Below are 70,380 nucleotides of genomic sequence, written 5' to 3'. Positions count from 1 at the left end.
TCGGACATTCTCGAGCCACCAAAGCACTAAGTCCCAAAGAATCTCAAGCTATCAAAGCATCGAGTTCGATAAAATTTGTATTTCTGTTTTAAATTTCGGATAATCTCTTTCTATTTTAGATTCCAGTGAATCTCAGGTCAACATATTTAACCGAGTTTTATAAACAAAAATTTTATGAACATTTCTTTAATTTTTTTTTTTAAATGAAGCGGTTCAGTTCAGTTTTAGACTTGGTTTAAAACATTAAATCGTACCGAACCGCATAAGAAACGGTTTCAACATAACACAAACAGCACAAAACCACATTTAATCGGTTTTGATTCGGTTTCGATTCGGCATTTCAAATTTCAAATATTTTATGAATACTCCTACTTTACGTTTTAAAACCATCATTGAAGTCAGCATCAAGAAAGTCGAAGTTAATGACAATTAATAAGCGTCAAGTATGTTAATGTTAATGACATTTAAAAAACATCATATAATATACTTGTTTATGACATTTGAAAAATGTCAACTCTCTTTCAGATTTTTTTTCAATTTTTTAAAATTTTAATTCAATTGCAGTTTTTGTTCGTGTATTACCCATGTAATCCTTGTCGTGTGGTCTAACAATCTCATAAATATGCATCAGAATAATTCAAAAACTTCAACATATATTAATATTTAACCACACACACATATATACACACACGAACATTTTGAAAATTTTACATATTTGTTTGTTATTGTCATATATACAAAACATTACTTCCATCAACCATAACTTAATATAATAATTCAAAAATTACAAAATAAATTCAACTATGTTATTCCAAAAATCACAAGACTACAATTTTAGTTCAAGAAACACAAACTTAATTAATAACCTTAGATGAACTTGGCTTCAAATACAAACTTGGGTTCCACAACCTAAACCAAAATACAACAACGTCAAGTTAAATTGGGTTCAAATAGTTGTATTCCTTATGCCACTACAAAATTTAAAAAAAAAAAAAACAATAAAAAATGTCAAAAACTAAAAATTCTAATAGTTCAAACGAGAAGAAATTAAATCTAACAGTGATTGTCAACATGTACATAGAAGAAAACAACACACAAACTATTGCATTACTTTTAGGGTACGTTTGGATTCACTTAAAGAAAAAAAATGTTTTTCAACAAATTCATTTTTTTTGTTTAAACTCTTTTTCTTAAAAAATTGTTTAAAATACACATTTTAAAGGACTTTCAAATATTTTAGGTTTTTTTTTAATATCTTAGTTTCTAAACTAAACACTTAAAAAAATCCGAACACAAAACAATTATTCCAACTTAACGAAATCGGGTAGAATATTGAAAATTCAAAGTAGACATCATGATAAAATATCAAAAATTCATCTCATTCCAAATCCTTCCCTCTATTTCACCGTGGTAGTTGGGGACTTAATCGGTTCACATACCCCGCCACTACCAAGTAAACGACTATCGACAATCTTATCAACAACCATACATTTAGGGAATTACATTCTTATATTCACTTATTTCACCTAAACATAAATATAGGTTACCAAAGGTAGTGACAAATGTTCCTAACAAAATTGGGATGAATTTTAATTAGCCAAAGAGTACAAGCTCTCATTTAAGTAGCATATTACACACATATAAGTATTATTTTTGTAGCATCGTATCAGTACTCATTAACATATCTATAAGAGTAAAATTGGTCTCCACAAGATCGAACCTTATATTTACACAACTCCAAACAAAACAAAAGATCAGTGAGACTAATATATAAACATACCATCCATGTCATAGAACTAGTTAAAATGGTAGTTAGTGATATATAATTAAATTTATCTTTACTCACTAACTTAAGTTATTGAGTCAATCGATAAGAACAATTGATCTAATGTTATAGTAACTATAATGATTAGCAATTTTGGAGACAATAATTGATTTAAAAAAAAAGTCAATACACTTACTTTTAAAAAAAGTTTATACTAATACTTCATCAATCTAATTTTTGTTTTCATTCATCTAGCTACTATGCACAAACAATAATAATAAAAAATAATTATAATTGATGATCATTTTAGGAATAATAATGAATGATATAACAACATTTGAAAAAAAAAATTAAATATAACAAAATTATCGCTATAGACTCGTATTGATAAACCAATATTTACAACATGATCTATCGGTGATAGATTTCTATCGTTGATAGAGTTTGACAAATTTTACTATATTTATAAATTTTTTAAAATGTTGCTATATACTTAATTATTTTAAATCTAATTACTAAATTTACACCTATTTGTTTTTTTTGGATGGGGAATGGATGGATGTTTCACTCATAATAATTACTAATAATTTTAGTTGAGTTAGAATTTTAGTATTTATTTTGGAAGAGATACTTTGGATCCAACAATGTTTTTATTTAATACAAAATTGATAATCTTAAGAAACGTTCGACCAAAAATCATGCACGTGTCTTCACCTCTTTGAATATTCCATCTTCTTCCTTCTTCACTTCTTACTCACTACACTCCCATGGCGGATCTTTCACTCTCTCTCCTTCCCTTCAGTTTTCACCCGCCAAAAATGCCTTTCAAATTCCTCCATTCCCCTTCACCTTCTTCAATCATTCCTCAAACCCATATCCCCAAATTCCCCAATCCTCTCTCTCACTCTCGCCCTTCCTTCTCCTTCTCCTTCACCCCCACCCTCCCCTTTCCTTCCCCTTCCCCCCCTTTACCCCTCAATGTATCGTCGCCGATTACCCGCTGTTTCGCGCTTCCTCACGATGATCACGCGCGGGAAGTCAGCAGCGCGGAGAGTGCGAGCGAAACCGACAATGGAGTACAGGGAAATGAGCAGTTATTGGCGACTGGAATTAAAGATTTGGAGAGCCAAGGGTTGGTAAATCAGATGAAGGAGATTGTAACGTTTACTGGACCTGCTATTGGGTTGTGGATTTGTGGACCAATGATGAGTCTCATTGACACTGCGGTTATAGGCCAAGGGAGCGCCGTTGAGCTTGCTGCTTTGGGTATTATTGTGAATTTATTTTACTTCTGCTTCTTTATGGTCGTTCTTAAGAGTATGAAGTAAATCGATTGGAAGCTTTGACTTGAATTTTTCAAATGGGTCGATTAAACAGTGGGTTCTTACTTCTAATCTACTGGATCGAATACTTGAATCCGACTATTAACAATCTTCAGTTTCGAAATCTGAAAACGATGTTAGATTCCATTTTTTCCGATTTTTCTTATCCGAATTATGGTAATCAAACTGTGATACTTAATTGGTGGAGACTGTTATTATTAATTTTCTGAACTTCATCTGTTTGTAACTTTTTTCTTGCAGGCCCAGCAACAGTTTTATGTGATTATACGAGCTATGTGTTCATGTTTCTTAGTATCGCAACTTCAAATATGGTAGCTACGGCCCTTGCTAAACAGGTTCTACTCAGAATCCAATTTCTGTTACAGATTATGGGATAACCGTGCTGCATTCCTTGACTAGAAAGGTTATTGCAGGATAAGAACGAAGTGCAGCATCACATATCTGTATTGCTATTTGTTGGGCTGATGTCTGGTTTGTTGATGCTCTTAGTTACCAAACTATTGGGTTCATTGGCGCTAACTGGTACTCAACTTCTACATTATTGCTTAGTTAAGTGAAGGGCTCATTAGTTATTACATTCATCAGTTTTATGGACTATTCCTTCAAGTACTTCACCACGTATAGAGCTAGAACTTTGTCATATGTTAGAAGTAGGATTATTAATATTAAATTTAACTGGGCTCGTTAGCTTTAGTTTTTGGGACAATCCGAGATTTTAACATAGTATCGAAGTAGGTAGTCTAAAAGGTTATGTGTTCATTCAAACTGTGATAATATTACTTCCTCTTCCCAAGTTTTCAAACCCACAAATAAAAGAGAGGGTAGATGATATAAAATTAAATTTACTTTCATCGATTGAGTTTTTAAGTTAGCCTAATGATTCAAGAGTTACCAAGATATTATTGTAAATTTTCAGCTTTCGTGGGGACAAAGAATCCAGGCATCATACCTGCAGCAAACACGTATATGCAGGTTTGTTTTTTTAACTTAACAAAGTTTGTTTAATTGATATTTGAAAAGTCTTGATAGAAGTTTGTCTTGTATAGCTTCAGATGCGATACGTTTGTTGTCTTATGTGCCTCTCTTTCTTTCTCTTAGAACACTACTTTCAATTTTCAGTATAGAAATTTCGACCTGTTCAGTTTATTAGGAATTAAACACATGACTCTCACTGAGGCTTGTTATATATTCGTAATATTGGATTTTCATTACGACTCTTTTTTGTTTCTTTTTCTCTTGTTACGTGAGGATGATTGCTTATTACAGTGTGATTGCAACTAAAAAATTCGAAGACGTAGCGTTAAATTGTTGAAAGAACAGATAAAATAATGTCTGATAAGTTAGCAGACCGGTTCCTCCAGACCAACACCTGTTTGAACTTAAAAATACCCTCATCTTCAGTACTATTGTAACCATTTCTTTTTAGAAAAATAGTATAAAAATTGTTTTTGAACATTTCTTGATAAAAATTGCCTGTGAAGGAATTTAATGCTCGTCACGTATTAGGAAGAAAAAAGATACACCGACAGACTTGTCCTCCTAGAACTCATTAACCAAGTAATCTATATTCACTTCACAGGCACAATGTATTTATATGTAGATCTTTCATCATGTAACAGCTAGATACACGCAGTTTTTCAATAACACGTAGCCAGAGGTTGCGTGTTCAAACTTTGGGGCTCAATATGAAAATTCCTTGATGTCTCTTGGGTCTTGACATTGATAGGGTGCAGTTTCCCCGTATTAGTGGGGATAGGGGCTCTTGATACCGAGTTATGAAAAAAGTTTGTGCTAAACAAATATATATGTTTTAAATCTCTTACCTGTGGTAATTGTTAAAATTGTTCCATCTAGGATTTAAGATTAGACAAAAACTTGAAATTTCCTTAAATAACTTGGTGGAGGAATTAGAAACTTTATCTTTTAGATGACATCTTTCATCTTCTTAATTTTCATTAATTTACTAAGTATGGTGACATGTAATTTTATAGTGTGCTAATTTTAAAAATTACCAATGGTGAGGACTAAATTAAAAGGTGTTAAAACATAATGATAAAACTGAAACCTTTTTAATAATAGGGATAACATTTTTTTTTATAAAAGGTTTGAAGTATTGATATAAATAAATTGAATAAACCTAAAAGTATTAATATAATTAAACATAAGCCCAAACATCAGGGACTAAAACGTTTAGCCTATTAGGACATAATACAATAATCATGACTATTATTTTGTTGCATAAAGTTATGTCAGGATATCGAAAGCTGTTAATATATAGAGTTATATACTCTGTTTTACCTATAGATGTGGTGAACTAGTGAGATAAATGTCATTTCTTGCATAGATAGTGAATGTATATAATTACTTCCAGGTGGCAAACAGAGGTTCCATCAAGAATGTGACCACAGCATACTGATAAGTCGACATGCTTCCTTAATTTCTTCTTTCGATGTTTACAGTATAAATGTTCAGATGCTTCCATTATCATAATTGGTTCGGTGACTTTAATTTGAACTGAATCCTTTTTGTTGGTAGATTCGAGGTTTGGCATGGCCTGCAATTCTCGTTGGATGGGTTGCTCAGAGTGCAAGGTCCTTAATTCTATTACTAGATCCATGCCAATGCGCCGCCATCTACATTTTTTTCCCATAGATTTGATTTGTTTGTTTTATGCTTGTTGTTGGCATATGAACCCATATGCTTACTTGCACTTTCATCCTTGTTTAATTTTGACAGAATTTTTTTTTAACCCCGATATCCTTCCAAATTTAAGTTATCCGTTTGCACATTAGTCCTCTTTTCATGCACACACAGCTTGTCCATTGTATGTTTTAGACTTGAGGCCCCACAATTGCAGTTTACTTCATGAGCTACATTTGTGAATGGAGCACAGATTTCTATAAGGTGTTTAATTACTTTCGGAATTGATTTTACGGTGATACAAGAATCTGAATTGTGTATATGAAGAGGTCTTCCAATTTTGTTTAGCGTTTACTAATGACAATAGGATAAGTACGAGTAAAAGGAACTTGAGCTTAAGAATACTAAACTGGGGCAAATGCAATACAATATACACAACATTGTCAAAATATACATGAATGCCAAAAGTGAAACAATACAAATCGCAATTTTTGAAAACTTCCAGAAACCAGTTCCTTGAAAATTCACCAAATTTATTAACTTCTATTTCATGTTTGCTGTAGTCTTGGCATGAAAGATTCCTGGGGACCTCTGAAAGCGCTGGCAGTTGCGAGTATTGTAAATGGCATGGGTGATGTGATTCTATGCATGGTTTTAGGATATGGTATTGCTGGTGCTGCATGGGCAACTATGGCATCACAGGTATGCTTCTTTATGTTAATGTTATTGTGCCTAATTTTATAGCATTTGTACTTGTTTACGCCTCAAAACCGATCTTTCTTTTTTCTCTTATATGGTTTCTAGGTTATTGCAGCTTATATGATGATAGAGCAACTAAACAAGAAAGGATATAGCGGATATTCTCTATCTATTCCCTCTCCCAGTGAATTTTTGTCAATACTTGGACTTGCTGCTCCTGTATTTATAACACTGATGTCAAAGGTTCTATTTTATAAAACCCTTTACATTCATTTGTTTTCATTTGAGTAACGTGTCTAAGATTTTAATCTTTCAGATAGTGTTTTATACTCTCCTCATCTATCATGCTACGTCTATAGGCACATTCACCATGGCTGCTCATCAGGTTAAGTTACATAGTTCTTTTCATTTTTGTCTTTCCATGCAAGTATGCCTCTTTCTTTTACACGGAAAGTGAATGGTCATGTCAAATTATGGCTCGTCGTGCACTTCAGGTCATGAGTCAAACATTCTACATGTGTAGCGTATTGGGTGAGCCTCTTTCTCAAACTGCCCAATCATTCATGCCTGGATTCATACATGGAGTAAATCGTAGTTTGGATAAGGTGAGAACTCCGATCTCTAGTGACATACTGTCTACTTTTTTCCTTTTTCTTATTGTGAAAGTTTGGTTACACGATACAATAGTAGTCACACCAATTTCATTTAACTTGAAAATGATTCCTTACATTGTTAGGATATTCATAATAAATCTTAGATACTTGTTGAAAAAATGGTGGGGAGTTTATGGCCATAGAACCTCTTTTTTTATAGATTGTCCAGGACATTATTTTATCCCTTTTATATTGTGTAGGCTCGGATGCTACTCAAGTCGCTCTTGATCATAGGAGGTATTTTTGGTTTGGTATTAGGGACTATTGGAACGTTAGTTCCTTGGTTGTTCCCTAATCTCTTTACACCTGAAGTGAAGATTATTCAAGAGGTTGGTTCATGATATCTATACCCTAAAACATTTGGAATATGTACCAATATTGTTCCCATATCTTTCCATTCTTTTTCATCGTCTCTCTTCATTTTCATAGCGATTAATAATCCATGATGCTTGCATTGTAGATGCATAAAGTGTTGATTCCATATTTCTTGGCCCTACTCATAATGCCCGCAACCCTTTGCTTAGAAGGGACGTTATTGGTATGTTCGCTCACCTTTTAGATTTTGCTGAAGTTTTTTGCTATTGAATTGTATATTCACGTGTGGAGATATTCAGGAGGCGAGGCAGGAACGCTGATGCATCTCTGTCCCTTTTTGACCCCCGTTTAATTTTCTGCTTCTGCCAAATTTTTTGTTTAATATGGCGGGGATTGGGAAGATTCCACCATCTTTAGTACTTCAAAATTTTAATTAAATAAAGTAAATTCCTCTAAAAATATGCTTTTAATTTCCGGCGAGAAATTTTTACTCTTGCTAGGATAAAGAACCCCATCTAAATTTTGGGAGAAAATTTTGTCCTTGTTTTCCACCTAAATGGGGAATTATTGTCTTGCTTGTTGATTTGGTAGTCAAACAAAATTCGATCTTGGATGTACAAACCACAAATATTTGGTTTTGGTTGTATATATGATAAAAATATAGGAAAATTATAAAAAATAACGAATTTGACAAAATAGATCATTAATAGATATTGGTAGACACTGATATCCTTCTGCTAGTGACATTGTTGATATTTTATTATTTTTAAAAATGCCCATGAAATATATTTAAACAGTTCGGTTGAGTTCAGTTTTATAATATACTGTAATGTAATATAAATGGTTTAGTTTGGTTTTAGATTCGGTTTTCAAATAAAAGACGAACCAAACCAAAAATCTTGGTTTCCTTATAATTCGAACCAAATGAAATTGACCATTTGGTAAAAACTGAATTTTTGATTTGGTTTGGTCGGTTTGGTTCACCCCTACCCCATGAGATTCCATCCCTACCGAGAGAAAGACCATCCTTACATTCACTTGTAGGCTAATTATCAAACTTTCCTCAACTCTCGAAGTTTGATTCTTGCAGGCTGGACGAGACCTAAAGTTTATTAGTTTATCAATGTGTGGATGCCTTTCTTTTGGTGCCCTTCTATTACTGGTAATGTTTGATCTCCCAACCATTCTCCAACCTCATTTGGACTCTTTGTGCATTAACTAACTCCATGGCTTGTTCCCAGTTTGTAAACAGTAGGGGTTATGGTTTGGCAGGCTGCTGGTGCGCCCTCGTCGGATTTCAATGGGTAAAAACAACACATCCCTACTTTCTTTAACTGCAAATAGGTGTTCTTCTCACCTCATACTATAACTTTCTCTTACATAGGCTCGGTTTTTTAACGCTCTTCGGCGCGTCCTCTCTCCCAATGGAGTGCTTTACTCTAGTGATGTAAGCCATTATGAAGTGGTAAAGCAAAAGGCTGCATAGGTGACAGTTCAAGTAAGCTTGTAGTAGACATTATTCAATACCTTCTCGATGTCGTCGTCATTCGAGTTTGATAAAGGTATGGATCGAAACCAACAGGTTATGCTGGCAGCTTGAAACAATTGTACTAAAAAAAAGATGTGATTTCACTAGCAGGTTTTGATGGTTCTGATGCTTGGATGAAGTTAGAACAGAAAGCAAAAGCAGCTTTATCTTTGGCTATATTCGCTTTGAAGCCTTTAGTATCTCGTAAAATTATATTGTAAAGGAACTTTTAAAATTTTAAGAAAATTATACTATATGTATGTTAAAGAACTTATGAAACAAATAATCTGTAACCAGAAAACAAAACAAAACAATAGTCTACTCACCACATTTCTGTTGAAGAACTCAACCCCATTTTGTATTTATCTTCCGTATTCAACATACAAGTTGTTTATAGATATAAGAAGCAAGTTAGAAAATAAACGATTACTATGAAAAATAGAAGTTATGTGAGTTTGCATTTTCAAGATCTCTAATGAATGATCAACAAAAGCAATTTGATTGCAAAAGTGAAAGTGATCAAATTTTTTTATAAAAGAATAGAAAATGAATGGATGTTTCTATGAAAAGAAGTTTTTCCAAAAAAAGAATAAAGACTTTATTTTAAAAAACAATAAAAGAATTTTTTTTAAAGATCTTATTAGATTAACTCGAGAATAAGAGATTTAAACTCATGATATCTTGTGCACTAAACTGACTTGACAAAATAAATTATTTACACCTCACGTAAAAACCAAAAAAGAAAACTATTTGTTAGATAAATTACCCATTTTTTACTACTCTCAAAGAATAAATTGCACATAATTGCTTTTTAGAAGGAAAAAAAAAAAGGGAAAAAGACCTAAGAAGAGTCAAAATGTTGACTCTAAAAAAGGCAAACAAAATCTATAAAAAAGAACGACCATGAATATTCCACGTGGCATAACGTCATTGAACGTTCACCTTCATCGTCTTCCTCACATGACTCTTCCCTAAATTTCCCCTCTGTATTATTTTGAAGCTCAAACTTCGCTTCTTTCAATTCTCCGGCGCCAAAAATGCCTTTCAAAATCCTCCACTCTTCTTCTTCTTCATTCGTTCCTCGTTTCCATTGCCCCAATATTCTCAAACCATTCTCTCCCTCTTCCTTTCCCCTCACTCGTCCATTTCTCTCCTCCCCCACCATTTCTTTTCCTTCCTCTTCCATTTCCTCCCCTTCACCTCTCCATTTCTCGTCGCGGAATCGCCGCCGATTCCCGGTTCTTCGCGTTGAGATTGAGAGAGAAATTGGCATTGAAGTACAAAAAGATGAACAAGTATTGGGGATTGAAGGAGAAGAATTGGGGAACCAGGGGTTGTTGAATCAGTTGAAGGAGATTGTTACGTTTACTGGGCCTGCTATTGGATTGTGGATTTGTGGACCTTTGATGAGTCTCATTGACACTGCGGTTATTGGCCAGGGAAGCGCTGTTGAGCTTGCTGCTTTAGGTTTTTTTTATTTCTTTTCTCCTTTTCTTTTGCTTCTTTGTGATGAATTTTGCTAATGGATTGAGGAGGCAATAGCTTCTTACTTCTTGCTTCCAATCTGTTGAATAAACTCAACCAGCAATGATTAGTTGAGCTCGTTACTTATTTGGAATTCTAAAGACTATTGTTAATGTCAACTTTAATCTATATCAGGTAGTGGGGAGAGTTCTATTTTCTTTTTTTCAACTTCATTTGTTTGTAACTTTTGACTGGCAGGCCCTGCGACAGTTTTATGTGATTATACGAGCTATGTGTTTATGTTTCTTAGTATCGCTACTTCAAACATGGTAGCCACGGCCCTTGCCAAACAGGTCTGAACCATTATGGTAGAACTCTCGGAAATTGTTAGAAATAACCCAAAAGGTTCTCATTTTTCACGACTAGCATCCTTTGTGATACTTCATACTTCTTTATAATAGTTTTTCTCAATCCTTCTCGACATCTTGAAATTTGAATAAAAATTTAGCTTCTTTTCTTCGCGCATCCAAGCTATCAATTTCGTTAGGCTCTTAGTGGAATCTCGGCTAGCATGAAGACCGGGATTGATGTAATAAACCCACATCAGAAATAAATGAGGAGGAGGAGAAAAAAATGGCTTGCCGAGAAGCCTAAAATGCTATGAACTCACCACCACCATTTACGGAAAAAAGATCTTGAGAAGCACCATTAGGAGTTCGGTTAGTTGCGGTTTGAAGAAGATTGCATACAATCCTGGTCTTCTTCGATTCCTCCGAGAAAGCCCAAAAATCCGATAGTTTGGAAGTGTCATGAGTTCTCTGTTCAAATCTCGAGGTCGAGAATCGAGAAAAACTATTATAATGAGTTGTCAAAAAGGGTGCTAATTGTGAAAGTTGAAAACATTTTAGAGTTACTTCTAACAATTTCCCCAGAACTTTTTACTACAGATATGGAATACTTGGCTGCATTTCTTGACTCGAAGGGTTGTTACAGGATAAAAACGAAGTGCAGCATCATATATCTGTATTGCTGTTTGTTGGATTAATGGCTGGCTTCTTGATGCTCTTAAGTACCAAACTATTGGGTTCGGTGGCCCTAACTGGTACTCAACTTCTACATTATTGCTTAGTTAAATGAAGGATCCATTACTTTCATCAATTTTATGGACTATTTATTTAATTTCTCACCACATAGACAGTTAGAGCCTTTTCTTCTCCTTAAAGTTAGAAGAATAACGTACCAGGATGTTATTGTAAATTTTCAGCTTTTGTGGGGGCAAAGAATGCAGACATCATACCTGCAGCAAATACCTACATTCAGGTTTGTCTTTTGACTTGTAAAATTGAAGCAATAAATGAACTTGGTATCTATATTTGAAAATGCAATAGAAGTTTATCTTATATAGCTTCATTTGTGATGTACTTCTTCTTTTTTTATGTCTCTCTTGCTTTTTGAACAACACTTCCACATTTTTTTTCTGTATGGAAATTTCAGCTTGTCCAGTTTTTTAGGAATTGTCGTAATACTTTCACTGGGGTCTGTTTGCTTGATATTGTATTTTTTACCAAATTGTTGTGTTTCTTTTTCTCTGATTACTTTTCTCGTGGTACCATATTATTGTGATAATTGGTTCAATGACTTTAAGTTAAACAGAATCCTTTTCGTTGGTAGATTCGAGGTTTGGCATGGCCCGCAATTCTTACTGGCTGGGTCGCTCAAAGTGCAAGGTTCCTATTACTAGATTCATGCCAATGCTCCATCTACTTTTCTTGTCATGGCTTTGGTCTGTTTGTTTTATGATTATCGCTGTTGGCATATGAACCCGTGGGCTTGCTTTCTTTGCCATCCTTGCTTTGAAATGGGAAAGTGAAAAAGAAGTAAAAAAACTGATATCCTTTCACCTTTAAGCTATTGGTTTGCCTACTGGCTTTATTTGTGAGTATGACACCTTGACTAATGTATGTTTTAGACTTGAGGCCCTTACCTCTGTGGTTTATTTCATGAGTTTCGTCTGTGAACTTGAGCGCAGATTGTTGAAATATTTTCATAAGCTTTCAGATGAGGCACCAAAAGTGAAATAGTATAAAATATCGTTTCTGCATACTTCCAGAATAACTCCACGAGTTGCTTGATACTTCACCAAATTTATTAACTTCAATTTTCATGTTTGCTTTAGTCTTGGCATGAAAGATTCCTGGGGACCTTTGAAGGCTTTGGCAGTTGCGAGTATTGTAAATGGTATAGGTGATGTGGTCCTATGCATGTTTTTAGGATATGGGATTGCTGGTGCTGCGTGGGCAACCATGGCATCACAGGTATGTTTCTTTCTGTTCATGTTAATGTGTTTACTTTCACTGCATTTCTGTACTGTTCACACCACCTCAATTAGATCTCATGTTTCTCCTATATGGTTTTTAGATTATTGCAGCTTATATGATGATAGAAGCACTGAATAAGAAAGGATACGACGGATATTCTCTATCAGTTCCCTCGTCTGGTGAATTTTTGTCAATACTTGGCCTTGCTGCTCCTGTATTTCTAACAATGATGTCAAAGGTTCTATTTTGTATATATCCTTACATTCATCTCTTTTTCTTTGAGTGAAGTGTCTAAGATTGTTTTTCTCTTAGGTGGTTTTTTATTCTCTCCTCATTTATTACGCTACATCTATGGGCACACACACCATGGCTGCTCATCAGGTTATGTCACTTATTTCTTTTCATTGTTATCTTCTATGCAAGTATGCCTCTTTCTTTTCCTTTAGAAGTCATTGGCCATGTCAAATTGATGGCTTGCTATGTAATTTCAGGTTATGATTCAAACATTTTGTATGTGTACCGTTTGGGGTGAACCTCTATCTCAAACTGCTCAATCATTTATGCCTGGGTTGATAAATGGAGTGAATCGTAGTTTGGATAAGGTGAGAATTGCAATTTCTAATGATATGCCTATTTATTATTACGATAGTTTTGGATGAATGTTACTATAAGTTACACGAATTTCATATAGCTAGAAACGACTCCTGACATTGTGTTAGGTATCTGAACTTCCTGCACATAGAACTACACACAAACACTTCCAAAAGGACACCCAAGAACCACCAAAATAGGGGATATCAGCCTCCCTGTGTTCTATTATATATCGACAAGAAACCCAAGTGTTCAACAATCACAAAATATCTCACGATCAGAGTAAATGCTTGAACAAGGAAACTGAAATGAAACAAAAATAATCAGTCGGCTAGTCTAAGAGAGCCGTCTCTCCTCAAATGAGCTCTCACTCCCAAACATCCCCTCTCCATACTGAATCCCTAAACCGTACAAAAACCCTTTAGCTGTTTCCTTCACGTACAATATTCTTCCGCTGGGCCCCCCTAACTTTCTGCTTGTTGAAATCCCTTCTTGCCCTTCTTTCTTTCATACACTTCCATAATAGGAGGTCTCACACATTGTTATGGATATTCATAATTATTAAAAATTTCCTTGCCTTGACACTCGTTAAGCAGTGGTGGGTAAATTATGACCTAGAGCCAAGAATTGACAGTCATTGTATTTATTGTGGAAATTCTTTTATATTGTGTAGGCTTGGATGTTGCTAAAGTCACTCATGATCATAGGAGCTATATTTGGTTTGGTATTAGGGACTATTGGAACATCAGTTCCTTGGTTGTTCCCCAATCTCTTCACACCCGAAGAGAAGATTATTCAGGAGGTCAGTTATTAATATCCATATGCTGCCATTTTAATCGATTCTGTTCTTCCCTCCCCCCATTTTTATGACAAATAATAGCATTACTGCCATAGATAAGTTGCTGAAGCTCACATTTCTCTATTTCTTGAGATTTTGCATGAGAAAACTGGGTTTTATTTATAGGCCGAAACTACATTTAGAATTCCATTTCCTCTGATGTACACTCGGAGGCCATTCAAAGTCTTTTAAACATTGTCCAACTGTTATGTATTTCAATTCACGTTTTTGTTTAAGAATGCAAAAATTAAAATGATGGTTATTTAATCACCCATGTTAGAAACACAGGGACTTTTTTTTTTCTCGATAATTGTGGCGATAAAAAATATCACATGGTGTTAAGGATTGTATTTTTTGTTTATTTGTAATTGCAGATGCATAAAGTGTTGATTCCATATTTCTTGGCTTTAGTCATAACACCCCCGACTCATAGCTTAGAAGGGACATTATTGGTATGTTTGCTCTCGCCCCACTAAAGATTTTTCTCAAGTTTTTTTCAACTGAGTTGCACATTCACTTCTTTTTCTTACTGCATAGAAAAGATGAATCTTCTCTTATAAGTTGTAAATGGTACTTCTACATGCAGATTCATACCCGTATCTGGTAAAGCATCTACTTGTTTTCAATTTAATGTCAAAACTCTTTATCAGTAGTTTTGTTCTTTTTATAATGAAAAACACAACTTTCATCAAGAAAGAATGAAAGAATACAAAGCACAAAAAACCAAGCCCACTAAAAGAAGAATCCCACAATAAGAGGGGACTCCAACTATATAAAATCAAGTTCACAGAATAATTATAAAAGATCTTTGAAATCAAATCCGGACACATAAAAGCGAACAAGAGACCATAATCTGTCACTCTCCCTCTCAACAACCCTAAACCCCCTACCATTTCTCTCATCCCACAACACCCATAATATAGCACACATGCTGACACACCCGAGAAAACAACCTTTTTCCTTGAAGTCCACTCCTAGAGCATATCCCTAACAACTCTGACGAACACAGCCCAAACCAAAAGTTTGGAAGAAAACTCTTTATCAATAAATAGTAAATAACCTAAGAAACACAGACACATTGACATGTTAAACTTCGATGTATGTGAAAAAAAAGGAAAAATAAGTCACCATCAAAGAAGATACCGGGTGATCTGATGATTGCCAGTGGTCTTGGTGGTTGAGTTTTGGCGAGACAGAAAAAGAGGAAAGAATATCAGGGTTTTAAACTTTTGAGCATGGATGAGTAAGTTTTAGGTTCAACCCCTCACCCACAGTTTGTAAGTGGTCAGTGGGTGAATGCTAAAAAACCTTGATTTAAAGAAAAATGGGTTGGCAAATCAATTGTTTTTTAATTTTAAAAAGGAAAAAAAATCAGCAGTCATCCAGTGTGTCCTCTACATACCGTAAATTTAAAAGAAATAACAAAATAATTTAAGATATGCTATTTTGCATGTCGTGCAGGAGTTAGTGTCCGACACTGACACTTGACAACTTTAGGAGTGTCGGTGCTTTATAGTTAATAACTAATAAGACAACAATTAGATCGATAGTTGTGATTTTTATTGCGAGATATCACTTGTATTATGGAGGTGAAATATCACCAAAAGTTCTTTCTTGCGTGGAAATGAATTTGTCTTTACTTCAATAAGAAATGTAAACATCCTGGTTGATTTGGTATATGGATGCAACAATAGAAAAAAGGAGAACAATTCATTACAACTCAGAAAATCTTCAAAGAGGTAGAAAACAATGAAAATACCTAGTCTTGTGACTAAAATGTTCCGTGTTGTTTGCTCAATGTTTTGGCGCACTTTATTATGCAGTTATCAATGAAGAGAACTTCCCTTTAGGTTTGATCTCATGGTTTGGAGGATTGACTTCAATCTCTTCATTCTTGCAGGCTGGACGAGACCTAAAATATATTAGTTTGTCAATGACTGGCTGTCTTTCTCTTGGTGCCCTCGTATTGTTGGTAACGTCTCTACCTTCGTCCTTTTAGTGAATGTTTGAAAGTGATTTTAAAATGGTTATTAACATCACTCTTCTTATTTTGCACATTTTTATCACTCAATCAATTTAGTAATTAATTTTACACTTTTAATTGCATTTTTTTCATTGTACTAAAATTGATTTTGAATTATTACCCGTAATTCATGCTGTTAACCATTTTAGAATCAGTCTCAATGACATGCACAACTTTGCCCCCCCTATTCTTCTCTTCCTTTCTGCTTTAACTTTACTACTTACTTCCTACTTCTTCCAGATTATTAGCACTAGAGGTTATGGTTTGACAGGCTGCTGGTATGCCTTGGTTGGATTCCAATGGGTAAGAATAATAATATAAGTTGTCCCTTACACTATTTACGTATAGATAGCAGCTCTTCTCATTTTCTAGAATCACTCTCTTCTGCAGGCTCGATTTCTTAGCGCTCTTCGGCGCATCCTCTCTCCTAATGGAATACTTAGCAGTGATCTAAGCCACAATGAACTAGAAAAGCAAAAGGCTACATAGGTAACTGTCCATTTGAGCTGCTGTAGATACAATTCAATAGTTTTTCGATGTCTTTGCCATTCAAGTTTGATAAAGGAATGAATCTAAACGGAAAGGTTGTGTTGGCGTAAGAAGCATACAACTTTACAAGCAACTTTTGAAGGTTTTGCTCCTGAATGAAAGGTAAAACAAAAAGTAGAACAAAATTTTATCTTGGGCTTCTTTTAGTTTTACCTTATAATATCTGCTGTGAAGCCTTCTTTTTTTGCTTCATAAAGAGTTGCATTTTAGGCTGAGTTTTGTGTAGTAATTCATAAAGTTTATTATAGATAGACAATATGGAAATTATAAATGCTAAATGCATACATGTCATAACTTTTCTTGAAGCAAGTGTATATCATTCAATTGTAGCCAAAATCTGTAATTGGAGTTCATATTTTAATATTAGCATCAGTTTGATATCAATTTTGTTTTTAGTTTTTTTTTTTTTAACTTGAAATCCATGCTTGTTTCTTTTTCTAATTTTTCAATTACTATTTTCATCTTAGTTAAAAGAAACACTTGAACAATAAAAACAAAAATAAGTTTCTTAAACTCTGTTTGTTAATATCTTATTGTTACACTTGGTTTCCAAAACATGAGTTGCAAATAGGTAACAAGAACATATAAATTATGGGTTGGAGTAGTATTTATAATGCATAATTTTAGAAGCAACTTAGCAATCAAATGACACTTGTTGAGTAAATCAGATTAAACAGCTCTACAAGATCGGGATGTATTTGTTAATCTTTTGAATTTCATCCACATTTGTAATATTCTACAAAAAGCTTGATAGTTGGATCAGATTTAGGAAGGGGGGAAATTCTCCACATTTTGGCTTCAAGAAATGTAGAAAGCAGTCATGATTGAGCACCTTTTAAAGCCAATAGAGCAGCTCCATAGGCAGCCTCAGTTTGGTTTGCTCGACTCACGGGCAAACCAAGAACTCTCTCTCGTATCTTTGTCCATTTCTCATTTTTGGATCCACCTCCTGCTGTCAACACTTCTTCAACCTCACTTGCTCCTAGATCCTTCAATAACCTATAAGCCTTTCCCTACAGGTTTAAAATACACAAATTCTTACTCTTCTAATTATTAGACTAATAATATGAGTTTTGTTTAAAAAACAATTGACAATAACAGAAATAATCTATAGTATCTTATAAAGATTGTGAGGTCTATTGATATGTAAAATCCTTGGTATGTTTTTTTGGATTCACTATTTTTGGATTGAATCCTAAAGTTTGTTTTTTAGATTGAATGTTTGAATGAAATTGATGTGTTATGATATAACCTAAGATTCAACCTGACAACACTTGTAATGTTTGCAAAATCCAATGGTGATAGATTTCATTACCGATAAACTCTTATTAGTGCTATTTCATTAATAGGCTCCTACAGACAATATGGTCTATTATAGATAGATTCTAAGAGCTGAATTTAAATTTTTGCTATATATGCAAATTCTTTTACATTGTGTTTTATTGTACTTTTAGTTTAATTGTTATATTACAACTGTCTTTAAATCCAATTGATAATAAGAAAAGTAACTCATATATCTCAAACATTATTTGGTCATATGCTCACAACAATTATTTTTGTATAGAATGCTCATTTGAGATTTATAGATTATGATATCATATTGGATAATATAATGTTTCATCTCAAAATCAATCGATAATATGATTAGTAGATAGAAAAGACATGTTTTTTTTCCTTACCTCGATACGAGCAATAGATTCCAAAATTCCATGCAAATATTCGACATCACTTTCTGGCCGTGGATGTAATCTGCAGATCAAAACAAAGAAATGAACTAAGCAGTATTCTTATTTGAAGTTGCAACTTTCAAATGAGGATGAAATCAATCAAAGTCAAACAACATAACGAGAGCAAGGACTTGTAAATTGTTTAAGTGAAGCAGGACGTAACCTGGGAGCCATTTGTGGGTCTGCCTCTGGAAATCTCTCTCCAATTGAAGTTAAGGGATAATAATCTAAAGGAGAAGTTTTCATTGGATCAATTTGTTTGCTCAGTTCTTGTAATTGGTCATCAGTAAAGATTTGTCTAAGAACGGCTCCACCTGTGTTTGAAGCTCCTCCAACGAGCCACATATTGTCAAGTCGGTGACTGTACACTCCAAACCTTGCATCGTCGATCCTATTGCTACTCAATAGTTTGATGGCAAGCGTGGAGCCCAAGGAAGTGACCTAAACAACATTTAGTACAAACATCAACCCTGGGTGCAGATTACTTTAGTTTATATAAGAAATAGTAAACATTATAACGATTGAAGGTAGAGATATAAAATAAACACAAATTTAAGTGAAAACTCTAATTTAGGAGAAAAACCACGGTGTTGTTATTTCTTATTATTTTCTTATGATAATAAAGGTACAAAGGAAAAAGTATTTATGAACAACATAAGTCTAATAAAAAATTAGGACAAAATACATTTCAACTACCCTTCAGCTTTCAACATGACCCAAGTCCACTATTTCTAACAATAACAAAGAGGAAAGGAGATGATTAGTAGAAAATAGTAGACATAATAATAAAGAGGAATTTTAAATATTAATGATATAGCTAATTGTACGTTATAATAGTTTAATATATCAACTATTATAGTTAAAATCTCAAATGTAGAGTGAGTTATAATAGCTCACTTTTTCAACTGAATGCAATTGAACCATTCAAATTGAAAGACTTAATATGGAGTAAATGGAATTGAACCATCCAAATTGGAAGACTAAAAATGAACTAGAATTGAGGCCTGAACAAAGGTGAAGTGAAAGCAGAGAGTTAACTATTAAGCCCACATGATAAAAGTTCTGGGAAGTAAAAGTAATATTCCAGCGACAGGGACTATCGTTAGATTGTTTTTTTTTCCTAAGTGCGTGACAGAGACATTAGGGTAACACAATTTGTCTACTCCAAGAAAAGAAAAAAAAGTCATATGGCATCCTTACAGCTTGCCCTGGCAGTGTAGCACGTGCTGCAAGAAATGCAGCAATGCTATCTGTGGTTCCTGTGCATGCAATGCAATCATTTGGAAAACCTGCAAAAAAAGGTTATTGTTAAACGCCAACTCATTCAAAATATACAAAACCTTCAGAAAGTACTTAGGAGCATCATACAAGACATTTAATTGCCTAAAATAGGAATTGGCCTTTGAAACAACAAACAAACATTGGTCTTTTATATGTTTTATAATGACAATTAAAATTTGTATGTTATACATTTTCATATGCTAATTATTGCATAATAGATCTTTACTAAACGAGGCATTCTTCCAGTAAAAGTTATTCTCCATTACGCATATGGAATTTTTTTTATTTGTTTAATTTCTGGAGGCAAGCTTTTCATCCACGATAAGTAGCAAAAAACATATAGTTTCACATTTTGGAAAGCTGAAATTGTTTGTATTCTTGGTAGTAAAAAATGGAGAAAGTACCAAATTGTGATCTAATGTCCTCTTTCAAATTTCCAATAGAAGTTCCAGGGGCTTTGACGTAAGGTAAAAGTTGAGAATATGGTTGAGCAAGAAGCCAGGGTGGGTAAGAGTCAATTTCAGGATCATAGCCAACCTGTGATGCAGAAAGAAGAGCTTAATTAGCTATGGGATATGCTAAAATGATCCTGAAAACATAAGATACACTAAAAAGTGCAAAAAGCTTATAAAGAGCACCTTCAAAGCATTATTATAATCTGAAATCCCAAGCTTTCCATGTAGAAACCACAACAACCAATCTGCTTGATGTAACAATGTAGCAGATTCTTTATTCGAGTCAGCACTGTTCCACCATGAAACCAGCTTGCATAAAGTAGATGATGCAGAGCAGACTGTATGGTTCACTGGAGCAATAGACTTCACCAATGGTAAGGCATCAGGACAACTCTCATTGTATAATAATGGCTTTGACAATGGCTGTCCCGTGTTGCTGCGCAAGTAGTATAGGCTGCTTCAAATACGGACTTTACATGGAAGGGACACAGTCTAATGAAGGACATAAATTTCTAAAGCATGTTGACCTGTCCACAATTAAGGTAGTTGCAGATGTGCCATCAATAGAAATCGATGCCACCAAATGACGATAATGATTTGGAACATCTTCAAGCAGTGAAAAAAGCGTCATTTTCCACGATCTTGCCCAATCAATTGCTTCATGGCTCTTTCTAGACAACCGTAAAGTAACATCAGTACCAAGTACTGTATTCATGTTGCAAATAAATGAAATTTACACTAGCTGAATTCGTCCTTTTAACACAGTTGTTACAAACCAACAAAGTCAACTTGTACAGTGTTATGAAAACAAAATTGTCCTTGCAGTATCAAGAAGCGGTTCCTTCTTAAGTACTCCATATTCACAAAGTTTGGAACAAACTATCTGGTTTGTGTATGTTGGAAATGTGAGTATTGATTAACGCATGAAGAATCAGAAAAATAATTGAAAAATCAAAAGAAAGTAGGAAACACTTGGATAACTCCGAACTTGATAAAAACCCACAAACCGCTAGCCACCAAAAGGAAATCTACTATGTAAAAAATCGTTACAACCACACGAAACAATTCTCTCTCTAACACCAATTATAAGAACACCCTCTCAAAAACTTTTGTACTACTCACACTCTTTAATTTCATTCTCAAACCAGAGAATTCAAAAGGAAATTTAGACAACTTGAAACGAAAGCAACGGAGTACTAATATTTTGCAAAAAATCTAAGAAGTGAGACATCCAACTCCACAGCCAAAAACGAAATGGGATACAGGACATCTCACATCTCACATCTCCTCTTTCGAAGCAATCTTTCACTTGCCAAGATTCCATATAGTTAATTCATGATTGATCACAATTGACTATTACCACATCGATGTCCCTTCCCCACCAAGCAACTCTAGAAAACACACAAACCAATTTACGCAAACCTCCATAAAAAAAAGTACCTTTATAATATATAAGCTGAGCTTAGCTCGTCCATCAGCTAATCGAAAACAAAGATTCACCTTACACCTTAATTGAGAGTATATGCGTATGTATATTAAATATAAACCAAACTTCAAAATGATCATCATCATGATTGTACTCATGTACCTTATAAAGCGGATACTCCCTCTTTCCTTCCGCACAAACATCCCCATCTTTGTTAATGAGCGCAAATCTTGCGCCAGAAGTACCAAAATCCATCCCTAGGTAAAGCCGATTCCCTGATTGAGAAGGCACCACGTCTGTTTCAACACTCATTGTTGTCGTCCGTCTTCGTTTTCTTGGACTTTGATTCCTCGAAATCCAAATCCCTGACGCGTAAAGATCATACGCATTGATGAATTTGAGCTCATCCATCAACATACAATTTCGGGTAGAACAAAACTATGAACGGATGATCAGAACAGAGCATTGCTTAGAAATAGTTCGTAATTGAAATACAACATAGCAATAATACAAAAGAGAAAACCATAGAGTAGAGATTGAGAAAGAGAGAACCATGTTTAGAGAGAGGGTATGATGATGTTGATGGAAGCAAGAACAAATTTGCAGCAGGAGAAAGAAGATTGGAAGGAAGCATAGTTCTTTGAAGTTCTTCCAATTTTTCAGAATTCAGTTAATGTTTCTAATTGGATAAGAAGGAATTCAAGCCTCTCAATCCTCAACTTGTGGATTTTTTTCTAAGGTTGTTTTTTTTCAAAGTGTACTCATTCTTAGCTCGGTAACGTCTAAGTTAGTGGATGAAGTATTTAACTCGACCGAACACATAAAGAGTTGTTTACCTTTGCGACTTTTGGTGTTCGGTCATCTGAGTCCTTTCTTTGACTCGTGCTTGAAAACGTGGATAATTGTAGTCCTTAAGGTTGTAAAATGTCAACGACAAACTCAACTTAATTATTTCTCTGTTGATGAAATATTACAAGCTTAATTGATCAACTCGAAACTCGAGAGTTTGACTTTTTCTTTTGGGAGACATGAATCTCTATGCAAGATTTATATTTCTTTGGGCTTGGCTTCATACGTGGCCAAGACCGTATATTAGGCAACCCTAAACAACTATGGTTACTATTACGTTCAAGTTAACCATCCAAAGATTTGAATATTTGACCTCTTGATCAATAATATATGTATATTTGCTTAAGTCGTATGACTTATAATATGCATTTAAATCAATTAAATTTTACTCAAATTATTAGTTAACATTTTGATTAACCGCATATGTTGAAAAATTCAAAATTTAACCTATTGATCGGTAATATATATCAAAGTTAAGTTACGCTCAAGTCTTAACTATTTTGTATTTTAATTTGTTAAATTATATTTATGTTAGCAACATTCATCTTAATCAATAATATGTGTTTAAATCGTATGAAAATTTGGACATTTAAGCCACAAGGATTTATGTCTAGATCAATTAAAATATGTTTAAGCCTCTTAATTTATAATATGTATCTTCTCTGAAATAATATAATATGTACCAAATCGGTTAATCAATGACTACGAGATCATAGGTTTGATCTTTTCTCGTAGAAGAAAAAGTTGGCAACCGATGAATCTTGCTTTGTCCATAAGTTTATTTCACACGTAGTAAATTAGGTTCCCTAGTTTGATAGTTTATTAAGATGCTTTTATCGACTATTTTTCAAAAGTAAAATAAAGCTTATTGACGAATTTCATGGTTGATCTTTTTTTCTAATAATTTATTTGGGTTATTTTTCTGCTAGTTTGAGTAATTTTTAAAAATAGCAAATTTTACAAAATATTTACAGCAAATTCTATAATTGAAATGTTATAGTGATAAAAGACTGTCAATTCAAAAATTTTCTATAGCTTGTTATTTTAATTTATTTTTCTATTTTAAAAAAATGTCCAATAAAAAATCTATATTCCAATTTCCGATCTCAATTTATATACACCCATTTAGCTAAATGATGGAGAGAAAAAAGCATTGTTCCAAAATTTTAAGAATGTAGTGCTAAGGCAACGTTGAAGAGCTCGAATACCTAATAAGTGGCAAACAATCACTCTTAGATTATTAAAGTTAAATATCACTCATTCATCATTCTTAATTTGATAAGATAGATATCAATTAAGTTTGATATGAAACACATGTTGAATTTGATATGGTATTAGAGCTACTGAAGCCCAATCGTGTAGTATATGTTAAAAAAAAGTATTGATCTAAGAGCGGTGAATCCAAAGAGACTTTTGAGATTGAAGTATTATATTTATTTAATATGGTGTTAGAGCTCATGAATAACCATCCCAAAGAAAGATATTATCTTTTAAAATAAAATAGCGTACTTCTTTTATCCCTAGAATTAACAATAACACTAGTAGTCCCACCAAACAATATTCGATAAGAAAATCGATCAAATGTTAGTAATTTAATTAAAGTAGTGATCAAATATTTTTAAAATGTATACTATGCAGATTCTTTTATTCCTCAAACAATGCTCTATAATTTAATTACAGTAGTCAGCACAAAATTATTGTTAAAGAATTAAAACAAAAATGAAAAGGACTTTAATGCTGAGATTGAGTTTGAATTTTGACCCATTAATGTAGGATTGTTAAAATGCTTTTAATAATTGAGAGTATATGCGTATGTATATTAAATATATACTACAAACCATATTTAATAAACCCCATATACTCTTGAGATTGATGTGCATTTAATGGGTGCAAATAAGAATTATTATTGTTGTTGTTTGGGATTTGTGGACTCAAAAACAAGATACTTTACTACAATAACTTATTTGAGTAAACCAAAATCATTATAATGAACGGTGTGGTGATGTATTTTTTTTTTTGTAAGTTTCACATCGATATTAAATAAAAAGTTTATTTAAATTACAAAACTTTTAAATCTTTAAAAAATAATATTTTTTTAAGAATATAAAAAAAATATAAACTATTTATACATTATCCCAAAATAAATCACTAAAGAATAAAAACTCATTATACTTGTTTTTTTTGTAGATTTTTTATTTTGTAAATTTTATAAATACTTATAAAATATTAAAAATTATTATATGTGATTTCGTACCATATAAATATTAATAACAATAGTAGAGTGAAAAACAGAGAAATTGTCAAAAAAAAAAAACATTTTTCAAAATATTACATATAATAAAAAATGAAGTGTTATAAATTTTGACTGATTTTTTGTACGGAGGAAAAATAATTTGTAAATTTTTTCTAGTGTAAAAGAACCCTAGAAAGGTGATATTATCATTAATAGCAGAAATTATTTATAAAATACACTAAAAAAAGAAAAAAAAACTGAAATAGATTATGGAGTGTTTGATAGATTTTTTTATACTTTTTAAAATAGTTTGAATATGTTGTTAGTCACTGCCAATAACATAGTTATTAATCTAAATAAAACTTTTAGATTTTACTTATCTAGATAATGGTTGATATCGATATTTTATGGATATATTTGTAAATTAAAATTTTGATATGAATACGGTAAAGATATTTTAGGTCCTAGAATTAACTAATAATTTTATATAAATGAATATATAAAAGAAATTTTATACCAATTAATTTCTTAAATATATATGTGGTAGGAGTTCTTTAAATAATGATAAATAATGCAAACTAATTACACTCTATTAAAAAAAACTTATTACATCTGATTTTGCTAAAAAAGGTAAATGGTTTGTCTAATTTATCATTTCTTATGATTCTCCTATTCTTTGTAGTTATTACGGGACATATAACTCATCCCAACAATTAGTGAAAAACAAATAAATCATATTGTGTCAATAATTTTTAAGTGATTATTTATAATATTTTGTTTAAAGAAACATAATAAACAATTATTTCAATATGTATATGTAAAATCAGTATTTTATTTGGTTTAATTTTGAAAATGAGTCATTATAACAATTCAAAAAAACTTTTAATAGACACATTATAGGTTTAATTTAAACCGTTTTATCAAATAAATTAAATAAGAATAACTTTAAAATCATATATGCATTTTTTTTCAAATCAATCCAAAATCTTTAACATTAAGATTGAAGAGACAAATTTAATATTATATTAACATTAGTTTGTTATCATAAAAAATGATCAAAGGACAAAAAAAAACCTACATCAACAAGTGAAATAAAAATCTAACACTATATCACTAGCTAACTGAATTATTGAATGTTCGAATAAATAGACTATTTGTGAAGGTAATAAACCTTTATCTTTTAGGTCGGGCATAATTTAGATTTGGATTGATTCAAATTATGTATGATGTTTTTAGAAAAAGAATCATATAATAATTGAAAATAAAATAAATATACTATTTTGGTAACGGTTTGTGATAGAAGAGACCAAAATCTATTCTATTTAGATTTAAGATGTATAATATAATGATTGATGGAATAAATAATAACAATAATTTGTCCTAAGATTTGGCAAACTCAATCTAACCTCTAGTGCCGTCGGTGTCCTAAAGTTGGGGTGACATTATTTTTTAAATTTAGGGTTTGAATTATGAATGTCTCATTTATAATTGACAACCATCACATTATGCTAAAACTTGCATTTATTGCTATCTACCTTCCAACATTTATTTAATCTATTGTGGAAAAATACAAATAATAATAATAATAATAATTTTAAAGTGAAAACTAATGCCACCAATTTTTAACGAACTAACGTACATTTATGTAAAGTTTGTAAATTTTATCATTTATTAGAGATAATATCTATTTTAATTATAGATGCCTCTCAAATTTGGTACATTGTTTGGTATCTTTAAAATTATTATATTCCATTATTATCTTTTTATATCAATGTTATGAGGAGATGGGAGCATTGTATAACATTGGCTCGAGAATAAGAAGAATCTTGTTCTATATTTTTTGATAGAAGTGATAGTAAGTCGATCTTGAAGTCAATAGAAAATCAAATCAATCGATTTTACATAAGGAATTGAAACTAAAACTAAAGGACAAGACCGATGCATTCCTTATATTGGAATTTGTTTGTTACTGGTTTTGTAATTTTCGATTTTTGACATTTTATTTTTCCTTCTAAATTTTTATTCTTATTCTACACTTTGTTTTAATCAACCAGCCATTTTTGCTTACTTTAAATTAAAATTGCGTCTATTTTCTTTTTAATAGATTGCAATTTGACTCTTTTATTTTTTGCACTTTTCCAAATAAAAAAGCATACACAATAATGAGTCTTTTTCTAAACAAAAAATATACCTACACCATAATAATTAACAAAAAAGAAAAAAAAATCTAGTGAAAAATTTAGTTTTAAGAATATATTTAAATGATGGGTTTGGTTTGATACAGTTTTGATTGATATTTCATACCAAAATTGGATCAAAACCAATGCTTCTTGGTTGTCTTGAAAAACAAACTAAGAATTCTAATTTGATACTAAAAAACCAAATAACCAAGCCATTAAATCGGTTTGGTTTTCAAGTGTTTATTTTAAAATAAAATGATGAAAACTCTCCATCTCTAAAAATTTTAATTAAAAATATATAATTTATATAAAATTACACTATGCTAATTTGGTGAGAGAGAATTTTTCTATTTAAATCTATCTGATTATTTTATTATTGCCATTGTTAATTTGGCTGTGTAACGTTAAAAAAAACAATGACTAAAGTTTGCAAGTTAAACCAAAGTTCTTTCTTTGACATGGTAAAAGATAATATTAATACAATAAATACAAAGTTGAAATTATAAAAGAAAAATACTAAAGTTATTTTTAATGCATAAATTTGGATATTATAAAAATAAATATATTGGTGAGAGATTAATGAAAGTTGGTTAATGGAATATGTTAAAAAAATCGGATGACTTGAAAAATTGATCAAACTTATTTGGTTTTCGATCAAGTTTAAATAAACAAAAAATATTGAGTAAGTTGATAAATTTATATAAACAATCTAATCCAACACCAAATTATTATTAACTTCAAAACAATACAAGTAATACATATATTTAAGTTTCATTATATAAATTGAAATTGAGTGGTTAATGTTTACTATATATATAAAAACAATTAAATTGTGTTTTTAAACCTTAACTTTTTAAAATTAAAATTTTGACAAAATAATTTGAGTAACCCGAATCAAGAAATAGGGTACGATGAATACATGATTTGGGAGAAATTCTCCCTGACTTTCTTTTTATTTATAATTTAATAGGGTAGCATGGTTACCATTTATACACACAAAAATTCACTTAATGTGGGATAAAATAATAAAGGATAATAACATAACAAAGGTATGACAACTTTACAATTCTCCTTAATACCAATTCAACCAAAAAAATTAATTGTTGGATCACCATAGATTCATCTTTTAATAAGGATTATTTGAGTTATAAATCTACAACTTGAAGTTGAGTTAGGTTTAAAAAGTCTTACATCTTTATCTAATTATTGAACTATTGTTTTTTCTTTGATCTCTTTAAAGTTTTTTAAAAACGAGTGGCAAATGTGGAACTTTCCACAGTCATCTACGTAAAGACCAAAATACCCCTTGTAGGATCTCACTTTTGCAACTTTACTGGTGAGATTTACCACAAATACAAAACAAACAACACCATTTTCGTCTTTTACAGATGGGTGGTCCGTAGTGGCTTGTTTATTTATTTATTTAAAACATATGGTTAATCTTTTATGCTATAGAGCGGTCAACTTCAAAAGTTAATTATGAATCTAAATATGGTTGAATTAAAGAGTTTGATTGAGCCAAACTATTTATAAAATATAGTAAAATATGACTGTCTATCAACTATGGATCACGATAGATTACTGCTATCATGATAAACACATATGTTAGTATATCTTGGTCTTATCATGATTTATCACATATAAATTGTGATGTTTTGCTATATTGGTAAGTATTTTAATAATTTTTATATATGTATTTTAAAAATTAACAAACAATTAATTGTGTACAATTTTAATCTTAACACACACTTGAAAGTTTAAAAAATACTAAACTCGTGATTTAACCATAAATGTTATGTCCTTGCCCTTCCACCTACTTTAATTGGTTGGTAAGATTGAAAATTAACTCATCCATCTAAATGTAAGAATAAAAAAAAAATAATTTTGTGATATACACGATCTTTGATGAATATAGGTATAAGACATTAAAAATGCTTCATCAATCAAATTGTTAGTAGTTCGAATCTCATTTAATTTAAAATTAAATCATTTTGAATTTTTATTTTTCTTAATTAAAATTTATTTCACGAGAAGCTTAACTTAGTACTTAGGACTAAACAATCTTATCTTGATAATTGTACAATATTAAATAATACACCAATCAAGTAAGCATGAGTATTAGTTCAAGCCGACGTTGAATGAAGTATATATTAGATGACAAAAACTCGTAACTTTTTTTATTCCCAACTTTAAATGACTAAAAAACACTACTTGAAATGATGTATATGAACAATTATGATTATGATTAGGAAATTCCCACGTAATTATTTTCAAATTCAAAATTTAATAAACTCTTCCTTACTAACACATTTGAAAAACCTATATGGTTGTGATGTATCACAATTGACAAACTATGGATAAGGACAAAACTTTATAAGTTGTGTGAAATTTAAATATTTTTCTAAAAATATTTATAATTGACTAATTGAAAACGACAAAAGAAATATTTCAACAATTCAAAATTTAAAACTGATTTTTTTCAATTAGATTGGACGGCCACATTAATAAATCCATATATATACATATGGAATTATTTCACTTTTGAAAAAAAGAATAAAAAAAAAGTTTGTTTTATTTTTATTTTATTTTATTTTTAATAATTAATACCGAAGTAGAAAAAGAGATAAAAGAAAGAAACTTTCTATTTTTTAAGAAGAAAAAAATTGTTAATTCCTTGTTTTTTTTTTTACAAATTGCTTTTTGCTATATAAATAAACGAGTGGTATCCATGAATTTGCAACCTGGTTTGAAATGTAATAATAGATTTTGATAACTTAAACAAAAACTCCTATGCAATGTTTACAAAATGAATTTTATACCCAGATTTAAAAATAAGGAGACAATAGGAGAAAAGGAAGAAGATGATCCATAGATTACAGTGGTTTGGTCTTAATTAACCTAAATTCATTATGAACGATACTATATAAAAAATTTAATTTACGAAGAAGAATCTCAATTTACGAGTAAAGAATTTATAAACCTTATTCGAACTCTTTGCTTAATCTCTGTGAAGAAATATGTTAGTATATATGCTAATTATATATAAATTGCCAGATATTTATAGTAGCAAATTTACGAGTGCAATCTACGATAAATATGAATAATCTTTCAAGTAATTTAATATAGATTAAATTACAAGTTAGTATCGACGTAAATTCTTAGATCTAGAACGTGTGTGGTTGTATCTATGTTTTTAAATTTTATTAGATTGAGCCATAAATGCAATAAAATGTTACATTTTTTGCCCATCAATTTTTGCCAATTCACCCACTAATTTTCAAATGCTCATGAATTTAAATATAATAATTGTTTACAAAAAAAGAATTAAATAGCATTTTTTTCAAATATTTTTCTCAATATTTCACATTAAAAAAAGTTGTTAACCAAAATTTGATATTAATAAATTCTAAAACTTTGGTACGTTAGTAAGTATTTTAAACCGTTTTACTTTACAATAAGTTTTCTATTTAAAATGTGTTTTATGGTGAATCAGAAATAGTATACGTATTCTTTATGATATTTATAAAGAAAGAAAATAACTTTTGGACATTTTTTGATATAGCAAAATAAACGTGACCGTTTATAAAATATAATCAAATTTTATATTTGATCAAAATAAATGATAATAAAAATCTATGGTCGATAGTTTAAAATTTTACTATATTTTGTAAATATTCGTAACGATTTTTTTCTTTATAATAAATTTTCTTATTGGGAATGAAAGAAAAGAGAGAGAATATATGAATTAAAAGAAGAAATTAATAGTCTTATTTTGTAGCTAAATTTCGTAATCGTTTGTAATTGAGGGCCGCTGTCATTCTTCCCGCTCAATGACTGTTTAACTTTCAAAATTCCAATTATTATCACTATTAAACGCGGGGATGACGTGTTCATAAAAATTTTAAAAACTCCCATCCTTAAGGCGTTGCCACGTCACCCACTATCTCCACGTCATCACCCCCGTTTGAGTAAAAACTTAAAACACACCAAAAACTATTTAAAATATAAAAAAACAATTTCTTATTTTAAAAAAATAATTAAAATTTGAAGTTTGAAATTATACAAACAAACACTACCGTCGCTCTCTCGTCCTCCGGTTACTGGGACCTCTCTCTCTCTAAAAAGTTTCTCTCACATGATGAACTTGAGGAGAGAGAAAGCTTCCATTTCTTTCGTTTTCCTTCACGGATTCAGGTGAGAGAGCTTCTTGTCCTTGTTGTTATTCTTGTTTTCTGATTCTTGCTATTCCTATCTCGGATTCTTCTCCGGTTTACCGTACTTAACTGCTCGCCGGGACGACTTCATGGCTTCGTCGTCCCGAGCACGGAGTAGTTCACCGTTTTCGTACCGGAAGTCTTCCAGTCCCTATTCTTCAACTTCTTCTTCCTCTTCGTTTACAAATGGTAAGTTGATTCCGCGTTCTTGTTCGACTTCGGCGTCGTCTTACTTCAATTCCGGCGGCGGACTTGGTTCTCGATCCATGACTCCCAATCGAGGCCGTTCTGATTCAATGTACCATAGTCCACATGGTTCTAGTAGTCGTACACCTGTCGGTTTCGCGTCTGAGGAGTTGATTAGTGAACCAGTGGATGCATCGAGGTGTGGAGAGAGTATTTCTGTGACGATTCGGTTTCGGCCGTTGAGGTAATGTTAGATCTCAGTGTAGTGAATCAGATCTATGGACTTTGTTGGTGAGGGAGTCTTTGTTAATAATGCGGTGGATTCGTTTGACTTTGAAATTTGTGCTTGTAGTGAGAGGGAGTTTCAGAGAGGAGACGAGATTGCTTGGTATGCGGATGGGGATAAAATTGTGCGGAATGAGTATAATCCTGCAACTGCATATGCGTTCGGTATTTGTCTCGCGGACTTCTTAATTTGAAATTACAATGATCGTTAGTTCATAACCGTTAATGTGAAGGAGGATGCAGATTTTCTTATGTGTGTCTGTGTGTGTTTAATATTGTTATTTGTCCGTGAATTTGATCTTCTTGGCGTTTTCTTGCTGCAGACAGGGTGTTTGGGTCTCAAACTTCTACTCCGGAGGTATATGAAGTAGCAGCCAAGCCTGTCATCAAAGCTGCGATGGAAGGTGTCAACGGTCTGTGACTCTTTCTCTTCAAGCTCAAAAATGAATAAATTGAACTTCGTTAATGTTTTTCGTATATACTAGGTTTCCGACTTCAATCATAATATTATTAATAAGTTTGGGACAATGCAGGAACTGTATTTGCTTACGGTGTCACAAGTAGTGGGAAGACGCACACCATGCATGTAAGTTCGATCACTTGACAAATTGTATCCTGTCTTTCTTTATTCCTAACGAAAATTTTTATTCAAAATTACCAATTACGGGGTACTCTGTACTGAATGAGTTACAGGCCCTGCCAATGTGTGGTAGAGTTCAGTTCTCTGTAGTTTGATCTATACTTTTCATAGATTTACTCCTTAATAACAAAACTGGTTAGCAATAACTTAGCCTTTAGTTAAATCTGTAGACGGCCTGGGGTAATTATTGGCTATCAATTAAGGGTGTAATTTTGTTGGATCCTTAAGCCATGGAACAACATCCAAAATCCTATATCTAGATATTTATTTGTATGCGTGGGCCTTGGTATTTTTTCTCTTCCATTTCTTTTCTATGACTAGCTCATAATGTAGAAACTTTGTAGTCACCTCTCTCTCTCTCTCTCTCTTTTTAAAAAATATTTATTGGTGATCATTTTTCATTTTTGCTTCGTTTTCCATTTTCATTTGTACAGGGAGATCAAAGTTCTCCGGGTATCATACCATTGGCTATAAGGGATGTGTTCAGTATTATCCAAGATGTAAGGATTTTTCAGGATATAGCACTGTGAAATTTGTTACTATCGGTTGCTGTCTGCCTTTTCTAATGTTATTAAAATGATTAATTTTCATTTTATCTTGTTGTCTATCAGCTTTGGGCCTTACTATTGTTGTTATTTTTCTAATATGATTACTGTGCTGCTTTTTGTTGATTAATGTAATATGCTCCACCTTATTTTCAAGATTTGCATGATTTCATTTCACAATATACTGGTTTGGTTGATTATAAATTTCCTAATATTCAGACTCCAGGGCGGGAGTTCTTGCTTCGTGTGTCATATATTGAAATCTACAATGAGGTAATACATCATCCTCACTAAAATCCATTTTGTTTGCTTTTCAGTTTCAACTTTCTTTTGAAGTTAATGGTACATCCTTCTATATTGGAGTTTTGTGGTCACCTTTTTGTAATGCATCTTCATCTGAGTTGTGCTGTAAGGATTGAATTTCATGATACTGGGAATCTAGAATGTTATAAATTTGTAATCTTATTTGATTTTTGTGGAATTTATTCTTCTGAACCAGGTCATAAATGACTTATTGGATCCAACGGGTCAGAATTTGCGTGTTAGAGAAGATGCACAGGTTTGTCCCTATAGCTTTCTGTTGAAATTTTCTGGCCTCGTGGATGTAGTCTTCCTTCTTCCACAGTTAGAAACACAAGAATAAGTGCATGGGCTTTGTTGCAGGGTACTTATGTTGAGGGTATAAAAGAAGAAGTTGTTTTGTCACCAGGGCATGCACTTTCATTCATTGCTGCTGGAGAAGGTACTTCATGTTCACAAGTCCTTATCCCCTTTGCACTAATTCCTTTTTACTACTTTTGAATGATTGACACTGATCTTTTGTTTTCCATGATTATCGACTTTGTTATTGCAGAGCATCGTCATGTTGGATCGAATAATTTTAATCTGTTTAGTAGCCGAAGCCATACAATATTTACATTGGTAATATTTCTATCATTGATAGTTTGTGTTTGGTTCCGTAAAATGTTATTACCTAAGCATATGTGATGTGACTGTTAGCTTAACTTTATGAATCTGGGTTTAGTTCTCTGTCTTATGAAGGGCCATTTAATTTTATCGCTTGTTACTATGCCTGGGTTTATTCTGTTTTGATCTGGACTTTTATAGCATCGTGGGATTCATTAGGGATTATTCTATTTACATATTTCAAAACGCATTGTAAGTGGTGTGGTAGTACCGAGATTGGGGAAAGGGAGGGGAGAGTGGAAGTTCTGTTAATAATGCTGAATGTGTTGTACTTGAGTAAAACCCAAGCTTCAATCATTCAGTGCCTTTCCTTTGTTGTTGCTGTGTGCACACCAGTTAGCTAAACGTAGTTTTCTTCTAGTGAGCTGTTCTATCTATCTATCTATCTATGTATATTATTTAGTATGTCAAAATTGCCTCTTTATTCTATTCTTTAGTCTCTGATGCTAGATCAAACATTTCATGGACAGTAAATCTTTAGTCCCCTCTTTATTTTATTCTATTCATTCTCTCTTTTTTTGTTTGTCTTTTTTCAGATGATCGAAAGTAGTGCTCACGGGGATGAGTATGATGGAGTGATCTTTTCACAGCTTGTGAGATTGAAATATCCTTATATAGTTATATCAAGTCATGCTGATGACCGTACTTTGTTGCTAATTTCTCCCTTCTTATCATCACTTTCATTAGAACTTGATCGATTTAGCTGGATCTGAGAGCTCAAAGACTGAAACAACTGGGTTACGGAGAAAGGAAGGGTCTTACATAAATAAAAGTCTTCTAACTCTTGGAACTGTAAGTGTTCTTTCAACTCTTCTCACTGTTGATGACATGATATTTGGATTGTATGACTGACTTTATTCAAACGTGAACATTTAGTTGTACGTTAGTCTAAATCTGTCATAAACATATGATATAGGTTTGCCAATCATTTCATGTTCTAACATAAAGTTTCCATTTCTGTAACTTCGAGTTAATTTATTTGATTTGAAGTTGTAGATAATTTCTGCTAATATGCACTATGTTGATTTTTTATAATAATTAATGAAATAACATGAATCATTGATTACAATGTGAAGGTTATCGGAAAGCTGAGTGAGGGGAAAGCATCCCATGTTCCATATCGAGATTCTAAGCTTACACGTCTTTTGCAATCTTCACTAAGTGGGCGTGGGCATGTTTCTGTGAGTATAGTATAAGTTGCAATAATAGACTTCTTTGTTGTCGAGGATGCTCGTGCATAAGGCATGTGAATTTTGCCTGTGACATTCTGCTATTTGTTTTCTCAGCTTATATGCACAGTTACCCCTGCATCCAGTAATTTGGAAGAAACTCACAACACATTGAAGTTTGCAAACAGGGCCAAACGAGTAGAAATTTATGCCTCACGTAATAAGGTTAGTTGCTAATATTGCAATATTATGATCTTTATGTGGTTCATATAGAAAAAATATTGCTCATTCTCAAATGTGTTGCAGATTATAGATGAAAAATCTTTGATTAAAAAGTATCAAAGAGAAATCTCTAGCCTGAAACAAGAACTCGATTTGCTGAAGAAGGGCATGCTTGTTGGTGTCAATCATGAAGAGATTATGAACTTAAGGCAACAGGTTTCTTTCTATTGCTTCATGTCACAAAAAAATGTAGACTAGTTCTAAATTTTAATTTTGTGGAACCTTCTTCTAATTGTTTTTTATTTATTCAATAGTTGGAAGAAGGACAAGTGAAAATGCAATCGAGGCTGGAGGAAGAAGAAGAAGCTAAGGTTGCTCTTACTAGTAGGATTCAGAGGCTGACTAAACTCATACTCGTCTCTTCAAAGAATTCAATCCCTTTGAGTGACATTCCCAGCCAGGCAAGGAATCGTTCTCTTGGTGACAATGATGTAAGTTCTCTTTCTGAAATTGACTGTGTAGTCAGCGTTTACACTTCTCTGACAAATTTGACAACAATCCATATCACTAAGCAAAATTAAAAAGAAAGATCAATTTACTAATTAGAAAAACAAATCACCCTTATATTTTAAGTTGCTTGATATCATTTAACTAAAAAATTACTTTCGGGATTGATTGGTTTGGTTAGTTCCTTGCTCATTTATTGATATTTCATATTGAAATTTGCCAGAATTTTCACGTCTTGAGAGACGTGTCATTGCCTACTGAGAGTGAAAACCTTAAGGGATCTCCCTCTTCACTCTCAGAAGCTCAATCGAACCCTTCTTATGATTTCAAACAAAGAAGCTCTTCAAGCAAATGGAACGCGAATGAGGAGCTCTCTTCTGCCAGTAGTACAGTTACTGAATCAAATCAAGTGAGTGATCTCGGTGTTGATTTAATTATGTGTGTGTCTGTGTATTGCTAATATGTAGCTAATTGAGACAAGTAATTCTCTCATCGAGTTCATTTGCAAGGTACATAGCAATATTATTTTATGCATGAGACCCGAAAATCATATAACTAATTCCAAATCCGTTCCGTTTGATATCTTCAGTTAAAATCATTGTACTATGGCTACTGTTCGCCTTGGGCGTTTGGACCTTTGACTGTTATTTGGTTAAAAATTCATAATTAGAAGATTATATTGCTTTTAAGTTTTGGTGTTAAACTCTCCGAATCTCAACGATCATATAGATTATAGTGATAGTTTTTCCTGTAATTTAATATAACAGTTGTCTCACACAACTGAACAACCTGTAATTAATACACTGTAACCTCACTTTAAATAATCCTTCAGCCTTAGGCTTTCTTGGTCTTTCTATTTTTATCATTTACCCTTCAAAAAGTAACACAATTAAGAGCCGTGGTTCTGAAAACTATTCTCTTAAGGAGTTCTTGGGAGTTGAGATCATTATGTACGCAAAATTAAAACTCGTGAGCTCTGATGGGCTAAGATAGCAATACGTTGAGTAGTAAAGCAGCCTTGCCATGACTTGGCAGCATAAATTACCACTGGTGGGACAAGGTGGGCTATATGCTAGGATTGCATCAATGAAGTTTTTCGAGTCATCACTATTTATTTCTTATTTGGATTAGCTTTCATTCTTCATGAATTACTATTTGTCATGAATTATGGTGAAATCGAGGGGATTCATCACCATGCAATCTGAACAAACATAATGTGTCTTGGGGATGTGGCAACTGGTAACTGTAATTGGCTGTATATAAGCGTTTCTTTGTCTTTGGTTCTTAAACTTGTCTTTTCATATTTTGATTAGTTGCTCTTGTTGATGTAAAATCCTGGTGTTGCAATGACTACCTTTTGGATGGTAGGGTGGGATGACAATGTCAGATCAGATGGATCTTCTAGTTGAGCAAGTTAAGATGCTTTCTGGAGAGATTGCATTTAGTACGAGCACCCTTAAACGCTTGGTGGAGCAGTCAGTGACTGACCCAGAGAGCTCTAAAACTCAAGTAAATTGCATCTGCGCTTTGCATGTTTATTTCTGATCCCATTGGAAACTGTTAAAATATGACATTGTTGCTTCGTCCATTTCTTTCTGCTAAATGATTTGCATGGACTTATATGCCCACCGGTTAGACTCCATACCCTAACAATTACATTTAACTTAACCTTGGAGATTTGTCTTCTAGTTAGATTACCTAATGCTTTTGTTTTGTTTTTGGTCGGATTCTTTTTAAATTGCTTAAATTGTGGTGAATGAATTTAACGATATCTTAATCTTTGACCTGTTTATAAGTGTCTCGGAGCTGTTGTGCACCATGTTATTTTTGTTCTGCAAGTGATTGCTTGATTTGAATTAGGACTTAATATACTGCTTTTTGTCCATTGCTTCATTATTGTCTGTTTATGTTTAAGCATTCCTACTGAAATACAGATTCAGAGCTTGGAGCATGAGATTCAAGAGAAAAAGAAACAAATGAGGATTTTAGAGCAACGAATAACTGAGAGTCGTGAGGCATCAATTGCCAATGCTTCAGTGGCTGAAATGCAACAGGTGGCAATCTCCACATTGGGTTTCAGCTAGTTATTTGTCGATCTTAACCAAATCTTAACTATGAATTTGTTTGTCATCAGACGGTTACCAGATTGATGGCCCAGTGCAACGAAAAGGGGTTTGAACTGGAGGTGAGTTATTGTAATGTGTTTTTAGCCTTTCAAGGTCAACGAATTGGCAACCTAGGCATCCACCAGCAGTTGAATAATCCCATCCATCAAATAATTGTGATGTTGGATTTGCACTTTATCAAGCTAGCAGCACACTCTGGTGGTGGATAACCATATAATCTTCATGCTGAGTTCTTTGTTCATAATTTAACTGAATAATATTTTGATGAATGCAGATTAAATCAGCTGACAACCGAATCCTCCAAGAACAGTTGCAGAACAAGGTTCACCATCTTGTTATAGAATATTTTTTTCTTATACCTGTGTTTCTGCTACCCCTTTGGTCATTCAATATGTTTATTCCCCACCCCGTCCGATACTCGGAGTTTCAACTATACGAATTTGGTTATTTACAGAGTGCAGAGAACAAGGAATTACAGGATAAATTACGTCTCTTGGAGCAGCAATTGACATCATTTACTGGTGATCGATCATCGTTGATATTTGAACAGCACGCACCTGGAGAAAGTGTTGATGAGCTGAAAAAGAAAATTCAGTCACAGGTGATTTTAACATGCTTAAATTTGTGTATTCCATTGCGGCATAAGGTCACTACGGTACTTTAACTGGAGCATAACACTTTTTAAGCACAACTTAAAATTTGCGCGTCAAGAGCAGAATTTCCGATAGCACTTTTTCTATACTGTTTTATATGTGCTCTCTTTCCATCAGGAGTTCGAAAACGAGAAATTAAAGGTGGAGCAAGTTCAACTTTCAGAGGAAAACAGTGGGTTGCGAGTTCAGAATCAGAAATTAGCTGAAGAAGCTTCTTATGCAAAAGAACTAGCATCTGCTGCTGCCGTAGAGTTGAAAAATTTAGCTGGTGAAGTGACTAAGCTCTCAGTGCTGAATGCAAAATTAGAAAAGGAACTATCATCTGCTCGAGAAATGATCCATTCTAGAAGCATGCAAAATGCCAATGGTGTTAATCGCAAGTATAACGAAAGCTTAAGACCTGCGAGGAAAGGGAGGCATTCTGGGCGTCTTAATGAAAGGGCCGGGGCAATTAATGATGAATTTGATACCTGGAGTCTTGATTCTGATGATTTAAAATTTGAACTTCATGCAAGGAAACAACGTGAAGCTGCCCTCGAAGCTGCTTTAGCCGAAAAGGAATTTGTAGAAGATCAATACAGGAAAAAGATTGAAGAGGGAAAGAAGAAAGAGGAGGCTCTGGAAAATGATTTGGCTAACATGTGGGTGCTTGTTGCTAAGTTGAAGAAAGAGGGAGGAGGAGTCGTGCCAGAGTTACCGAGTGACACTAGGCATAATGGTGAAGTAGCAGTTGAATGCTTTGTTGATGAAAAAAAAATCAAAACAAGAACTGATTCTAGCATTACGGACAGAGGAATGGTGGATATCTTAAAACCAGCTGGAGTGGAAGTGCCAAAGGAAGAACCACTCGTTCTCCGCCTCAAGGTACACTTTTTTTTTTTGGGAGGGAGGATTTATGTAGTTTATTTTTTAGCATACAGAATAATTTAGATTACTAACGTACCTCTAGAATTTATTTAAGTTATTTCTATACCCTGGGTCAAAATTGTAAATAGAACAAAAGTGAATACAACTCCTGATTGTTGTAAAATTGACAAATAAAAAACATATACAAATATGAAAAAGTAAGAGAATCGATACACAAATTACACAAAGATGGAGAACAACTAAAAGTGTGTTAGCTACGTTGATTGTGTTAGGGAGAAGATATTATTAGGGTGAATTATACATAATTAGAATAGAGTTATCTCTCAGGTTTAGAGTGTTTCTAGAAGGCATTCTCCAAACTCTAGGTTTTATAAATAATACAAAGTTGAACTACCTGAAAATTCATTGAACTCGGCCAATTTCGCCATGATTTTGTAATTTTAATAGGAGGAAATATTATCGGATGATAGAATGTTAAATTTACCTTTACCTACCAACTTAAACTTTTTGGTCTAACAGTGAGCACGTATTAACTCTGTTGGTTTTAGGCAAAGATGCAGGAGATGAAGGAAAAAGAGCTAAAAAGCATGACAAACGGGGATGTGAATTCTTCCAATACGTGTAAAGTATGTTTTGAATCGCCAACTGCAGCAATTCTTCTTCCCTGTCGGCATTTCTGCTGTAAGAAACTCTTTTGAAAATTGCTTTCCTTTTGGTATTGAATTTGAATTTCTTTAGATTATACAATTAAGCTCTTCCCCCATTTTGCAGTGTGTAAATCTTGTTCTCTTGCTTGTTCCGAATGTCCAATCTGCCGTACAAACATTGCGGATCGGCTTTTTGCATTTACTTCTTGATATGGCACACACACACACCACCTTATTATCCTCTCGATAAAGGTACGTAATTTCTTCTACTATGTTCGACCCTAACTTTCAACCTGTCTTACATTTAGGCTCCATTTGAGAATCTTAACTAGCTTTTAGTCTTTAGTTAAACCAACTATTAATTAATTAATTAATTAATTAGAAGTTTTATTTCTAAATTTACAGTGATGTGTAGAATCTTGTTAATGTAGGTCTCCTATGTTAAAAGTTCTATTTTGTAACCATTTAGTTTTTAAAAAACTGAACATATTTTCTCTTGATGTGTTACATTAGTCTTTTTATCTTCTTTAGTACAAGAGTTCAATTATTAACTAAATTCTAAAAACAAAAACAAATTATAGGATCTAGTTATTACCTTTATTTAAGAACCCCTATCTTTATCTTATGCCCTAATACACTAAGGGTCCTTTGTTTTTCGGGAATGCAGATAACTAGTGCAATATTTACCTGGTAATCCAAATGCCCATCCTGAATTTCCATAAAACAACGACCTCTAAAAATCTAACACATAACCAATTATTTTTAACTTTGCAAAATATTTACTGTTCTCACCGGGTCTGATAACTTTAGAAAGAAATGATAAAATTATTCAATATTCGTTTCAAGAAAGCATTTGAATAATGATATTTGTCCTTTTCTAGTTTTATTTAATTTGGATTGTTTTAATTTTCTGTGTAGTTCTACGCGTTGCTGTAAAAGAATTTTTTATTGTCTTACGTTGATATTTTTGTATCTTGAAGATTAATCTCTTTTTCATCATTTCAACAAAAAGTTGTATTTTCTTTTAGGAGAAAGAAAATGTGCTAAGGTGTTTAATATCTATCTGAACTTGTGTTGGCAGGGATTTGTCTTCAAGCTACCCTTTGCTAGTTACCATGCAATTCCAAGCAGAAAAATTCTTTGATTAATCCGTATGTATCTTCTAAAAGCCAATATATTCATATGATATTTTTCATACAATATCTGAAAAATGTAAAAATAATATGAGTGAGAGAGGGAGAGAGAGAGAGAGAGAGAGAATTACATTACATTTCAAAGTTTCAGATGCAATGTTGGTGTTGCTTTCTTTTAGTATGTAACCGAATGCCATAATTGTCTCTGAAATATCATTCCAATTGTATAGAAAATTATTTCTTTTCCCCGTTTTTCCCCTAGGTAATAATATAGTTTATGTTTATACTTTAGAATTATTACACATGGTTAGCTTTTCTAATTATTTATAGGAGTGAAAATGGTTTGGTTTGGTGGCGAACCAAACCAAAAAGATTTAAATTTGTGTACGTGAAATTGAATAGAACCGATCTACTGGTTTGGTATGCTGTTTTATTCAAATCGAATTCGATTTGGGTATTTTTAAAAATTAAGAAAAAAGCAATTCGGTTCAATTTTAATTTTGATTTTACTCTTTTTGAAATATATAAATACATAAAGATAAATATAGATAGTAGTTGAAAATGGTTTAGTTCATTATCGAAATTGAAACAAAATCAAACTGAATTAATTCGGATTCAAAGATTCACGTTTTTGTGGTTTGATGACCATTCCTACCAAATTAGGTTAAAGTTGGACAATTACAAGTGTATTGAACCAACACACCATAGTAATAGTTTGATGTAGGATTTAAATATTTTGTGATCTTAAAGTCTTGAACATCATTGTAATTTGGTACTTATTAATTTATTGTCGAAAGAGTGGTTGGAAGAAGATATTGATGGAGGGAGAGGGGGTAGGGGTTAGGGGTTAGGGGTTAGGACGAACATACATTTTGATTTTGTTCTCTTTTCAACTCTTTTTAAGGAGATTGAATTGGTTGCGTAGTTATGATTTACTTATAATAGTTGTTGAATTATAATAGATAATAGAAGAGTAAACTATTTTAGTTTGGTTGAAAAATCAACTCTTACCGATTAATGTTCACTCTAACACAGATTATAAATAGTTATACATAACTAATATAGTCGGTGCATCAAACATAAAGTTGTTGGTCTAATTGTTGTCCTAAATGACTTGAGTTTGATTTAGTTTAGTCTCTAAAGTTTACCGTTTCAAAATATTTATTAATTAAAAGTAAAAGACCATTTTGTCCTCAGTGTATTAATTTTTAAATGCTCCTGTAAAGCTTGTAATCCACTACTCAAAACTTTATCACTAGTTTCATAAAAGTAAAATAAAGTTAATAATCAAATTGTTTATGTTTTGAAAAGCTTTATCATTAATTTCGTAAAAGGAAAATAAAACTAGCCATCAAATTGTTTATGTTTTGAAATTTTAATAAATAAATAAATATATCTTAAAAATCGATAGAAAAATTTATAATCAGACTATATTTCAACTAATATAAAATATAGTTATTTCAAAGTGAGAACATATCAAACTTAGAGTGTTATTGATTATGACTATCATTTAATTTTTCTTTCCATCTAAATGTTAATATCCACTTAGTTAATTGATATTAGTCAGGTGTGAGACATTTAAAGATAGTTTTACTTTTAACTTTAAAATATTAGTATATATAGTAATATTTTAAAAAAAATGTAAATATTGATAGACATAATAATTTATGGGTGAAAAGTTCAAATCTCTACTAAGCCTAACCTAAATATTAAAAAAAAACCGATTAACAATAGTTTCACCATCTTTTAAAATAGGAAGGAAAACTAAAAATGAGTACCCTCAAAAGAAGGATATGAAAATTGTCTTATTCACGCAAATGTCCTAAAACAAACTTTTGTTTAGACAAATTTGAAATATATTTTAAAAATAGGTTGTTGCAAAACTATTTTGATGAAGTCGTGTATCCCACCTCTTCTATTTTTTCTTATTTTTATATATATACTACACTCGGTTCCACATTTTCTTATTTTCTAATTATTTATATATGTGGATTCCACACATTTCATTTTTTTCTCATCATTTATATATATACTCCCACATATAATAATATATATATTAAACATTCAAATTTTAAAAATATATTTCTTTATTAAATTAATATATATTTTTTATTTTTTTCTTTATTTATATTTAAATATCTCAATCTTCAATTTTTTTATTAAATTCATTTTTTCTAATTTAATTTAATTATTACTTAATCGAAATTATACATTTTTTCCAATTTTCAATATTTTTTAAAAAATATAAATATTAACAAACTATGTTATTAAAAAATATATTAAAGAAATGAAAATAGTAATAATAATAATCAGAAGAAGTTGAAGTTACTCAAAATAATAATAATAATAATAATAAATCAATGCACATATATATTACTTATTGAATAAAAAAAATTAATATATATATATATATATATTAAATATCTCTATCTTCAATTTTTCTTATTAATTCATCTTTTTAAATTTAATTTAATTATTTCTTAACCAAAATTATATATCTTTTTCTGATTTTCTGTTTAAAAAAGCACAAGTATTATAAAATATGTTATTAAACAAAACAAAATAATAATAATAATCAAAAGAAGTAGAAGCTTACTCTGAAAATAATAATAATAACAAGTTTGTAATCGAAAATTATTCGTTAAGTTTTTAATTTGTAATTGAACAAATTCTTGTTTTTTTTTTCTTTTGCTGTAAACATGAGCTTTTTTTTTATTCAATTACCAATGTGTATTGGTGGCTACAAGTGTTATTATTATTATTTTTTTAGTAATTTCAATTTCTCTCGATTATTATTGTTACTACTTTTATTTGTTTAATATATTTTTAATAACATATTTTTGTTAATATATGAGTTTTTTTTAAAAAAATATTGAAAATTGGAAAAAAAATACTAATAATTTTGATTAAGAAATAATTAAATTAAATTAGAAAAATGAATTTAATAAGAAAAGTTGAATATTGTGATATTTAAATATCAAAAAATAAAAAAATAAAAAATAAAAAATATAAAAAATAAAAAATAAAAAATAAAAAATAAAAAATAAAAAATAAAAAAATAAAAAATAAAAAAAATAAAAATAATAAATTAATTTAATAAAGAAATATATTTTTAAAATTTGAATGTTTAATATATATATTATTATATGTGGGTATATATATATAAATAATGAGAAAAAGTGAAATGTGTGTGACCCACATATATAAATAATTAAAAAATTAAAAAATGTAAGCCCAGTGTAATATATATAAAAATAAGAAATAATAGAAGATATGAGATTCACTTCATGGAAGTCGTGTACCCCTACACAACTTCCCCTCAAATCACCTATTTTTAAAAATAGTCCTGCAACAACCTATTTTTGAAATATGTTTCAAATTTTACATTATTTTTAAAAAGATTCTTCTCTCATTCATAAATCACTACATTCGAAAACATATCACAACAAAAATGCAATCATTATATCAAAATCAATTATTTGATCATTCATAACAAAGCTTTACACATTTTCTTTTTCTCTTTTTCAATAATGAATTAATATATTAATCAAATCATATATTGCATCTAAAAACATCTTAATTTTAGAAAGAAAAAAAAACCCATTCAAAGATATTCCTCTTTTATTTGATTTTGTATACTCCATTTAATTTTCATTATTTAAGCAAGATTTGTAAAGTTGAAAATTTGAATTAAGCATGACAAAATTGCTTTTGCTCAAAGTACAACTAACCATTTAAGTGTAATAAAGATACTTAGATAAAGTCATTTTTATGAAATTTACTCACTTATCTAATTACATTTACTCAATTATGTAAGAATAACTCCGTTAGACTCTTATCTCAAGATTTCACATCGTTCACAATTAACGTCGATGATTTGAGCCTCCATTCCTTCACTTTGATATTATTGGAATAAAGTGGTATATGACCCTTAGCTAGAGTTGCATGGTTTCATGAATAAACATGTCTTTTCGTAAGTAAACAATTTGAAGAAAAAACATGACTATTCGAATGACTACAAATGGTCTGTATATGTCTCTTTCCCAAATTGCAAAGAAAAAAAAAATTGTACTCATTTTTTTTCATGAAGTTCCATTTATTTTCACAAAATATAGTTTGTTTTCATGTGATGTTGTTTCAATGAGAAAATTAATTTGTTTTATTTTGAAAGATAATTACTAACAAAACTCAATATTAGAGTGAATAAAATTGTCTTAATTATACAACGTGAATTCATTGAGCTCAGAATATCTTTGGTATTACATGTTCTATATATATTTAATGATATTATTCATATAAGAGATATATTTCAACTTTCAACTTCATTCATCATAATCCACAAATTCATCTTAGATTATCACGATCACGGGTTCCCTAAAACATTTAACCAAGGTCTCATAACATCGTCAAAGTCGATTTATGACACATTCAACTTGATCACTAATTACAACCTGCACTTCGACGATTTTAGATTCTCATGGTCTCATTCCCATCCAGTGATCATGACTTACGTGTTTCGAGCTTCATCTGATTCCTTTGTTCATCGTTTTTCATCACATGTTCTAGATCTCTTTCTACATATACTCGATGACTCAGCTCGAAAATATTTGGGTTGGTCTATTGTACATAATCGATTGGGTTGTAGATTTGACGAACTTGAATTTTTCTATATCCAACCCAAGACATGTATATACTCTCCTACTTTTTTCAAACTCAAACTAGAAATATTTAGAGGGCATGTTTGAGGCTAAAAGTGGAGTACACTCTAATAGTCTACTCCCTGTTTGGGGCAAGATTTAGTTTTAGTTGAGGATTAAGATTGAGATTGAAAATAACCCATATGCCACTAATATTTTTCACCCATATAGGGGTATTTGTTTCAAAGGGTTGGGAAGTAATTCATCAACCAACTTTTGAACATCACTTCCAGTTATTGTCACTTACCAATCTCTGACTACCACCTCCAACGACTCCATCGACGAACTTTCAACAACCATCTCTGACGACCATCATCACTGATCAACCTTGAAACTTTTGAATAAAATTATTTTTAGGGTTTAGGCTAATCTAATAAAGAAGTTATAGAAAAAAAAATGTACTTTAAATACAAGACTACAATGCAATTCACATAATAATACTCTACACTTCAAACACAAACTATAATAATTATACATTGTTATAATACATGGAGAAGATATTAAATTATAATACCTTACCCTAAGCCCCCAACCCCCCAAAATGTTAATAATTTAAAAACCAATGAGATGGATATGATACTTTTACAATTGTCTAAGCTCATCCCTTACACTTTTCCGATGAGGTTAACTACCTTTCTAATACTTTGTAAAAGAAAAAAGAACTCTAAGAATTTCAAACGAAGGATAGTAACATTGCAGGCCTTCAGTCCATGTTCTTGTAAAGAAAAAACTTCAAACTTTACAAAAAAAGATGTGGGGAAGATGAAGAATCAAGAAACTCCTCAACACACCAACCAGGCAAACTCTCCAAATACTCTGAAATTACCAATCCTTTGCTAAACCCCATTTTACTTCTCTTCCTCGAGCATTTCTTCAACGACCCTTCATTTTCCTCGCCGCTGCTTGCCACGGAGGAGGAACAAGAAGAAGAAGTCGCCGGCGACGGGGAGACCTTCACGCCGGTGAGAAGAAACCGGCTGTGCTTCTGGGTGTGTTCGCTGGTGTCGTGAATTGGGATATCGCATTCTCTACAGAGGATTGCTCTGTCTTCCCGACAGAACAGAAACGCTCGCCGGATTTGGCAGATATCGCATAACGGCTCTGAAGTAGCAGCGGCGGAGGCGGAGGCGGAGGAATGGAGGAGAGAGAAACGGTTGTGTTGACTGGCGAGCTTGTTTGCTCGGTGGATTTGGCGGTCACAGGGGGCGCAGAGGGCGGCTTCATCGGAGGGGCAAAAAACAGAGGCTTCTTCTTTATCGCAAACATCACAACGGATCTTCATTTCTTTTGCTTTGAAGTATTTTTTCCTCAATGGAAGGGAAGATTATATATAAAGTTTAGAAAAATAATTGGATTGACTTTTCTTTTTTAATTTTAAAAAAAAAACTCATTTTGTTTATTTATTTATTTACTTTTAATAAAAAAACATTTTATTAAAAAAACATTTTTACGAGGTATAGCAAAATTTTGAATTCTATCAGTGTACTATATCAATAACTATCGGTGATAAAATTTGTTATAGATTATAAATATTTTGTAAAATTTGCTATTTTAAAAAATTCTCCTAGTCAAATTGGTTTAAAATGTCTTTCAACATATTTGGAGTTGGAAGGATGTAATAAAATTACTAAAATTAAAATCAAATGAGTGTTAAAAAATGTTAAGAAAAAAGGAACAGAAATGATCACAAGTGTGAGATGAATGAAAGTATTTTGTGAGGGCGATGAAGAAGATGATAGGACTTGGAGGGAGTATCTTTACTATCTATTGTTTGCTCCCTTTTTTTTAAGATCTTTATTTGTTCTCTTAACATTATAAAAATTCAATTATATATGTGTGTGTGTGTGAGACTACAATGAAGATTCACACCAAGATAGTTTGATTCCCTTGGTTACTTGAGAGTGATGACAACAACGACGTGCTCCCAGGCGAGTGCACGTAATTGGGGTTGAGGGACTCTGAGCTCGTGCACTCTCAACGTCGAAACGTGTCAGGTAGGACTACTTGTTTTAGCATATAAATAAGCGGAAAAAAAATATTTATATAAATATTCTCTTTAAAATAATGAGTGAACATGGAAGAGCTTAACTTGAGAATTGAGAGCTTTGTGGATTAGAATTGTAGTATAGAGAAACGGTAGTTAAGGGGATCTTAAGCCTAAGTCCCCTAGAAGAGGATGTTGAAGATTTGTTGGTTGATAATATATAATAACTTAACTAACGAATATACTCAAAAATTACAAAATATGGTAAAATCTATCATACTTTATATAGTTCATTTAAGTTTTTTTTTTCTTTTTATTTTTTGCTATATTTTGTAAATAGTTTCAATCTTTTTGTTATTGAGACAACATAATGTTAATTATCGTATAAGTATACTGACCTTAACAAGCTATGCTCAATTTTCTCATTTATGGCTACAACCTACAATCATATATCTTTCGTACTCTCTCAAAACTTATCTTTAATTATAAATTTATCCCTCCCTTTATGTGACGTTAAATTAATAAACAACCAATTTTCTCAATTAACTATACTAACCTTAACAAGCTATGCTCAATTTTATTAAAATTGTTTAGTTAAATTACAAGTTTGATTTTTAAATTTTTGGGTTTGCTTCTCAGTCATTTTTATCTTCATAAAAGAAGTGCGATTCAAACATTTAACATTTCGCTTAACGAGACATGCATAAACCAATTAAGCTAATAAGTCATTGAAATTGCATATATATATATAGATATATATATAGTAGGCTTATGCTATTAAACTCTATTAGTTTAAACTAATATGGCCTACTAACTATATCTTTAAGAATTACATGTAGTTGTTGTCTTGCAAACGTCTACCAAACTTATCAAATACGATCACATAACGTTGGTTGAATTCAAAGATTGAATATGTATTACGGTCTCATAAAATCATTCTAAAATTATAAGGATCAAATTTATTATTTTTAAGGAAAAAATATTTGGTAGTTTGAACACAAAAAGCATTAGTTTAATTTCATAAAATAATAATAAGAACAAAGAGTTTTTGATGAACACTTAGAGGTTATTAATTAATAAGCTTTTGAATAACGTGAGTACTAACCATATAAGCTTAGAGGTAGACTACATGACTTCTTTATTAGAGAATCTTTTTTTTTCTATGGTGATGATATGTTAGATTTAGACCACGAGTTTGTTCTTTTTCTGCAAAGGTGTTGTATAAAATGCTCGGTGGAATTTGAACTCGAGACTTCTTGTCCACAGGAACATACAAGTGTCAGTTGAGCTAAGCTCATGTTAGCTTAAAAAAAATGTCTTTTTAATTCTTAAGTTTTGATGAATATGTACGTTTGGCTCATGAATTTTAAAAATGCACCTTTTTAGTCTTTAGGTTTATAAAAATAGACCTATTTGATCGAGACTTTTAGAAATAGGTTTTAAAATGTCTTTAAAATGTTTAATTATATGATATTTAAAAGGTTAATTTTTATAAATGTAACAAAATCAAAAAGTCCGTGAAGCTGATTCCAGATTTGCTCTTGATATTGTGGACGATTCATCACTCTTTTTTCTTCTTCTTTGCAATTTATTCATCTTTTCTTTCAGATTTTTTCAGCTCCCTCTTCAAGATTTTTCTTCTTCTTTTTTTATTCATTGTTCTTTTTCTTTCTTTCGTCATCTTCTCTCTTTAAACGATCATTTAGCATGATCAACACGATTGTTTAGATTTAAAGCATTTTTTCATCGTTAAAAAGAACTACACGATTGTGTATCATTATCGTTTAGAAAAAGAATTACACGAAACATTTTTTCCTCGTTAAAAAAAAACTACACGATCGCGTATCATGATCGTTTAGAAAAAGAATTACACGCGCACATGTGGTTGGTGTTGATATTACCTACACGACTGTATATCATTTTCTACATGATCGCGTACCATGATTGTTTAGAAGAAAAATTGCACCAATTAATTATGTGTTGACGAAGACATTTTTGATATTTTCCATGTGGGACTATGAGTTTTTTTTCATTTTTAAAATCATTCTATATAGTATAAATATCTTATCGAGTTGATGTATTTTTATAAAAACTCAAATCTAAATTTACAAAAAAAACAGAAAATATAAAATTTGAAAATTATTGTTCTAATTCTAAATCACATATAATAATTTATAAGAGACCTTCCAAGCCACTTTTTAAAATTTTGGAATGTATTTTTTGAAATTTTAAAAACTAAATAAATTTATTCCTATAATTGTAGCCTAGAAAAGATATTTTTAGAATGGAATGAAAGGACAAACTACACATGAAAAGTGCTTTTCTTCGCTTATTTAAGTTAGTCACTTTCTTGAAAATAAATATATACAAAAACGATAAAAATTAAACAACAACAATAATAATAATAAATTAATTAATTATTATTATTATAAAAAAAAAAAAAAGTCTAAATTGGTTGGTGAGAGAGGTGGGACTATCCTTCCCTAATTTTCATCACTATGTTTAGGGTTTCTTCTATAAGATATCCAATTTCATTGGGAGAAAAATAAAATTCAACTATACTATTAATTACAATTTTGTCCTATAATTACCATGCAGAATAATTAATTATTAATTACTTGTCTACTAGCTTAATTAAACCCTCAACCCCATTTATTATATAAAATATCTCATTATTATTTGATTATCATATGGTAGATGACAAAACTATTTGAAAGTATTTACAAAATAAAGAAGATTTTTAGATTATATCATATGCATTGATATCTTTTATCCGAGTCTATCCATGATAGATCTGAAATTTTTGTATATTAATAAATATTTTAATTCATTTTGCTATATTTAAAAACATTCAATAACAAAGCTAGCAATTTGAAATACAAGAATTAGATATATTCAAACGAGAATAGCAAATTAAATAATTTACTATTTTCGACTTTAAACCTTATCTTTGTTAGAATTTTTTTTCATCATTTAAAAAAAAAACGTGACAATCTTGATTAGATAAGTTAAATATATGGAGATATAATTCAAATATATGATGAAAGATCATACAGATAAAATAGATAAGTTCATGAGAGACATGCGAATAATTATACTATTAAACATACCCCTTTTAATTAGTATGACCAGATAAAGCTATAACACAAACTCCTATCCACGTTCTTAAGTTTTTATTTTTATAATAGTTAATTAAGGTTTCGAGCTACGAACCTAATGAAACTATCAAACTATATAGTACATAGTTGCATAATAAATATTTGAAATCATATGAAGATGGGGACATTGGAGAATGTGGTTGGTTTGTGTTCACAAAAAAATAAAAATATTATTATTATTATTATAGTTAAAATATTATTATTGTTGTTTATTAGGGATAGTTGAACTTTTAGTGTTTGTATTTTGAAATTAGTTTTTTTCTATTATTTTTGTTATATATTTATATATTAGATTTCTTATCTATTTAATGGATTTCAATAAAAATTAACTTTAACGAACTAAATTTAAGATTAAACGTTATTTTAACTTTATTATTATTATTATTATTTTAAAAATAAAATATTTTTAAATATAGCTTAACGAACCAAAATATTTATAAAATATAACAAAATTTCATTTGTTCTATCGATAACAAGTATTGAAATAAATCTATCAATATTTAATAGAATAAAATAGTTAGTATATTTTTAACAATTATGCAGTCGACATAATATTTAAACAAAAAAGAGAAAAAGAAAAGCAAATTGCGGATTCATATGGTGAATCAATCAATTTAAAAAGATTGCAAATCTCATTTAAATATTCATAAGAAATCAAATTCTAAAGCTAAACGACAACCAATGCCTTTTTAATTTCTTGCAAGGCAATCTCAATAATTAATTAATCTCCATAGTGGACTTTGATTATTGTTAATGAACCTCTTGAACAAACAAAAATAAGAAATATGATATGATATGTTATGCATGAATTTGACTAATATATAAAGATTCTTGAGATGTAAATTGTAAAGATTGGTATAGAGATTTGCGTGTGATTCTAATCGGTACGCTGGCAATGTCTACAAATAGATGGAAAGATTATTTTATTATTAGAGAGAAATATCGGATAATGCAAACAAAAGATATAGATATTAATAAGAATAGAGACTTCATACATCTATATTACAATGCATCACTCTAGATTTCAAGACAAAATATCATTAATAACGATATATAATGCATGCATGATTTGGTCATTTATCTGAAGTTTTAAATCAAATATTCAAGACATTTCAAAATGATTAATCTAATCCATCGATCTCACCGTAAGGTGGGTAGGTCACTGTAACTGATTTACTTCATAGTGTTATGTTAGTTTAACCTTATAAGTTAGTGCTTTGATCGAAGTCATCTACATTTTAGATTACCTAAGTAATAACATATTTGTATATTAAATAGACCCAACTTGTCCCCATAAACATAGCACAATTGGTTACTTTACTATAAAGTTTTTTTAAAGTCAAGCACTTGAATCTTGATTGCTTTTGTATTACAAGTTTATAGTAGTTTCAAAATTAGTCAGAATTTAAGGCTATATTTTAATAATCATTTTAATTTTAATTTTTGAAAATTAAGTTTATAAACCTTTCTTTCCGGACTAAATTTCTTACTTTCTTATATACATTTTACTAATGATTTTAAAATTTGACATCCAAATTACTTTATTCCATTCTAATTTCGATTTTATAGGTAAATGTTGATCCTAAGAACCCTAAAGTCAACAAATCTTATATTTTTTTTCTCAAATTTAAGTAAATATACACGCATATATTTAAAGAATTAGACAAAGAAACATTATAATACTTTTCTAGAAAAAAGAGCATTATAATATTAAAAATAGGACAATAATTGAATTGAATGTATAATGTTTGTCACATGTGATTACTCCTCCCTCATATTCGTCAGAGCTATGAATATTTGATACACAAAAGTTTTAAATTTATTTAGGTCTCATTTGATAATAATATTGTTCTAAAATCTCAAGTTTGTTTTCTTAAAAATAAAAAATCAATCTAAAATTTATAAGTTTCTAAAAACTCTTACTTTAATTTTAAAAAATCCACTTAATTTTTAAGAATTTTTTTTTGAGAAAATTAATAACAAAACAAACAAATTTATAAGTGAATAGTGAGGTTTACAAACATCATTTTCGATAACTAAAAATGAAAAGTTGAAAAGTTGAATGGTTACTCAACCAAATCATAAACCAAATCATAAAGAATATTGATTTTATGACTACTATTATCTTTAAATAAAATAAATAAATAAATGTTGATGTTTTTGCATTTGTGAAAAAAGGTGTATTATGAGTTTTGAAAAGAGAAATATAGATATACCTTGATATAAGGTGTAGATCTCACCCTAAAAGGTACTCGATTTGATTTGGATTATAACGTTAATTACATAAGTTTTGGCTTAAATAATGTATTGTGGTACAAAGTTGGATATTTCCCAATAAAAAACAAAAATGGAAATTAAAGTTTTAGTTTGATGATAGAGTTCAAATTAGTTTAAAGAGAACTATTGTAAATGATAAAACTGTGGAAAATTTTAGATTCTATCGATCGATAGTTCTGGGGAAATTCTATCGATTGATAGTTTGAGAGAAAAGACTATTTGATGCATGTGATTCTTTTTTTTTTTTTCACATTTATGTTTCGAATTTTCTCCGACAAAACTAGCACCCTTTTTGTTTTATATTTCAAAAGTAGCACATTTTTAGAGAACTCAATATTTTGTTTTTCTTAAAGTCATTTTGGGTCGAGATCGACCTCGAGATTCTTTCTAAATTTAAAAAACTCTTTGAAGGATTTATCTCGATCTCTCTCAACCGAGTGCATCACCAAGATTGAACTTTAATTTAAACTAAGTATGATCTTGGGGCCATCTCGAAGCAACTTTGGCCCGAGATCATACTACATGATGCTTGAAATTGACAATATCAATGACATAAAACTTATATAGCATGATCTTGGGCACATCTTGGAGCAACTTTGAACCTAGATCATACTACATTAGCATTCTATAAATGATATTGTCAATTTTTCCAATTATGTCAATGATACTGGACCAATGTTGCCTCGAAATTGCCCCAAGATTCAACTACATAAGCATTATGTAATATGATCTTGATGATGCATTCGATCGAGAGAGGCCAAGATAAATCATTCAAAGAGTCTTTTAAATTTAGAAAGAATCTCGAAGTTGTTCTCGACTGAGATTGACCCGAAAAAACAAAATTATGAATTTTCTAAAATTGTACTACTTTTGAAATATAAAACTAAAAGTGGACTAATTTTGTCAATTTCTCAAAAAAATTGTCAAAAATTAATAAAAGGTGGTGTGAACATTTGAGCTCAATAATTTAACCTATTTAATTGGAGATGTTAGTAACAAATTTTTTTAAAATATCTACAAATATAACAAAATATCATCATTTATCTACGATAGAAAACAACATACTGTTATCTATGTTTATCGTATGATATCATAGTCAATTGTAATTGATCTAACTGTTATATTTTATAATATTTTGTAAATATTTTACCTACATTTGAAAATAGTCCATTTAATTAAATTATTAATATTGAAAACCTAAAAAGTGATATTTTCGAACCAAAGGACATCCCAATATTCGAGTCCCTCTTTTGTTTTTATTAGCTTTAGTCTATTTTCACTCAAACAACCAATCTTCCAAATATTTTTGTCGGTTACTTTTCAATTGCATTAAGTGCATTCTTCAGAAAAATGGTGTTCGTTAATTGAAAATTTATTACACTTTCATAATTGACTATTTCAACTTGGAACAATAAAATAAACACAAATTCATGTTTTGAGGCAAAAATAACTTCATCTGCACTTAAAATGCTATAAAATAATTTTGACAATACTATTCAACTTGATGTTGCAAAATAAAGGGTAAAGTGATTGATTAAAATTTTGGCAAACAAAAATATTCCCTAGCAAAGCAAACTATTTAGGTTAGAAAATCTCCACCCCTAACTTTGACTTCCTAACTTACAATCCCAATAAACTCCATATTTCAGAATTCAACTCAGCACCACATACAACTCCTAATAGATCTTTTCAACTTTTGATTTTATGTCTACTTGGCTCTTGAGCTCAGTTGCTTCAGTACTACACCTCAAATCTCATGTTGGACAACCATGCCTTAGCATCAACAATATGAGCCACGAGACTAGACCCACTATCTTCATAACAAACACTCCTTTTTAGAACGAAGGACACAGTTCTGTTGAACCTACTCCTACGCACACTTCTCTACAACCAAAGATTATAGTCAAAGAACCCAACTCATGTTCAAATGCAAGACTAAGAGTCAATTCTGGAAAGAGGGAGGTGCACGAGAACAGATAAGCAAAAGGAAGCTCACAGACATGTTCATCTTTTAGCAAGAAAGCTCTGACCGCACTACAGACAACGAAGATTGGAGAAAGGATCCTGCAAGCATTAACTTGAAAGATGTCATATCATCCCTGTAAACAATCAATTCATATAAAACCCTCCTGTATTTGATCTCATCATACCTAACATGAATAGCCTATTCCAAAATTCTGAACTTTATTACAGTGATATCACAATCGACTAAACAAAAAAAACAAGAATACTTAAGTAGTAGACAACCAAAAGTGTTTCCAAGGTAGCTTCGCTAGCTGTTTTACTCCATCACTTCCATTTACCTCCACAAGGAGACGTGAATACTCAACAAAGCTCCTGTTCTCAACATGATAAGTGAGGTCATTGAGAGAAGATATAATTCCCAGAGTTTGATCATCGATTCTGTGTGGGAGAACAAAGTAAACCAGACGCATCTGCTCCAATAACAGCAAGATCACAAACAGAGCACAGTTGTCCTTCCTGACTTAGCACAAACCTGGAACTACAGTAAGGGCAAGAAACATCCTTCTGACCTCGGTAAATTGGTACATAAGTTGCACCACAGGTCACAAAAGGGTTTCTGAAGTCATAGTTCAGTTGGGAGGCATCCGTCATGTTCCTCTCTGCTGCCTGCAGTACTTGCCTGGCTGTCTTAGCTTGATTCTCAATTGAGGGATTTGTCTCAAGAAGTCTGCGAGCGAAGTTTGCCGCACTGGCGAGGTTCTTAGCCTTGTAACAGACGGTCATGGCATTTAATAGAGCAAGCCTCAAATGTGGCAACTGAAGGTTGCAGTGCGTAAAATAGGCTGCAAGCTCCATCTGACGTACTGGATTGTCCTTGAGTTCTCTCCTCTTCAATTCCATTTGCAAACCCAAAACATACTCCTTAACGATAATAATTAACTCCTTCACCTCATCCACTTCTCTCCTAGACTCGACCACGATCAAAGGGATGGTATGAAGAATAGAAAGAAACAGACGAAGAGCATCAGAGAACTTCCCTGTTGTTGTGGCCTTGTAACCAGCCTTAAGCTTCTCCTCCAACTGAGAGAAACTGTAAATAAGTGCAGGAGATCCTTTTGCATTTGCATTACTAGATTCACTGAATCCTCGTTCAACTGCTAATGATATTATGGGAGCAGATGAAAAGGCACGAAGATAGGTTTGACTCCCAGCATGAAGATCAAGAAATATGGGTCTCAAAGGAGCAAAGTTTCTAATTCCCAATTGCCTGTTAAGCAAGCGCATTGCTGTATCAAAATTACCAGCTGCAGCATGTTCTGCAGCAAGAGACGACCTCTGTGTCCAAACCTGGTTGGCAGGGATGCCAGGTGTTGGGGCCACAAAAACTGAGTTGCGAGAACTGACTGATACTTTTGGAGTGTCAGCTTCAGGCGGTAGCTCCAAATCTTCAAGGTCCCATCCCCCTTCTTCCTCATTTTCTTCTGCACCTTCCTCATCCTCCAAAATTGCTGTCACATCCCCATTTTGTAAGCCATCAACATCAACCACATCCAGCTCCTCACCCCAATCACCATCTGCAACCTCATCGTCATCATCGTCAGCACGACCAGGACCCACATTATCCAGCCCACCCTCAAATATTCCTTTCATGACCCTCAGAAGTGGCCAATCACCACCGCACATGACAGGAGTAGGAGGCAAAAGGAGGGATGCAGTCTTGCCTTCTGGTAAAGATGGAATGTCATCTCCCAGTTCAGCAGCTAGCCTTTCAGCTACATCATGTAAACCATGGGTAGAAGCTGTGACGTATGCAAGAGGTAAGTGGCCAACATTCTCCAGGATTTTTACGCGCTCACGAACATCACCAAGATATAGAGCATTATGAAACTGACCCATGACATCATTCTTAACTTCAGCGATCTTTAACATCTTCGATAGTTTTGCTGTGTTGCCAGTTATGAGATAAAGGAACGATAACCTCTCAAAATTTTTTGTCTTCTGGTAGGCGTATTCGACGATGCCTGCATTGCCTTGACGAAGAGCCTCCACACCCAGCCTATACCAATGATCTTTTTCATCAATTGCTGTAGCAGACGCAACTGCAATCTGAATGTTTCCACTCTCAAGAGCCAAATTGAACCTGGTTCTCTCATCCTTCACGAAGTGAAGTGCAACTTCTGGAAATCCCTTTTGTTGCAAATATGCAATCATTGCTTGCCCACAGAGCTGTGAGTTCCTTATCATGCTCATGACATGGTCAAATCTCTTCTTCAAGAGAGAGAGTTTGAATATGTACTCTGTTGCATCAATAATGAATGACCGCACTGTTCCGTCCCTATCCAAGCAAAAAAGTGTATTGCCAGAAACCTTTGTGATATATATTGGAACATCGAGAGTTCTGATTATACCACCATCTCCATTGGGGAGGCAATACTTAATGTGGTTTAGGGTTGTATAGATAAAAACTCCATTATCATCCCATGCTCCACTCTTTACACGAATTGTCTCATGAAGCGTGCATTGGTGAACAAGCTTTTTGTTAGCAATAATAATTGCATGTTTGCTAAGCAATGCAACACTCTCCATGTCATTGGACCAACAAACGTACCTAACAAAAGGGGTTTGAAGGTCACCCAGAATAATTCTCTGCTGAAGATCATATATAACAACTCTATCCTCTGCTCGGCACAATAAATTGCCAGTTCCAGCATAAAATATTGCATCTGCAGTGATGGGAATAGGGACCTTCTTAACAACTTCGTTCTTAAGGCTTTTTAACAAGACTTGGTTGTGACTTTTATCAAGCACGGCAAACCTATTTCGAGCCACAAACACTGCTGATCCTCCAAGTCCTCTCTTCGCATCTTGGAGGCTATCACTTCTACCAAAGCTATCCTTAGGTATTGTGTAAAACTCATAACACCCACCATCCAGATCTGAGCAAATAAGAATTGTGTTTTCTGTAGGGCTAAATGAAAGGGTCCTTGGGCTCTGATTCAAGCTAGTGGAACCAGGCCTTCGAATCGGGATGACCTGTGAATCTTTTTGAGTGGAAAACTCATAATAGCGCAAAAAGCGGTCCTTCACATAAAATAGAGAGTCACCACTAATAGCAAAGGCCGGTCTTTCTCTCTCCAACTTAAAGACAATCATGCCACTGTCATGCCCAGCTGCCAACAAATTCATCTCAGGATGAGCAGCAAGAATCCAAAATCTATCATGCTCCCTCCGAAATGTCTGAAGTCCAGTTCGCTTTGTAGCATCCCAAATACGAATGCTTTTGTCCTCAGAATTTGAAACGATTATATCTTGTTTGGCATGGAACATCACACAAGAAACATTATTCATGTGCCCCCTTAGTGTGTCCACCTCCCACGCTTTTGTGTCTGCAACAAAAATGATTAAGTTAGCAATAAAAGTAACTATTTATCCTGTTCTGTGCAAGATGTTGATAAGGCTTACTAGCAACTTTTACCCATTTCCTTCAATTTTTGGTTTGTTCACGGTGGGTGAGATAAACCATCAAGAATATATGACCTAATGATTCCAAAGTACGCAACTCAATAAATTTTGAAACCTTGTCCAAGCCACTCCCTATGACTCAACTAAACAGACTGAAAAGTAATCAATACAAGCAAAAAATTACTCTATGGAGAAAGAACATGTTCTTAGTTAAGTACCGTTCATTCGCCACAATTTCACCTGTCGATCATCAGCCCCTGACACAATCAATGGCAGAGTTGGATGGAATGCCGCCCAATTAACCCCTCGATCATGACCTTCCAAGACATATTTAACAACAGCATCAACTCCACCAAATAGATCAGCATTCATTTGACTCAACCGCAAGACATCATCTGCTGGAGATACAGTCTTTTTCCTCAAGGCACCAATGTCCCATACACGAACGGTCTGATCTAGGGAAGCTGACACAACAAGATCTTCCTTAGGGTGGAATGCAGCACACATCACATAGTGATTGTGGCCCGTCAACACAGAGATACATGTACGTGACTGCCAGTTCCATATACGAATAGTCTGATCATCACTAGCACTCACGATCCATGGATACTCATGATGAAATTGCACAGTACGTATATAATCAAGGTGTCCAAGAAGAGTAAATAGACACCTATGTGTCTTATAGTTCCAAACTTTAATCTTATAATCATCCCCTAGAAAAAGGAAAACCATCAGCATTTGAACACAACTAATCTCATTGATAAAAAAATTGCTTGCCGCGACATGATTTAAATCAGTAACCCTCAAGTTTAAAAATGTAATTGACAGGTGCAACTAAGCAGTTCTTCACTTCCTCCTTTGGAAAAACGTGGGCAAGCCATACTAAGATTTCTGTTTTTCAATTCATGCCAAAAATAACAACTATCCACGGTCATTTACAAACCATCATTCTCTTTCTTAATATATGAAGTTGTACATCAATGTCCATGCATGAAGTAGATGCAAGTAGGTAAAGTATTCAATTTTCTCATATTCAATTGTTTCTTTTTCTTTTTTCTTTTTCCTTTTCTTTTCCTTTTCTTTTTTGATAAGAAACATTTCGTTTCTCATATTCAATCATTTCTACAAATGAGTACGAAAAATACCTGCAAAGAACAACGAAGAAAGGTACAAAATATTTCTTTCCGAAACCAGTTGGAGAAATAAAATTTAAGGTCTGGTTTCAATTAACTTGGAATAGTTCCAAAAACCAATAAAAAAGGTATACAACATATACAGACATCAGATTTCTAATACATGCATGTCCAGGGTACCTCTACCTCATTTTGGTCATGAGGAGCAAAACTTTCATTGAGAACCAAGATAGGAGATACAAGGCGTACTAAAAGACACCCAAAGTAGGAGCGAAGAAAAACTAACTATATAAAAGAAAGGACTTGAGTGCAAAATGATAAGGTGAACCTCTACATCAATTTGGGACAATTTCAGAAACCATAAGTAAGAATATTAATAATTGGTCAAGTAAAAGCACTCAGGAATTACTACTCTAAAGCCAAAAGAAGGAAAGACGAAACCTCCAGACACAAAAAGAGGCTGAGACTTGTGAAAATGAACACCACGAACAGGCCCCTCATGCTCATCAAATCTATCAATAAGCGTGCCCATCCGGTAATCCCATAGCTGGATCACTCCGCTGTGAAGACTTGCAAGGATCCATGGCCTCTTAGTGTGGAAACTCAACCCTTTGACTCTATTACTCTTGGTTTCAAACTTCGTCAGCATCGTCTTCTTCACCCAATCAATTCTGCAACAAAACACGTCGCATTAAACCCCAAAACAGGGTTACCCTTAACACCGGATCATACAATTATATTTCCCATTAAAGAAAACAAGAACAAGAACAAAAACCACCAAACCACACGACTGCCTATTACATTACACGAAATGCAAAACGAATAACCCATCATTCGAATCCCAGACATTAATGTCTTCATGTAGAATTCAGTCGATTCACACCCACTTCCAAGCAACCAAACAGTACCCCACCCATTTTCTAAACCTAACCAATCAAATTGGCGCCAGATCTATAAAAACTTGGAGCAAAAAAAAAAAGTCATTCGCAAAAATTCTGCAATTGTACCTCAGATCCGATCAAAAAGGAAGAAAAGAACCAAATCCCAGAATTGCATCCACAATCAGCAGTCCAGCATAAGAAAGCAAAGCGTAAAATGAAAAGAAAAACGCAAATGAATTGAGAAATGGAGAGATAGAGAGAGCGTAAGATGATGATTTGTGAATGAGAAGAACAGAAAAAATTGACAATGAAGGAGGGCTCGTAGCCTTGTCCTGGATCTGGCCCTCGAGTGTCAATTTTGAGTAAGATTGTAAGAATGAAGAGAAATGTTGAATTTATTTCTTTCTTTTAAGTTACAAATTCTTTTAAGTTACTATTACAATTTAACGAGAGTTTAAACCTTTCTTATAAATTTCAAACAAAACAATTTAATCTATAATCATATAATTGAAAGTTTTGAGAAATTCTTTGATAGAAAAAACAAAATTGTTATATTTTTGTAAATATTTTTAATTTTTTACTATATTTAAAATGTCCTCTAAATTTTCAAGTTTTTATGGATTCGACCACAATAAATAGGTATTGTCTTTTTTTTTTTTCCTTATTTTAAAAAACAATGGACTCAAGAACTTAGCCATAACCACAAGTCTCTTCAAAAAGAGCGGAGGAGAACATATCTCTAATATTACGTAATGGATCCTAACATCTCTATAGCTAGAAGAAGAGCTTGGAGCAAAAAAAACATAACCAATCACCGAATGAAGGTGATGCACAAGCCAAACGATGAGTCATCTCATTTGTGAAATGAGCACATCAATCAAAAGACACAACCTATCCAAAATCCACCAAAGCACAAATCTTCTCAACATACCTCGAAAGTTTGATCTTTTTTATTTTTGGTTAAGACTATTATTTTACACAGCTAGTTCAATTTACTTGTTCAACTCTCCTTACCATTTAATTTTAAAAGATATGAGAAAATGACCTACTCCGTAGTTGAATCTCAAGGAAGGGTTTAACTCATAATCATAATGAAATAAAAGAAAACAAAGTGTTGAAGAGAAAACATATGAAAATAAAGCATAGAGTGCATGAAATGTTAATGATAAACTTGTATTAAACTAACAAAAAGAAAGTACGAAACTTGTTCTCTTAATCAAAATGGTAAAGAAATGTGAAATAACTAAATCTATATTCTTAGAGTAGTAGATTGCATAAACTAAAATATAAGATAAAGCCAAGAAATGTGATCGAGTTTATTGGGTCTATAGTATACATAGATAAAGGAGTAATTGAAGGACATAAATAGTTTAACATACGAAAGTTTTTAAGATTTTATACTTATGTTAAGCTTTATGAATGATTTATAAAAAAGATTAAAGTGTATTTGTTTTAAAGTATGTTTTAAAAAATCGTCATTCATTGGGCTATTTAGCTCATCCTAATCGTGTCTCCAGTTTACTGTGCGAGTTGTATATAGTTTGGTTAGTACTTTGGACAAGATATGTCATATTCTTATGTCTTCAGTCTAAGTTTACTTTCGTTTGTTTCAAGTGTCGTCGGTATATAATGGCAGTTAGCCTTGTATTATTTAGAGAACTCATGTAATGAAGTTTGTTAAATATATGTTATCATGTTAGTCCATTGCATCAGTTTTTATTTATTCAAATCGTTTAGTATTTCTAAAGATTCAGAAGTCAGGGTCAACTCGTGTTGTTCATAATGGGAACGACATCGATTGGCTTTACACCATCTCTCGAGTCGAGAGTAGGTGATTCGAGAGGTGGTGTGACACAAAGTTAAACCATAATGTTTAAAAAAAAACATAAACCGAGAAAACTGAAGATCGCAATTTACCTTTAAAAAAATTGTTAACATATTCTTTATCACCTTCAACTCAACCATGAATGGGGACTTTATAATATCCATTCTATTACTGAGGCATGCAAGTGTTTCCTACCCTCACACGTTCTCTATAATCTACTAGCTGGACTCCTTACAGATCGACTTAGCACAAGTGAACCTGTCACAGATGGATTCCTAACCGATGGGTGAACACCTCCTGAGCCACCCATCAGGTATCGTCCACCCTCACAAGTGAATCTTCTTATTCCTCACCCTTACTCCTCAACGATGCTTCCATCACATTTTCCAGAGGAGAATGAGGCTCCACTAATCCATCTACCTTTGAGAAGACCAATAATCAACTCGCAGGCCTACTCGTCATCTATTGGAACAAAGGTCATTTATACGAGTCTACATGTAATCATTATGAAATTAAGTTAGAATTACAAAATAAGTCATAAAACCCTACCATGTAACTATAAAAATGTAAGGAAGAATGACTTACCATTTGAAACCCAAACAATTGGTTATAAATCACCTTGACTCTAGGTGAGTACATGCAACTTCATCACACAATGCACAAATATGACATCATCGAACAACTTATTTGTCTTCTGTCTGCTAAGCGAAGAGACTATCTCATATGTTCAAATCTACCAATTTCTACAACAAAAGAATAACCATTATTACATGATAGTTGTAAGCTACAAATTACAAGAATGCTAAGGTATAATTAACTAACTTGGATTGCGAACAAAAATTCATATAAATTATTGGACTTACACAACTTACCATTAGCATACTTGTTCTTGTAGAGTGCAATTACAAGCTACTCAAACTCTTTTTTAAAATCATGTTGCTCCAATCATATCTGCAAAAGTCCTCTTAGTCATCAATCAAACCTAACGGTTCAATCTATGTATTGCCTTCTTTTCTTCACCATCATAGCCAACTCAATAAAAAAAAAAAACAGTAATAATCTTCATTGGGTTCTCATCACTCTCAAAGTCATAGTTCAAGGAAAAAACTTGTTCAACTTAGTCTCTCGTTCATGTCCAAGTACAACCTACTAAGCCTAAGAACTTCATTCTAATAAAATTTAACTACATATCTATCTCAAACTCATCACTATATCAAACCTCTCCCTCTAAAAGACACCTTCCTCCCTAACAATGAAAAGTTCATGATGTCTTTTCTATCCTCCTCCACCCCCTTAGAAGAATATAATGGCATATAGGCCTACAAAACATTAACTTCACATGGAGAAAATGTCCAAAAGTGTTTGCCTAAATATGTATAATTCTAGAGGCGTTAATTTGTTATTGATGATAGAAATTATTTTTTCGTAGATGAAAACAACAAGTCAAATTTGCTAGAAAATAGTAAGAAGTGCAAATTTTATTTGGATCAATGGCATGATCTATAACACGTAAAAAACAAAAGTTAAATTTAAAAATAAAACAAACAAACCAACCACAAAATAAACTTCACTATGCAAACGACTAAAAATCTCAAGATAAATCTTGACTGGGTTTGAGTTTCGAGATGAAAAAACTCAAGCCAACATTCTTTTCCAGTTGGAATACACTGAATGCCCTAAAGATCTAAACAGTTGGATTAATCTCATAAGAGATAGATGAATTTCATGCAAGATTCAAACTAATTTGGAGTGGATGATGCTTATTTCATCTATCAAATCAATATTGGCTGTCGAGATTAAAAAAAACACTAACACATGTGAAAGAAACTCCCACAAATAAAAAGCAACAAATTTCTTCGATTTTTAGAAGAATTTTCTAAATCCTAAAAAGTAGATGAAATTAGAAAATCAAATATGTAACTAAACAAAGGGAATAATGAAATACCATCACTATAACGACAGAACCAATAACAAACCAATACAATGAAACTTGTAAATGAACAAAATTTCAACGAAAAACACTTGATGAAGAAGAAAATGTTAAAAGATAAAAGTTGGATTAGCTAAAAGAGAAGGTAACATTTTAATTATTGACATACCAAAGGTATTTTTTGTTCTTCCAACTTAAGTTGTAACGTCTGAGTACAATCTTGGTGACGGTCTTAATTTAATAATTTTTTTAAAAAGAAAAATGCTATTCTTCACCATTTTTTACTAGTGATAAACAAATGAGTAGTTATACCATTTATATTAGTAACATTTTTGCTGTTCATTATTTATAATTCATATCTCACATCGATATAAAATCTATAAAACCGAAAAGTAGGAACATGTCCATGGAAATTTAATTAAAATGAATTGAGTATATACCTTAGGGATATTTTAATCCTTAGTTCTATTGTTTCATTTTCCTTAAAATATTAGGAGGCTGACAGTGGAGGGCCAGATCCAGGAGAAGACTGCGAGCCCTCCTTCGTTGTTATTATTTTTCTTTTCTTTTTTTCTTATTCACAAATCATCACCTTACGCTCTCTCAATCTCTCCATTTCCCAATTCATTCGAGCCTTTCTTTTCATTTTACCCTTTCTTTTCTTGTGCTGGAGTGCTGATTGTGGATGCAATTCTGGGATTTTGTTTATTTCTTATATTCTGATCGGATCTGAGGTACAACCTACGATGAATTCTTTCAAATGACGTTGTTTTTTGTTCCAATTTTGTGTAGATCTGGCACCAATTTGCATGGTTAGGTTTTTTTGTTTGCTTTAGTGTTGATTTTGTTTGGTAAGTAGAATTGTATGATCTGGGCCGTGGAGTTTGGGACTTGGGTGTGGGAGATTAAGGGTAATCCGGTTTGGGGTTTAATGCTACGTGTTTTTGTTGCAGAATTAATTGGGTAAAGAAGAAGATGCTGACGAAGTTTGAAACCAAGAGTAATAGAGTCAAAGGGTTGAGTTTCCATAGTAAGAGGCCATGGATCCTTGCAAGTCTTCACAGCGGAGTGATCCAGCTATGGGATTACCGGATGGGCACGCTTATTGATAGATTTGATGAGCATGAAGGGCCTGTTCGGGGTGTTCACTTTCACAAGTCTCAGCCTCTTTTTGTGTCTGGAGGTTTCCTCTTCGCTCTTCTTTGCTTTAGGATAGTAATTGCTGAGTGCTCTTACTTGACCAATTATTGATATTTTTACTTATGGTTTCTGAAATTATCTCAAGTCGATATAGAGGTTTATCTTATCCTTTTGTTGTTAGTTTTGGTTAGCTTTCTCCGGCTGCCTTTTAGTATGCCCTTGTTAATCATGTCATTGCAAGCAATTTTTAGAAATGAGATTTGTTGTGCTAAAATACTGATTGTTTTTCTTCTTTTAGGGGATGATTATAAGATTAAAGTGTGGAACTATAAGACTCATAGATGTCTATTTACTCTTCTTGGACACCTGGATTATATACGTACTGTGCAATTTCACCATGAGTATCCATGGATTGTGAGTGCTAGTGATGATCAAACTATTCGTATATGGAACTGGCAATCACGTACATGTATCTCCGTTTTGACGGGCCACAATCACTACGTAATGTGTGCTTCATTCCACCCTAAGGAAGATCTTGTTGTGTCAGCTTCCCTTGATCAGACCGTTCGTGTTTGGGATATTGGTGCCTTGAGGAAGAAGACTGTGTCTCCAGCAGATGATATCTTGCGGTTGAGTCAAATGAATGCTGATCTATTTGGTGGAGTTGATGCTGTTGTTAAATATGTACTGGAAGGTCATGATAGAGGGGTTAATTGGGCGGCATTCCATCCCACCCTGCCGTTGATCGTGTCAGGGGCTGATGATCGACAAGTGAAGTTGTGGCGAATGAACGGTACTTAACTGGAGCATGTGCTTTCTCCATAGAGTTTTAAGTTTTAGCTCGAATTGATTTTGTTTCAGATTGTTCAGTTATCCTGCCTGATATTGATTTATTATTAACAATTCTAGTTCGCAGACTGTAGGAGAGTAGTCATGTAATCTCTCTATCCTCCGAGTGTTTATGTTGGGGAAGATGTAGGATACAATCTGTTCTATAAAAAAATGGTTGTAGGATACAATCTGTTAGAAGTTTATTTGTTAAGACATAGGGAGTGGCTTGGACAAGGTTTGGAAATCTATTGAGTTGAGTACTTTATCAAATAGACGAATCTTTTAAACTTGCAAGAACCGTTATGTCCTATATTATTCTTGGTTCATCTAGCTCAACATGAACAAAACAAAAATAGAGGGAAATGGGTTAAAAGTTGCTAGTTAGCCTTATTAATGAAACGTCTCGCATCAAACAGGATACAAAGCGACTTTTATTGCTAACTTAATCATTTTTGTTGCAGACACAAAAGCATGGGAAGTGGACACTCTAAGGGGGCACATGAATAATGTTTCGTGTGTGATGTTCCATGCGAAACAAGATATTATTGTTTCCAATTCAGAGGATAAAAGTATTCGAATTTGGGATGCTACAAAACGAACTGGACTTCAGACATTTCGCAGGGAGCATGATAGATTTTGGATTCTTGCTGCTCATCCTGAGATGAATTTATTGGCAGCAGGGCATGACAGTGGCATGATTGTTTTTAAGTTGGAGAGAGAAAGGCCAGCCTTTGCTATTAGCGGCGATTCTCTATTTTATGTGAAGGACCGATTTTTGCGCTATTATGAGTTCTCCACTCAAAAAGATACACAGGTCGTTCCGATTCGCCGGCCTGGTTCAACTAGCTTGAATCAGAGCCCACGGACCCTTTCATTTAGCCCTACGGAAAACACAATTCTTGTTTGCTCAGATCTGGATGGGGGGTGCTATGAATTTTACACCATACCCAAGGATAGCTTTGGTAGAAGTGATAGCTTGCAAGATGCAAAGAGAGGACTTGGAGGATCAGCAGTGTTTGTGGCTCGAAATAGGTTTGCTGTGCTCGATAAAAGTCACAACCAAGTCTTGTTAAAAAACCTTAAGAATGAAATTGTTAAGAAGGTCCCTATTCCCATTACTGCAGATGCAATATTTTATGCTGGAACTGGTAATTTATTGTGCCGAGCAGAAGATAGAGTTGTTATTTACGATCTCCAACAGAGAATAATTCTTGGTGATCTTCAAACCCCTTTTGTCAAGTACGTTGTTTGGTCCAATGATATGGAGAGTGTAGCATTGCTTAGCAAACATGCAATTATTATTGCTAACAAGAAGCTTGTTCACCAGTGCACACTTCATGAAACAATTCGCGTAAAGAGTGGAGCATGGGATGATAATGGCGTTTTTATTTACACAACCCTAAACCACATTAAGTATTGCCTCCCCAATGGAGATAGTGGTATAATCAGAACCCTTGATGTTCCAATATATATCACAAAGGTGTCTGGCAATACTCTTTTCTGCTTGGATAGGGATGGAACAGTTCGATCGTTGATTATTGATGCAACAGAATACATATTCAAGCTTTCTCTCTTGAAGAAGAGATTTGACCATGTCATGAGCATGATAAGGAACTCCCAGCTCTGTGGGCAAGCAATGATTGCATATTTGCAGCAAAAGGGATTTCCAGAAGTTGCACTTCACTTTGTGAAGGATGAAAGAACCAGGTTCAATTTGGCTCTTGAGAGTGGAAACATTCAGATTGCAGTTGCATCTGCTACAGCAATCGATGAAAAAGATCATTGGTATAGGCTGGGTGTGGAGGCTCTTCGTCAAGGCAATGCAGGCATCGTTGAATACGCGTACCAGAAGACAAAAAATTTTGAGAGGTTATCATTCCTTTATCTCATAACTGGCAACACAGCAAAACTATCCAAGATGTTAAAGATTGCTGAAGTTAAGAATGATGTCATGGGTCAATTTCACAATGCTCTATATCTTGGTGATGTTCGTGAGCGTGTAAAGATCCTGGAGAATGTTGGCCACTTACCTCTTGCGTACATCACAGCTTCTACCCATGGTTTGCACGATGTAGCTGAAAGGCTCGCTGCTGAATTGGGAGATGACATTCCATCTTTACCAGAAGGCAAGACCGCATCCCTCCTCTTGCCTCCCATTCCAGTCATGTGTGGCGGTGATTGGCCACTTCTGAGAGTCATGAAAGGAATATTCGAAGGTGGGCTCGATAATGTAGGTGCTGGTCGTGCTGACGAAGACGATGATGAGGTTGCAGATGGTGATTGGGGTGAGGAGCTGGATGTGGTTGATGTTGATGGCTTACAAAATGGAGATGTGGCAGCAATTTTGGATGATGTGGAAGGTGCAGAAGAAAACGAGGAAGAAGGGGGATGGGACCTTGAAGATTTGGAGCTCCCACCCGAAGCTGACACTCCAAAAGTATCAGTCACTTCTCGCAACTCAGTTTTTGTGGCCCCAACTCCTGGCCTGCCTGCCAACCTGGTTTGGACACAGAGATCGTCCCTTGCTGCAGAACATGCTGCAGCCGGTAATTTTGATACAGCAATGCGCTTGCTTAACAGGCAGCTAGGAATTAAAAACTTTGCTCCTTTGAGACCCATATTTCTTGATCTTCATGCTGGGAGTCAAACCTATCTTCGTGCCTTTTCATCTGCTCCCATAATATCATTAGCAGTTGAAAGAGGATTCAGTGAATCTAGTAATGCGAATGCAAAAGGATCTCCTGCACTTATTTACAGTTTCTCTCAGTTGGAGGAGAAGCTTAAAGCTGGTTACAAGGCCACAACAACAGGGAAGTTCTCTGATGCTCTTCGTCTGTTTCTTTCTATTCTTCATACCATCCCTTTGATCGTGGTCGAGTCTAGGAGAGAAGTGGATGAGGTAAAGGAGTTAATTATTATCGTTAAGGAGTATGTTTTGGGTTTGCAAATGGAATTGAAGAGGAGAGAACTGAAGAACAATCCAGTACGTCAGATGGAGCTTGCAGCCTATTTTACGCACTGCAACCTTCAGTTGCCACATTTGAGGCTTGCTCTATTAAACGCCATGACTGTCTGTTACAAGGCTAAGAACCTCGCCAGTGCGGCAAACTTCGCTCGCAGACTTCTTGAGACTAATCCCTCAATTGAGAATCAAGCTAAGACAGCCAGGCAAGTACTGCAGGCAGCAGAGAGGAACATGACGGATGCCTCCCAACTGAACTATGATTTCAGAAACCCTTTTGTGACCTGTGGTGCAACTTATGTACCAATTTATAGAGGTCAGAAGGATGTTTCTTGCCCTTACTGTAGTTCCAGGTTTGTGCCAAGTCAGGAAGGACAGCTTTGCTCTGTTTGTGATCTAGCTGTTGTCGGAGCAGATGCATCTGGTTTACTTTGTTCTCCCACCCAAAATCGATGATCAAACTCCGGGAATTATATCTTCTCTCAATGACCTCACTTATCTTTTGAAGAACGGGAGCTTTGTTGTTTAGCATTCACGTCTCCTTGTTGAAGGTAAAAGAAATTGGGTTAAAATAGCTAGCGAAGCTACCTTTGAAAAGAATTTCGGTTGTCTGCTACTTAAAGTTTCTTCTTGTTTTTTTTTTGTTTTTTTTTTGTTTAGTCGATTGTGATATATCTGTAATAATGTTTTCAGAATTTTGGAATAGGCTATTCATGTTAGGTATGATGAGATCAAATACAGGAGGGCTTTTTATGAATAGATTGTTTACAGGCATGACATGACATGACATCTTATTAATGCTTGCAGGACCCTTTACTTCCAATTTTCTTTCTGTAATACGGCCAAAGCTTCTTGCTTGGTAATAGATGAACATTTCTGCGAGATTTTTTTTTTTGCTTATTTCTTCTCTTGCATCCCTCTTTCTACAACTTGTATTAGTTTTTAGCCATGGATTTGAACGTGAGTTTTAGAGAAGTGTGCTTTTTACTATTAGGATATGTTTGTCAATAGGTTGATTGATCGGTTGTACAATTCTGTCCTTGAGTTTTAATGTGTGTTTTTTTGCGAGGATAGTTGGTCTAGTCCATGGCTTGTATT

General features: G+C 32.7%; 7 protein-coding genes across 12 annotated transcripts; 4 read left to right on the top strand and 3 right to left on the bottom strand.

Moving 5' to 3' along the window:
* Positions 1–2,449: 2,449 nt before the first annotated feature.
* Positions 2,450–9,343, top strand: LOC101207199 (protein DETOXIFICATION 46, chloroplastic). Of its 2 annotated transcripts, none has more exons than XM_031881503.1 (15): positions 2,450–3,031; positions 3,349–3,443; positions 3,522–3,630; positions 4,025–4,080; positions 5,644–5,699; positions 6,312–6,450; positions 6,553–6,690; positions 6,764–6,832; positions 6,942–7,052; positions 7,301–7,429; positions 7,561–7,638; positions 8,506–8,577; positions 8,657–8,719; positions 8,800–8,913; positions 8,998–9,343. In XM_031881503.1, the coding sequence occupies exons 1-14, from the start codon at positions 2,533–2,535 to the stop codon at positions 8,899–8,901; spliced, it is 1,716 nt and encodes a 571-aa protein (XP_031737363.1). In that variant the 5' UTR covers positions 2,450–2,532; the 3' UTR covers positions 8,902–8,913; positions 8,998–9,343. The 2 variants fall into 2 exon arrangements, 1 of the variants encoding a protein (XP_031737363.1); XR_968705.2 differs by having other exon boundaries at positions 2,451–3,031; positions 8,800–8,977; positions 9,055–9,308.
* A 537-nt stretch (positions 9,344–9,880) lies between these two features.
* LOC101206241 (protein DETOXIFICATION 46, chloroplastic) lies at positions 9,881–17,110 on the top strand. The gene is made up of 14 exons (XM_004150095.3): positions 9,881–10,410; positions 10,666–10,760; positions 11,401–11,509; positions 11,672–11,727; positions 12,079–12,134; positions 12,584–12,722; positions 12,826–12,963; positions 13,038–13,106; positions 13,217–13,327; positions 13,990–14,118; positions 14,529–14,606; positions 16,055–16,126; positions 16,418–16,480; positions 16,568–17,110. The coding sequence occupies exons 1-14, from the start codon at positions 9,981–9,983 to the stop codon at positions 16,664–16,666; spliced, it is 1,644 nt and encodes a 547-aa protein (XP_004150143.1). The 5' UTR covers positions 9,881–9,980; the 3' UTR covers positions 16,667–17,110.
* A 177-nt stretch (positions 17,111–17,287) lies between these two features.
* On the bottom strand, positions 17,288–22,376 carry LOC101207446 (D-ribulose kinase). Of its 3 annotated transcripts, none has more exons than XM_011650953.2 (9): positions 22,168–22,376; positions 21,778–21,980; positions 20,717–20,856; positions 20,373–20,625; positions 20,139–20,271; positions 19,654–19,742; positions 18,617–18,894; positions 18,406–18,475; positions 17,288–17,739 (listed from the first exon to the last, which is right to left on the bottom strand). In XM_011650953.2, exons 1-9 carry the CDS (start codon positions 22,247–22,249, stop codon positions 17,545–17,547), a joined length of 1,443 nt encoding a protein of 480 aa, XP_011649255.1. In that variant the 5' UTR covers positions 22,250–22,376; the 3' UTR covers positions 17,288–17,544. The 3 variants fall into 3 exon arrangements, with proteins under 3 accessions (XP_011649255.1, XP_011649257.1, XP_004150147.2); XM_011650955.2 differs by having other exon boundaries at positions 20,717–20,860; positions 21,778–22,053; positions 22,168–22,306; XM_004150099.3 differs by having other exon boundaries at positions 21,778–22,053; positions 22,168–22,306.
* An 8,581-nt stretch (positions 22,377–30,957) lies between these two features.
* LOC101206475 (kinesin-like protein KIN-7D, mitochondrial) lies at positions 30,958–41,285 on the top strand. 2 transcript variants are annotated; one of them, XM_011650952.2, is made up of 25 exons: positions 30,958–31,521; positions 31,630–31,727; positions 31,886–31,975; positions 32,096–32,148; positions 32,637–32,702; positions 32,967–33,020; positions 33,247–33,306; positions 33,411–33,489; positions 33,601–33,668; positions 34,250–34,306; positions 34,401–34,505; positions 34,790–34,894; positions 35,000–35,107; positions 35,189–35,320; positions 35,419–35,595; positions 35,835–36,020; positions 36,980–37,120; positions 37,546–37,665; positions 37,746–37,796; positions 38,012–38,059; positions 38,192–38,338; positions 38,508–39,254; positions 39,806–39,938; positions 40,029–40,156; positions 40,986–41,285. In XM_011650952.2, the coding sequence occupies exons 1-24, from the start codon at positions 31,181–31,183 to the stop codon at positions 40,112–40,114; spliced, it is 3,252 nt and encodes a 1,083-aa protein (XP_011649254.1). In that variant the 5' UTR covers positions 30,958–31,180; the 3' UTR covers positions 40,115–40,156; positions 40,986–41,285. The 2 variants fall into 2 exon arrangements, with proteins under 2 accessions (XP_011649254.1, XP_031736855.1); XM_031880995.1 differs by lacking the exon at positions 36,980–37,120.
* Positions 41,286–46,121: 4,836 nt separating this feature from the next.
* Positions 46,122–47,016, bottom strand: LOC101207039 (B-box zinc finger protein 21). The gene has a single exon (XM_004150023.3). It carries the CDS (start codon positions 47,014–47,016, stop codon positions 46,474–46,476), a length of 543 nt encoding a protein of 180 aa, XP_004150071.1. The 3' UTR covers positions 46,122–46,473.
* An 8,116-nt stretch (positions 47,017–55,132) lies between these two features.
* LOC101204161 (coatomer subunit alpha-1) lies at positions 55,133–60,991 on the bottom strand. Of its 2 annotated transcripts, XM_031880476.1 has the most exons (4): positions 60,721–60,991; positions 60,155–60,384; positions 58,799–59,293; positions 55,133–58,504 (listed from the first exon to the last, which is right to left on the bottom strand). In XM_031880476.1, the coding sequence occupies exons 2-4, from the start codon at positions 60,360–60,362 to the stop codon at positions 55,548–55,550; spliced, it is 3,660 nt and encodes a 1,219-aa protein (XP_031736336.1). In that variant the 5' UTR covers positions 60,363–60,384; positions 60,721–60,991; the 3' UTR covers positions 55,133–55,547. The 2 variants fall into 2 exon arrangements, with proteins under 2 accessions (XP_031736336.1, XP_031736337.1); XM_031880477.1 differs by lacking the exons at positions 58,799–59,293; positions 60,155–60,384; positions 60,721–60,991 and adding an exon at positions 58,594–58,633.
* A 3,825-nt stretch (positions 60,992–64,816) lies between these two features.
* On the top strand, positions 64,817–70,166 carry LOC101207280 (coatomer subunit alpha-1). The gene is made up of 4 exons (XM_011650950.2): positions 64,817–65,083; positions 65,303–65,532; positions 65,788–66,282; positions 66,782–70,166. The coding sequence occupies exons 2-4, from the start codon at positions 65,325–65,327 to the stop codon at positions 69,736–69,738; spliced, it is 3,660 nt and encodes a 1,219-aa protein (XP_011649252.2). The 5' UTR covers positions 64,817–65,083; positions 65,303–65,324; the 3' UTR covers positions 69,739–70,166.
* Positions 70,167–70,380: the final 214 nt, after the last annotated feature.

The sequence above is a fragment of the Cucumis sativus genome, chromosome 2, assembly GCF_000004075.3.
Source record: "Cucumis sativus cultivar 9930 chromosome 2, Cucumber_9930_V3, whole genome shotgun sequence".
Classification (NCBI taxonomy): Eukaryota; Viridiplantae; Streptophyta; class Magnoliopsida; order Cucurbitales; family Cucurbitaceae; genus Cucumis; species Cucumis sativus.
Note: the sequence above shows the minus strand (reverse complement) of the source record. Positions and strands in the feature narration are given on the sequence as shown.

Coding starts and splice junctions, on each gene's coding strand:
- LOC101206241 (XM_004150095.3), top strand. CDS start 9,981: ATGCCTTTCAAAATCCTCCACTCTTCTTCTTCTTCATTCGTTCCTCGT. Junction 11,728..12,078: donor CAGCAAATACCTACATTCAG/GTTTGTCTTTTG, acceptor TTTCGTTGGTAG/ATTCGAGGTTTGGCATGGCC. Junction 12,723..12,825: donor GGGCAACCATGGCATCACAG/GTATGTTTCTTT, acceptor TATGGTTTTTAG/ATTATTGCAGCTTATATGAT.
- LOC101206475 (XM_011650952.2), top strand. CDS start 31,181: ATGGCTTCGTCGTCCCGAGCACGGAGTAGTTCACCGTTTTCGTACCGG. Junction 31,728..31,885: donor TGCAACTGCATATGCGTTCG/GTATTTGTCTCG, acceptor TTCTTGCTGCAG/ACAGGGTGTTTGGGTCTCAA. Junction 34,307..34,400: donor GAGTGATCTTTTCACAGCTT/GTGAGATTGAAA, acceptor CACTTTCATTAG/AACTTGATCGATTTAGCTGG.
- LOC101207280 (XM_011650950.2), top strand. CDS start 65,325: ATGCTGACGAAGTTTGAAACCAAGAGTAATAGAGTCAAAGGGTTGAGT. Junction 65,533..65,787: donor GCCTCTTTTTGTGTCTGGAG/GTTTCCTCTTCG, acceptor TTCTTCTTTTAG/GGGATGATTATAAGATTAAA. Junction 66,283..66,781: donor GAAGTTGTGGCGAATGAACG/GTACTTAACTGG, acceptor TTTTTGTTGCAG/ACACAAAAGCATGGGAAGTG.
- LOC101207039 (XM_004150023.3), bottom strand. CDS start 47,016: ATGAAGATCCGTTGTGATGTTTGCGATAAAGAAGAAGCCTCTGTTTTT.
- LOC101207446 (XM_011650953.2), bottom strand. CDS start 22,249: ATGCTTCCTTCCAATCTTCTTTCTCCTGCTGCAAATTTGTTCTTGCTT. Junction 20,272..20,372: donor ATTATAATAATGCTTTGAAG/GTGCTCTTTATA, acceptor TCTGCATCACAG/GTTGGCTATGATCCTGAAAT. Junction 19,743..20,138: donor GGACATTAGATCACAATTTG/GTACTTTCTCCA, acceptor CTTTTTTTGCAG/GTTTTCCAAATGATTGCATT.
- LOC101207199 (XM_031881503.1), top strand. CDS start 2,533: ATGGCGGATCTTTCACTCTCTCTCCTTCCCTTCAGTTTTCACCCGCCA. Junction 5,700..6,311: donor TGGGTTGCTCAGAGTGCAAG/GTCCTTAATTCT, acceptor TGTTTGCTGTAG/TCTTGGCATGAAAGATTCCT. Junction 7,430..7,560: donor AAGTGAAGATTATTCAAGAG/GTTGGTTCATGA, acceptor CTTGCATTGTAG/ATGCATAAAGTGTTGATTCC.
- LOC101204161 (XM_031880476.1), bottom strand. CDS start 60,362: ATGCTGACGAAGTTTGAAACCAAGAGTAATAGAGTCAAAGGGTTGAGT. Junction 59,294..60,154: donor GCCTCTTTTTGTGTCTGGAG/GTTTCGTCTTTC, acceptor TCCTTTTTCTAG/GGGATGATTATAAGATTAAA. Junction 58,505..58,798: donor GAAATTGTGGCGAATGAACG/GTACTTAACTAA, acceptor TTTTTGTTGCAG/ACACAAAAGCGTGGGAGGTG.